Here is a 72089-nt window from a genome sequence, read left to right as displayed (position 1 = left end):
CATTTTTATTATCAAATGAAAATGTAAAACCTTGTTTGTACAAGCCATGAAAAGAAATAATATTTCTCGCCATTTCGGGCGAGTAACAACACTTATTCAAATCTAACATTAACCCATTATTAAGCAATAAAGAATAAACTCCTATCTTGGTAACAGGTGATGCTTTCCTATTGCCCATGACTATGTTTATCTTCCCGTGCTCCACTTGCTCACTTCTTCTTAGTGCCTGCAAATAAGTACAAATGTGAATACCACACCCTGTATCAAGCACACAAGAATTAGCATTAGATGAGTTATTAGACAATATTGTGAAAATACCTGCATGGGTGGGTTTAACCTTCCCATCCTTTACATCTTGCAGATATTTGGCACAGTTTCGCTTGAAGTGTCCCTTATCTTGGCAATAGAAGCATTGTGCTTCCTTTGGGTTCAAAGAAGGAGTAATGGGACCTTTCTTTGTCCCACTTGAAGAGGAACCATCAAGAGTCTTACCCTTGGTACCCTTCAAAGGGCTTTTCCTCTTCTTACCCTTCCCTTGCCCAATTGCAAGAACAGGGGCTGTTAAAGGAGTAGAAGTAGCAACCGCTTTACCCTTAAAGCCATTTTCAGCTGTCCTTAAGAGTCCTTGAAGTTTGCTAAGTGTGACTTCCTCCTTGTTCATATGATAAGTCATACGAAACTGATCATAACTTTGAGGTAAGGAATGGAGAATGATGTCAATTGCCAATTCCTCAGGGAAGTCAACACTAAGCTTTAGCAATCGGTCAACGAACCTCTGCATCTTCTGCAAGTGACCGGTGATGGGTTCACCATCCTTCATCCTTGCGGTTATCATGGAGGAAATGATTTCATACCTCTCTTGACGCGCGCTCTGATGGTACCTTTCCATCAGATCTAGGTGCATCTCATAGGGGTAGAAATCTTCATAAGATTTTTGGAGTTCCGGAGTCATTGTGGCCATCATGATGCAGGACACCTTGGTGGCATCCTTTTCATGTGCAATGAACTCCGCAAGCTCTTCTAGAGTAGCAGTGGCTTCATTAACAACCTTAAGCTCCCTTTCAAGGACATATTCTTTGTCCTCATAGCGGGTAATCATCCTGATGTTTCTGATCCACTCATTAAAGTTGGATCCATCAAAGATGACCTTACCACACAAGTTCATTAGGGAAAAGGAGCCTATCGAGTTTGAGCCAGCAACGTTATTGGACGACATCTGGAATAAAAGGAAGATAAGTTTCATTAGATTAAGAGTCCTTAATATGTCACCCAAATGAAATATTAAGGCTAGGATCCAACAAACTATTTATAGGTGGAAGAGGGATGTCGTAATCCACACTATAAAATATTTGAAGGTAGGTAAATGACGATTTACCAATTTCCACCATAAAAACGAAATATTTTATTATTAGGTTTTATTGGTTTTGAAACTCCTAGATCTTTTGAGATACATTGAACTTTTCAATGGCATGTTTGAATCTCGAATGTGCCCTCTCAAGTTTGTGACTGGGATGCCGAGTATCACAAACAAGGTGTGAATAACCATACAAATTGACTTGGTACCCTTAACAATATTACCTAATCGATGTGCTGGTTAACCACACACGCTCCACCAATCTATAATAAAGTCAAGTTACCCTTTTCCACTCTTACTAGTCCATGTTAGTGTGCCGGTTAACCACACACGCTCCACTAACGACTTGGTAAGGTACAAAGTGTAATTTTATGGGCTAGCACCAATTTCACATTTTCCTAAAGTAACTAAGATTGGGAATTTATGATGTATAGTTACTTTATAATTCATTATACTTTTAATGAGAATTTAAAGTCGTATCCTACCCGTTTGGCTAACGACCCTCCACCGATCAAGGAAGCGGTGGGTGAGAGTGGACACCCATTAAGTCACCATTTTATAGGCGACAACCTTATACCCCCCTTATAGACCGACTTCGTGAATGAGGCCTACTAACGGTAAGAACGACATATTCTTATACATATCTATACAATAAAATTATAATAATAGTATAAGTGTTGATTTTTAAACCTTTTAAAAATCTAAGGTTTAATTTGGAATTAAAGTATTAAAGTGTAAGACTTTTCAAATTCCAAAACTTGAAGGCAAGAATTGAAACTATTCCAAGTCTCTTCAATTTTGTAACTTATGAGTTTTAATGGTTCATAAAAATGAAGACTCTTCATTTTATGAAACCTCTTTAGTTCTTTAAACACAAATTAAAGAAATGACCTTTGGTTATCCATAACTTGAGGACAAGTTATGGACACCATCAATACAATTAAGATCAAGAATTAAACACACATGGTGGTTACACATAATTCCTATGATCTTCTAAAAACTCATAAGAACACAAATTCATGTCAAGCAATTTCAAGAAATCATATGAACATATATAATAATTTGAAATTGTTAAAAGTCATGTAAAATGGATTAACATAATCATTATCATTTTTTAAAACAGATTTTACAAGTCCAAAACAGATTGGGATAATGATTCTAATCCATTTCCAGCAACAAAAACTCGAAAAATCTGCCTAGCTCGATCCTACTCGACGAGTGCATTATCCTACTCGGCGAGTTGGATGAATTTGTTCATGGACTCGGTGAGTACAGTCGTCAGAATGCAGAATTTTCGATTTTCAAGCAGTTTTGCATCAAGTATACAGAAAACAATCCTAGGCTCTGATACCACTGATGGGTTTTGAGCATTCTAACACTTCCTAAGTGTACATGCAACCCTAATAACCTTGAATCTATGTTTTCTCTATATACATGCAAATTTCTTTTTCAAGGTTATTTCCTAACTAGCATGGCATGGGCAATATATGAAACATAGAAACTAGTAGAAATACATACCTTGTTGTTGCTTGGATTCCTTCAAGACTTTGTGAGCCTAGCACCCCAAATGTTGTGCCTCAAATGCTTCACACAACACCACAAAACTTGGAATAACTTGAGAGAATACTTCTAGCACTCAAAATCGGTTATGCCCTATCTAGTAACCTTACTAGGTCCGATTTCACTAGCCAAAGGGTCCCTTTTATAGTGGTGTCACAATTAGGGTTTTCACATGAATACTCTTAATTGTCATGACTCTTCATTTCTCATGACCCATGGGTTTGTAACTCCCATGGACTATCCATGGAGCTCCAAATGGTTACATCCATAACCCATAAACCATGGATCATTAACCTACCATAAAAGATTTTATGATTGTCATAATCAACCCTATATATTTAATTAGTCTCACTTTGATCACCAAATTAATAATAGATTAATACTTGATCAAATACTAATTAAATAATACTATTATTAATATATTAGAACTTATAATATATTAAGAATCATAAGTGCCATATTCTCTCATTTAGTCTATCCAAGTATTGCAATGCCATGCAACCTAAATGGACCATGCCGGGTCGGATCAAGTACATACCAAATAAAGTTATGGACTTAGACACTATATCCAACACTATAGTGATTTCTCACAATCCTATTCATCACTCTAAGACAAAGCATATTGAACTACGATATCACTTCATCAAAGACCACATCCTGAAAGGTAACATTGAACTAATTTTTGTTCAGACTCATGAAGAGATTGTTGATGTATTCACAAAGGCACTTGACTCTACAAAACTCAACAGTTTCTTACAAATGTTGGGAATGATGAATCCGGACCCACAATTCTTTCTGAATAGGTACCGAATACCATCCTTGGTCTCTGTTGCGGTCCCAATTGAACTTATCTATGATAGATAGTTTTGGTATAACATGTGTACCGCGGTATATTCTATGTACCGCAGTATCCCTCTTGTACCGCAACTATATGTCATATCTATCTTTCAAGGGTCCTTATTGTTTGTTGTTACTAACTTCTTGTTCAAGTGTTCCTCTCATTTTCTCTACTACAGTCATCTAATCATCCATCCACAATGTTAAAAGAAGCATCTGCAATGGAGTCTCAATCCGCAATTACATTGATCAGTTTCTCAATCACTTCATAAATTCCTAAAACTTTGTGTGCTATTTAATGATCCTTCATTAAATGAGAAAACATTCAAAAAAATTCTTGATGTAGCATATCATCGTTTCAGTTTTGCTTTTCAAATAAACCTTGTGTCAGATCTATTTTAGGTACGATGACAAAAAAAAAAAAACAGTTTTCCATAAATATTTTTTTTAAGAAATCTTTTTCTTCTAAACTGTTGCTTCCTATTACCCCAAAATGTTAAATCTGTTACGTATTCCTCCTTTATACAACGGATTAACGCCCTCACCACACGTTCTTTAGACGTGATGGTTTAGGGACTAACATTTCATTAAATGCAACTGCTTTTCCAAAATATTATTAAAAAATAAAAAATAAAAAATAAAAAAATAAATCTTTTAATAATCTATGGCTGAGACTGCTTTCAAAAAAATTTTGTTTTGCCCGACTCAACTTAGGGTAAAATCAAATGAGTTTCAATTCGCCACTATAAAACCCTCCTTTTCTTCCCAAAAAAGGTTTACACTTTCTGAAAAATCTCAAGACGAACTTCATCTTCTTCATCCTCTTGCACTCTGTTTTTCTGTGAGTTCTTCAAACCTTCTTTTCAAAATGGTGAAATCGGGTGTCTCAAAGAAACAATCCAAAGCATCTGGCACTGTTCACCTAACTGGTTCAGACTCTGAATTAAGAAACCAAATGCCATCGATTACTTCAAGCAATTTTAGGGCAGTGTTTGATGTGCATTCTTCCTACAATGCTCCAATCAAGTTGATGATCAAGTTCTTGTCGAATCATCCATTGTTTGGTTTTTTTGACGCATTCACAAACGTTGTACCACTTTCGACTCTCTAGAAATGTGCTTTCTCTACATATCGCCCTCACAAAAACCTTCAAGAAGTCCATTTGCATCTACTTAATGATTCCCTGGTGATTCTAACCAATGAGAAGTTTATCAATGCCATTAATCTGCTGGTTCATCCTTCAACCAAGGTTTTCACTCCAAGCAAAACCGATATTCTGTCGACACTCTACCAAATGGGTTAGCAGAAGAAGCTGAAAGGCGTAGGTGAATTCAAAGAGAATCAGTTGCATGCGGTATGGCAGTTTGTTTGCTACTTCGTCATACGCAGTCTGTCTGGCAGGACCGGAGACACTGATAACATGGGCCTCCAACTATTAGAGTTGGTATGGAGTATCTTCACTGGCCACGATGTCAACTACGGTCAGATTCTGTGGGATAACTTCTTGCAGTACATCCCTAAGGAGAGTCCAAAAGAACATCCTACCGAGCTCACCTTAGCAAGATTTTGGTCTCTATGCATCTCTGATCTTCATGCTGATGCGGGACTAAGCATGGGCAACGATATCAACCTCTTCATCACCAAAGATCTTAAAAGGTACAATCCCTCTAAAGATCAATCTCTTTTTGGACCCATTAGACGACTACCAGTCCACATTCTGTCCACACTTGGACTTGAAACTCCTGACGTTTCAGATCATATAGAGGCTACGGAAGGTATTGACCCATACCTTCCTACCCCACCTCTTCCTAGTCAAAATATACTCTCCTCAACCGCACCCATTAATCCTAGTAGTACCGCAGCTCCATCTTCTACTACTCTTTCAAACTTACAAAGAGTCAAGAAGTTAGCATCAACCAACCAAGGCCCCCGCAACATCTCTAAGAAACATGGAACCCCAAAGAAGAAAGTTGGTCCCAAGAAAACAGAACCATCAAAGACAAGAAAACTAAAACACATTGTGCCATCAGATGACGAATCCAATGACAATCAATCACAATCTTCTTCTAGTGATTCTAATGATGATGCACAACCCATCTCTATCCTCAAGAAACGAAAAACCCAATCCACAGACCAAATGTGTGATCGGACTGATACCGCAGTCTCTCAAAAGGCTCCGGTAGTCCTTGGGGTGGCCGCAGACCCATTCAATACCACAATCAAATTCCACTCAGACTCAGAAATTATGTATGTTTCACCTAATCATTGAGACTCACCCCTAGCTCAATCCCAAGGGCATGGAACTGGTTCTCGCCCTAAGGTCTCCAGGGTTTCCCGTCTACATTTCTTTTCTCCTGAGGAGTTGAACTCAATCCTTTTGTCTATCACCCATACAATTCAAACACCTTCCTCACAGCAGGGCACTCCTTCAGCTCTTGCCAGAACTAAGCCAAGGCCAGACTTGACCATGGGTCAAGGAGACCGAGGAAGCTCAGGAAATCCTATTCCGCTTCCATCTTTTCCAAGTGGTTTAGGCACGTTGAGCACAATGGTGCAAGGATCCGTGGACCCGAGGGACACCTCGTTGCGATTTCAAGGAATTAACGATATTGATCTCAATGACTCCTGGAGCACTTATAAGCCATCAAACGAAGCTGAAGCAAAGAAATATGCAGCTTTCCGTAGGGCATTCCAAGAAAGAAAAGATAGACAAACCAAGCAGCTTCAACAAAAACAGCAGGAGATTCAGTCCGTATCCAAGTACTGGGCAAATGCAATTAACAAATCCCACACTGAAATCACTAATCTGAAAGATCAGGCGTGGATGTACAACATGGCTGAGACAGTCTGCAACGCTCAGGCCACTCCCGATGATCAAGGTACTTCAAGAATCCCTCCAACTCCAAGTGCTAGAAACTCTCAATAAGATGGTACCGCAATCGAAGTCAGCTCTGCACCTACATCTGGATTAGATGACTTTGATCTTAATGAGGTAAATCGACATATCCCTTTTGATGATAACTTAATGATATTTGATGAAGAAGAAGCTTCAAGTGGCTCTCAACACTCCACCTCCAAGCCCAAAGAAAAGAAAAAGAAGAAGAAGATTGTTGTCTCAAGGAAAGAGTTTCTGAGTTTACAAGCCAAAGTAGATCAGATTCTTGTTGCGGTCAAACCCACTAAACCGCAACCTGAATACATCCCAGGACCACAGTCCTTAATTGAAAGAATTGAAAGATTTGAAACTCGTGAACAGCTGGCTGCTGAGCGCATCTCCCTTAAAGTTGAAATGGGGATTCGTTCATTGGACACAAGTTGCAAGGCCGACTATCAGTAGTTCATGGTTACTGCGGAGCGCCTCATCTATGAGGTATATGCAATCAAGGCAGACCTTCAAACTGCCATTGCTGATTAATCTACACACTCCAAGAAGCTCATAGATAAAACCCATATTGCTTATGAGTCCACCATCTCTGTCCTTCAATCTATGATCAACAGTCTTCAACGCTCTCTATCTTAAAACTTTCATGGTCTAAAGATCCTTCAACTCACCAAAGAGATTCATCGCTTACTGTTCAACATCACCATTCCCAAAAGTCAGCAACTTGCTGATGCACTTAAAGATCAATTCTACAACATGTGCGCTAAAGTCGATGGTCTTAAGCAATGGCTTAAGGAATCCCCTGCTCTGCATTCCTCAAGAGGGGGAAGTGATGAAGGCCATCATTCAAACAGCATCTCTCAGCAACATAGAATCTCCCCTGATTTGAATCAAATAATTCCCTCACTACAACCATCTCCTCACAAGACTCCAAGCCATCACACTCCACCGCAACAATAGTCACCACTGCAACAGGAAAACATTTAAGAAGATGATCCTAAGAGACCGGAGACTCCTCCGCATTTCAAAAACTTAGCATCTAACATGTCATCCGAACATTCCGATGACTCTCCCGCAACGAAACAGAAGAAAGTAGATTAGAAAGCAGCCAAGCTTGCCGAGCGAATCTGCAGAGAAAATGGATTTGACATTACTATGGATGAATCCTTAGTCAATTCTTGGATCAATCCTCACCGCAGACTGCTAGATGATGACTACAAACCCTACCTTACCTTCGTTGAACCCCCATCTGACGGATACTAGGATATTACAATATCCCCCAATGCAAAATAATTCACTGTATTTGAGCAGTTTGACCAAAGCCTACCTGATCACAAGAGACTGCCCATGGAATTCGAAAAACTTAATCGATTCCATGCCAAACATGCTTCCCCAATTGAGAAAATATGGTCCAAAGATAGACCATCCGCAGTTAAAAACTTCAAACCCCAGAAGTTCATGAAAGTTGACTTTATTCAGTATACTCTCACAAGAAGGGATCAGGACTACATCCGCACCCAAGCTGAATTCCCATGTATAAATCCAGAAGAACTCTTCCTGATAGAGAGGGAGTTCTAAAACAAATCTCAGAAGTATCCAAAGATGGTAATATCACTTGAAAGGGCTATCATTTTTCTAAGGGAAACTCTCTGTGACTTTGCAAAAAATTGATGCGGATATTCACCCTGTTCTCTCCAAGAAGTTCGACCTACCACCACTTGATCCTGCACCGATGCTTACTGAAGGCTATCAAGAAAGATCGCTAGGTGCAACAAACTTACCAGATCTTGGTTTCATCTTTAAAAGGAAAATCAATGAAACCAAACACTTCATTCCTTTGACTTCCATGAATCGCCTCACAAGGAAACAACTTGAAGTTTGTCGAACCGCGGTTCAAAAGTCAAAACATACAACTGCCGAAGTCAAGTTCGAAATTCTAAGAAGGATCACCTGGTTGGAGAATGTCAGAAAATTTTGGTGGATCCTAATCAAGTTCCTAAAGCTTGATAACTGAAGAAAACGTTGAAGAGGTCACTTAGGGGGAAATTGTTGAATCATAGAAGTGACCCTCTTAAACTTGACCTACCGCAGTCCCTTGGTGATCCGCAGTCAAGTCACATCAGCAATCGCATCCGAAGTTATCGTCATCAGCAGCTCTTTATTCAATTTTTCTTAGTTTCATTTGTTATCTATTTTTCTTATATTACTCTCTTTTATCCAGTATGCCTTGCATGGCTACATTTAAATAGAAGAACAAGTGTAACCTTTGAGTCTCTATATATAGAACTCAATATTTCTCAACTAAATATGATCGGATAACACTTCGCATCTAAAAATATCATATCGTGTGTTATTACTCTCCCCTCTTTCTTACTCTCTAAAATCATCATATCATATCTAAATATCATCTCTCTCAGGAGCAAGTCATTCTTGACTTAATCACTAAGTTTGATCTCATTTACTAACTTGGTTTCACTGCATTCCCTGTTAAGAATCAACTTACGTGTATACTTGATATAACATCTGCTGTCATTTATATTTCCTTACATTTCCGCACCTAACTTTCTAATTATCTAACTCTAACTTATTATTATTGTTGAGCTTTTATGATCCTTTGAGATTAACTATTCTGCAACTATACTTGTTCTAAAGTTTGTTCAAGTGTGTCTCAAGTTTTTCTCTCAACATAGTTCACTACAGACAATAGCTCTGATATTAATCTGTCACACCCCCGGCCACTGGCGGAAACGCCGAAGTGCGAGACAAAACCAGTAATCACAGTTATTGAACATACATTGAACAGTACAATTATAATATTTTTATTATTACCGAAATAGAAATTACATTGACAAGAACATTAGTAAATCAAGACACACACCTTACAATTTGGCATTTACAAGGGCATAATAAAGATAACGGAGAGTATTCAGAGCGAACACTTCCGACCTGCTAAATAACCTAAGAATACATGCATTTAAAATACGTCAAGAAAATTGTTGGTGAGTTTGACAGGTTTTGACTCGAAGTATTTTTATAACCAAAAGCTTTTTATAAAATTTATTTGCATTACCAGCTTTCATAAATATGTACATTTTATCAAAAGTATAAGATAAATGAGTTATAACAATAATGTGTTTGGCCCCATTTAGAAAACATCATGCACTCAAATCCAAAATTTCAAATTTGTCAAATTACATATAAGTAAGTCGAACTTATATAAAAAAAATTATACGGTTCTCATGACCAAAATGTTTTTTATATAAGGATTTTTTGAATGTCATTTTATATAAGATAAAGTCATATTGCATCTTGTGAAAACATAAAATGGCCAACTTTACAATAGAAATCTTGTACAAACATCTTTTTAAATTTATATGTAAAACTCTCAAGTTTCGAATCTATAAACATTGTAAAATCATGTCAGGTATTATTTAAGTATTATCTTACTTAATTTGGAAATCGACACTTACCTAGTGGGGCAAACTCCTCCCACACACAAATTGTCTTTTCATACAAGAACAAAGGATTTACATAAATAACTTATTAGCTGTAAGTTATTAAACCTTAATCAATTGTATCATGGTATTAATTAAGTATTATATAACTTAATTTCTTGTATTGACACTTATCGTTTTGGATCACAAACTATTCCACTACTTACAGTCTCTTTCAACTAGTATCAGTGAGCAAAAACCCCGTATAAACCAAATGTCGATTTTATACGATAACAAAACAAAACTGGAATTTTATGATGAATCCATAACCGAACTTATGACGTCACACTTTTTGCACCCACTCCACAGGATGGTATTCTTATGTCTCTTACCCCGCTATACCACGGGGTAATATATAATGGTACTAACGTTAGCGCCAAAATCTATGTTAGACGTAGTTGTAGCTAGCAACTCCCAGGCAGACGGTCTAACCATACAAGATAAATAGAATGACACGTATACATGTCGTTAGTCGTTCCTTGATGATTAACAGTTATGAAAATAAAGAGTTTTCTCACCAAGACACATAGTCTTAGTCTATTCAGCAACATAGGCCAAATGGCTTAGGAAACGAACCTAACTCATATGACTCTAGAAGCAACGTGACTCCAATAGTGAGAGCCAGGAGTGTTGGATCCTAACAATATGTCTAGGTATCCTAGTCCAAAATTTCCCGTTATAAGATTGTTGAATATTTATGATTCTGTTATTTAGGAATAATATTTGATTGAAGTCTTTTAGTATTGAGATACACAAGACTTGATGAATTTCCAAATTTCTATTGTCTGTTATGAAGAAATTTAGGCAACATAACGACCGCTTTCATAAAATTTTCGAGGTTTCAACCAACATGAAACCAACAATTTCCATAATATTTATACCTCATGTGAATAATACTATACAATATTTTGCAAAATAACGACTCTTAAGTCGTGAAGTCGATCATGTTATTTATTGCAATAAAATCCATAACTTAGTAAATTAGTTATATTTTTATAATTAATATAAAAATATATTAATGGATTTTCCATTCATTTTTACATAACCTTCTATATTAAAACTTAAATTTATAATTTTAACTAATAATTATATAATTTCATAAACTTGGTATTTCCATCAAATACGACAATGTATTTTTGTTTTATGCGCGAATAATATTTTTGGTCATTTTTATATCTTCCCATGCTTCCATGCGATACTTTAACTTCTACATACAAGACCATCAGTTTTGTGAATTATAATATCAATTTGTGTTATTATAATAATCTACTTATAATCTTATGATTTTTCTTAATAATTATATGCCTATTTCACATAAGGTAAAAATATATATCACTTTTTAACAATCTACTTTAATATAATAAATTTATTGACGATTTATCACATTTTTAGATTGCTATTTCATAAATGTTTGAGCAAGAATAAAATAAGATGTTGTTTTGTATATAAAACTTTAAAATCATCAAACCTTAATAGATACACATATATCCTACCCCTATATATTATAACTGTAAAAGAGGGGCCGTAGAAACTCACCATTGAAGTGTGATCTCGATCCAGGTTCGTTTTGGTGAAGACTTTCGTGAATAACCTCATCTTGGTGTCTTTTTTAGTTAAAACAAAGTTCGAGATTATTTTTAAGCTATTTTAAGTCAAATGGACCTGTTTTGAAATCCCTATATTAATAAAAGAATAGCTTTAATATTCTTTTCACATGTGTCACTCTAATACAACTTTTAATTAATATTATGCCACGTGTCATGAAGATATATTAGGCAAATCATTATCACAATTAATGACGATAAAGTTTTAAATAATACAATTTAATTTTTCTATAGAAACATTTGTTTTTTTAATTATATGTTAAATTTGAAGTTATAAATAATTTTAAAACTTTGGTATATCTTGTAATTAATATTTTATTTAAAATTATTTATTTAAACTAATTGATTAATAAGTATGAACTTTTACTATGAAAGTTTAATTAATTTAGTAATAGTAGTTACTACGGGTTATAAACTAGTAATTTATATTTAAAAAGTTATTTTGTAATTTTACTAACACAAGGACTGATTTTGTGATAAATTATATCCAAAAGGGCCATTTTTGAAATGTTTAAATCAATTGGGACCTGCTTTGAAAATATTTATGTCAAGTGGCTAATTTTAATTTAAAGCTACATCAAGAGGGACTGGTTATGTCAATTTGATACAAAATTTTGGTAAAAGGGATCGAGGCATTGTCTTCTTCATTCGCTCATCAGATCGAGCAAAAGAAACAGGAACGAGCAGACAAATAAGAGTCGTGGAAAACCGTAATCGGCAAGAAGGGTATTGGGGTCGATCTTCAGCGACCTTCAGTTTCGATTGGGTCACCTTCTTCGTCTTCATGTATGATCGGAGAAGAAAAGGGAACGAAAATAGAAGAGTGGTTCGGTGCTGGCTTTTGTGAACAACAGTGGTGGCGAGGGGGGTTGCTTCGGCGCTCCTCGTGTTTCATCTTTTCTGGTCTGTTCGACAACCACACACGAAGAAGGAAGAAGCGACAGTAGGGGTGTTTTGAGTTGTTTGATCGACAGGGAAAAACGAGGGAGGAAGGGTGTGGGTTTCTCCGGTGATGAACCATAGCAATGATCAGTCTCCGGTGAGCCTTCCTTGGTGCATTTGGTTCGTCGGCAGTCACAGCTCGAGTAAAAAGGGAGCACATCGACATCAGCCGACATTCAGGGGGTTTGGGTGGTTCCGATCGAAGAAACTAGCGGATAGGGAAGGATAGATGGACGAAGGTGATGCAGGTGGTGGTTTGCGAAGATGAAAACGGAAAGTAGAGGGTGGCAGTAAGGATTTTATTTTAGTGCGGGTAAAAAAAAATTACAATGTATGAAGAGATCTAAAATTTTGAATTAGGTAGGCAAAATAATGAGAAAATGACTTAAAAATGTAATAATGTTTCAAAAACATAAAAAAAACACATTATTTTTTTTTAGTGAAAAAATACCATGTTACCGGGTATTATCGATTGACCGGTTAAAAGATTTATGAGAATAAATGTGCCCTTACCCTTGGTTATTTCCCCCAAAATCAAGGGTTCTTTCCTTCTACTTCGTTCGTTCATCCTTTCCACAGAATCACAATGGATTCCAACTTCACAATCGAAGTAAATCATACAGGTTCTTTTGTCCCCAAACCGAATGTGTATTTCAATCCAGTAAAAATGGTTGTTAGCAATGTCGATTTCAGAAGCATGAGTTTCATCTCGTATGTGAAGAACTTGGTCAAGGATGGAACAATCAATGTGTACTATTGTCTTCCACAAAGTTCACTAAGAGATGGGTTAAGAGTCTTGGAAGATGAAAATGATTATTGTAACGTCCAGGTTTCAGGGCTAAACATTTTTGTCAATATAATAGTCTAGGTCAACTATTGTAACACTTTTTGAAGTAATAAAGATGAAATATTTGAGTATTATGTGAATTATGTGTGTTTATGTGTTTATTTTTTAATTATAAATGTATAATTAATAAAGAATAAAAATAAGCGTCAAAATTAAAGTGTGAGATAAGCCCGAAATCTTTACATAAAGTTCTAGTGGTCGAAACAAGGATTCCGGGTATATAAGGAACGCCGAAATCCGAGTTATAACAAAGAAATTATGACCCGTCGAAAGTTTCGCGACAGAAACGGCACGATACCGGGAAGCGTAAATAGTGAATTTACGATAGAGCGGGATTTAGCTTTAGCAATCTAAACGAAAGTCGTAGAATATGTTAAACTAAGAACATCGATAAAAAAGAACGCCCAAATCTGACTTCGTATGAAGAAGTTATGATTTTTCGAAGTTTCGGATAACCAATGTACAGCCTGAAATTCGAATATTAGATCGAGTGATTTTTAGCCGACACGACCTAAACGAGAATCGAAGATCTCGTTAAGACTAGCGTAACGAGAAAAAGATGGGTGAAAACGGACGTCAGATGAAGAAGTTATGAGGATTTAACGGACCAATCCTGTCCCGGCCTGTTAATAATATAAAATATAAAATCGAGTCAAAGTTAGCCGACGGAGTCTAAACGAAAGTTGTAGAGTACGTTCCCACCTTCGCGTGGATATAAAGAATGTCAAAAAAGGAGATCGTATGCGAAAGATATGAATTTTTAAAGTTTAGACTCAAAATTGCGAAACTTGTTGCTCGATTGATGACGTGGCGCGATCTGGACCCTCCATCGCTGACTCAGTACCCACCTCAGATGAGTGACGCGTCGCCCCTCGCTACGCCCAGCTTCCGAAGCTCGGTACGCCTAGCGTACAGCTACACCCCTCGGTCCACAAGCAGCCGAGTAGCTCCGATCTTCATCCAACACGTGGCTCGTATGAAGTTTGCTGGCACCCTTATCCGAACCATTATGCCTAGCGTAGGTCCGAGGTACGCCTAGCGTACCGAGGCCTCGCAGGCTATAAAAGGGGGCCGAGAGTTCTTCATTTCTCACACCATTTTTCACTTCTCTCTCTACAAACTTTCTCTCTCTAAGTGCTATAAACCCTCTAAGCATAGATAAAATCCCTAACTCCCGAGGGAAGCCCCGAGGCTCCCGGAGTCCCGAGAAAAAGAGGCTTTCGGTTTCGAAACGCTGCTCCAATTAAGTTCCGGTTTTCGATAAAATTCGCTATAAGTGTGCTACGCTTACGCAATTTTTTATATAGCTTTCAAATAATTATAGGAATGTTATTAGGTCCATAAAATAATTATTTGGGCTATTATTATGAGTTATATTGAGTGTTATTAACGCTTAATAGTAGTCAGACTAATTAATTTGTCGCGGTTATCGTTAGACTAAACCCTAGTGGTATTGGTACTAGGTTTTATCAAAGGAAAATCATTTTGAGAGTATCGAAGCGCTGTCAGAGTGCTGAGTCACCACCTTTCAGGTGAGTGCATAGTTACTTTCAGCTTACACATAGATATGAAGTATTTTATATAAATTACCTGCTATGTGTGCATATTATCAGAATACTTGCTATCTATGCTGGATGAACATTTTTATACATGTTTTCAATGATTTAAACTGTATATGTATTTTATATCTACGAAAATGTTGGGGTGAAATATGGGTAGATGTATTAGTTGTTGTGTGATAAAATGAAATAATGAGAGGTCTCGTTATAGATGTTATTGACGATCCAGTCATCTAGCGGAGTATAGATGACGACCACGGACTATTCTAGACAGTCCAGTGGAACACTAGCATGCTCGCAACCTGTAGGTGTTTATTCGAACTGTGTGTTTATTTGAACTGTGTGCTCACCAGATGTACTCCATCCCCCACATGGTTGCCTTAAGGACATTTATTGCTGAGGAATCCCCTTAGTAGTAGTGTCCACCCCGATGATAGTCCTTAGACTAGGTCCCTTGTGTTAGATGTCTTAGGAACGTAAAGTGAGGATAACGGGAATGGGTAATCGGGTTTGTTTGGTTGGATAAAGTTAATAAACTTATTTATTGTGGGTTGAAAACCCTATGTGCTCACCAGCCTCCCAAGCCTGACCCACTCAGTTTTATGTATTACAGGTAGTGGCGCTTGAGCATAGATATGATGTGTGGACGAGGGATTACGGATATAGGCCTGTAGATATGAAATAATGTAGTAAGGCTTATATTGTACTATTTATGCTTTTGATCTGTACGAACATGACATCCCAAGTCTTTTAATGAAATACATTTCTATGGAAATGCTTTTGATAAATCTTTATCATATTTTGTTTTGGGACAAATTCCGCAACACTTTTATTTAAAATGTTACTCTAATTTTTAAACAAAGCATAAACAAACCGGTCTTTTCTGGCCGTGATTTTGGGGATGTCACAATTATGTTCGTTTCCTTGATGCTGGATATGAGAATGGGGGTATGATCAATTTGTACATTGATCACAGTCAATATCCAGTTATGGAGTGGATTGAAGAAGAGATAGCTGAAGATGGATCGATAGATGGTAATACGGATGATGATGATGATGATGTAGACTCTGAGCTTTTAGATGATGAGTTCGTGGAGCATGAGCTTTATGATAAAGTGATACAACTACAACCATTTGATGATCCTTTCATTAGAAGAAAATTTTTCAAGCCTTCAAGAGTTGTGGATGATGAGAAAGATGATAAGAAAGATGTCAAGAAAGATCTTCATAAGTATCCAGTTCATGATCCTAACCGAAAATGGGATACAACGTTTCCAGTCTTAGGTATGAAATTATGTGATCATTATGAACTTAAGCATTTGTTAAGCAATTATGCTGTTGCTAATGGGTATAAAGTGTGGTATGAAAAAAAAATGATTCAACTAGATTATTAGTTAGATGTTGCAAAGGTGAAGAGAGTTCTAAATGCCCTTTTAGGTTGTGGGCAACTTGGATGAGTAAAGAAAGATCATTTCAGATTAAGTCCTTAATCTCTGAACATAATTGTAGTAGGGCCTTCAATTTAGGTTCAATGGTCACATATAGTTGGATTGGAAAGTAGTTAATAGAAACCATAATAGATAATCCAAGAATTAGTTACAGGAAAATGGCAGCAGCAGTCCTTAGAGATTTTAATCTAAAAGTTAGTTTTGGTCAGTGTAGAAATGCCAAAAAATTTGCAATGGATGAGATAGAAGGGAGCTTGGTGGCACACTATGAAAAGCTTAGGAGTTATGGTTTGGAGTTATTGAGGATTAATCCAGGTTCCACAGTGAAATTGGATGTGGATATCATGCCTGATTCTACAGTCCATTTTCCTAAGATGTATATTTGCTTGAAGGCTGTGAAGGATGGTTGGATTGAGGGGTGTAGAAGAGTGATTGGTGTAGATGGATGTTTTTTAAAGAGACTTTGTAGAGGTGAGGTACTTTTAGTTGTCGGTAGGGATGCTAATAACCAAATGTATCATTTAGCTTGGGCTGTTGTACCAGTTGAAAATAAGGAAAATTGGAAATGGTTTTTGGATCTATTACTTGAAGACATTGATATGGGACAAGGTAGAGGACTAACCATCATCTCTGACCAACACAAGGTACTCAACTGCTTTCTAATAATAGTATTTCTACTTTATTTTTAGTTTATAATGACATCAAAATGTTACTTAATAGGGACTGATTGAAGCAGTTAAGGAAAGAGTGTCAGAATGTGAGCATAGACAATGTGCTAGGCATGTTTATGCCAACTTCAAGAAAAAATTCTCAGGAGCTGAATACAGGGAACTTTTCTGGTTTGCTGCCAAGGCGACAACAACCAGGGGTGTTCAAATTCGGATATCCGAAATTTCGGATAGTGGATTTTCAATATCCGAAAAATTGGATATCCGAAATTCGGATATCCGAATTTTCGGATACGGATTCGGATATCCATTCAGATATCCTTTTTTTTGTAACCAACTCAAATAACTTAAACAATATCCTTTTTTTTGTAACCAACTCAAATAACTTAAACAATACCATTAATGGATGTTAGAATGAAGTGATTAGTTGCACAAAGTCGCAAATTGAAACCAATGGAAAAAACAATTAATTTAATTGAGTCAATTAATAAGTTATTCGTTGATGCACCAGTTTCATTCCATTAGAAAGAAAAACCAAGCATAAGTCCACATTTTCATGTTCCAGACACTAGTGCAAGTCCTTTTATAGTGCATATTTCTATATTATGGATAAACATTGTAAACCAAAATATCTTGAATTGATTAAAGACATTTTTATATTATTGATAAACTTTCTAATTACGTATAGTATATATGTCTTGGCTAATATAATTAGACTAGGTAATTTAATGTAATTTATGTTAACACACAAAAAATTATACAACGTGTATTAAATAAAGATCAAATAAAACAATGTAGTATCTATTATCACAGTAAACATGTTCCTCAACTCATACTATCTATTCTAATTTGAAATAAAAAAATTTAAAAAAATAAATAAATAATATATATTTCGGATATCGGATATCCGCAATATCCGAAAATTTAGAAAATAACTATCCGTATCCGAATCCGAAAAACCGGATATCCGAAAATCCGGATATCCGAAATTTCGGATAATTTCACTTCGGATTTTCGGATTTTTCAGATCGGATATTCGGATACAGATTTTTTGAACACCCCTAACAATAACCACAAAATTTGAGGATATCATGAAGGAGATCAAACTGATTGAAAGTATTGCCCTATGAACACCTGATGGAAAAAAACCAAACACATGGTCTAGGGCATTTTTTAGGGAAGATAGTGGTAGTGATGCCATTGAAAATGGTGTATCAGAGTCATTTAATGAAGCTATTGTGGAAGCTAGAAAAAAACCAATAATAGCAATGTTGGAAGATATTAGAGTGTATGTCATGGAAAGGATGTTTATGTTGGATTAGTGTCTAAGTTCATAACTATTTTGGTATGTACTTGACCCAATGGTGCATGGTCTTTTTGGGTTGCCTTCACCAAAGCAACTTGATTGGAGAAATAAATAAAGAGAGAGGTTATTATGATTTATTAATATGTTATAAGAATAATATATATTAAAGGAGAAATCCTATTTGTTTAATTAATATTGGTCAATAATTAATTAAGAATTAATTTTGTGATCAAGTGTAATTAATTAAACTAGAGGGACTGAATTGTAATTATGTGATAGTTACAAAATAAGGTAAGGATTATCTTATTAATAGGTTGGGCGAATTTAAGGTGATAAGGCCTTAGAATTCGACTAGGATAAGGGTTTTCAAGGCTTATCTTATGGTTACTTGGTGGGCAAGCAACTAGATAAGGATAATGACTAAAACCCTAATCTCTACACCTATATAAAGACCCCAAGGCTCATGAATTCGGCCATGCCTTCCCAAGAGGTCCTAGAGACGAATTCAATACCTCCCCTCTCTCCTTATACCTTCTCCATTTGCTCTTGGTGTTTGTAAGCCATTAGAGGAGTGACACTTGTGACTCTAAGCCTTCCAAAGTCAATTCAAGGAGGAATTGGGATTGTTATTGCTACATAACAATCAAGGTAATATCTTAAACCTAATTATATGTTAATATCGATTTCCATATGCTAGAATTAGGGTTTATAGTCTTGGATTCAAAGCATGTACAATAGAGAAACCTAGATCCAAGCATTAGGGTTTGTATGAGCACATAGGATGTCTTATGACCAAAACCCATCAGTGGTATCAGAGCCTAGACTGGTTTCTATTGTATTGATGCTTGATATGTTTAAAAATTCGACTTTTTGGTTTCTGGAGGCTGGACTCGCCGAGTCCATAGCTGAACTCGCCGAGTCCATGCAGACTCGACGAGTCCAAGCTTGACTTGACGAGTCAACTCGTCAGATGGAGTATATCTCGGGATTTCTTGTTGTTTTTGCTTTGGGATAGTTACCTTATCACATTATATCAATATAAATCCGATTTTATGATATATTTGACTATATTCTTGATCTAATTGAAGATTTTTATCAATTAATAAGATAATTGTTTCCTTATGTGATAATTGATTAATTATTTTGACTAAATTGATAAATTGTTTTGCAAGAAATCATTAAATAAATCAAATATGGATAATTATGTGATTAAATGTTAATTTAGATTATTTGTTATTTGATCCTTGTTGTTATGAAAAGTTTCATATTTTCCCCTTTAGGTTTTATAGTTTAAATTTGAACCCAAAAGTTTTGTTGTTTTGAAATTTAAATAGTTGAAACCCTAATGTTTTGAAAAAGGTTTCAAAACTTGCCCTCAAGTTTTGGAATTTAAATTTTGATTAATAGTTTAATTTTGATGCATATTTAAATTTTGAACCCTAATGTTTTGAAATGTTTCAAAACTTGCCCTCAAGTTTTGGAATTTAAAAGTTGATTAAAGGTTTAATTAGGAATATTAAATTCTAAAACCCTAGTATTGTTTTGAAAAAGTTCAAATCACACCCTTATGGTTTTATTAATTAATTAAGGTGTATAATTAAAAGAGGATTAATAAATCCATAAAAGTTTTGGTTACAATTTAATTGAATTAAAAGTATAATTGTTAAATTAAACCACCTAGTATTTTTAAAAGTGTAAAATACACCCTATACTATATATATAACATTAAAAGTCTAACATTATATATATGTATGAGTAAAAGTCAGTCTTACCGTTAGTAGGCCTCATTCACGAAGCTGTTCTATAAGGGGTGTTTAAGGAAATTGCATATAAAATGGCGATTGAATGGGTATCCACTCTTACCCACCGCACTCTTGACTAGTGGAGGGTCGTTAGCCAAACGGGTAGGATGGGACAAAACCTTCCATTATAAGTATAATGAAGTATAAAAGTAACTAAATGTTTTCATAAAATTCTCAATCTTAGTTACTTAAGCAAAAGTGAATTGATGCAATTCCATGAAATTACACTTTGTGCGCTTGCGAAGACGTTAGTGGAGCGTGTGTGGTTTACCGGCACACTAAATGGTTCTTAGAAAAGGTAGCAAAGGGTGACTCAATGTTTGTCATAGTTCGGTGGAGCATGAGTAGTTTACCGGCACATCGAATAGGTGACTGTAACATGTGAGGGCACCATGTAAGTTTGCATGGTTATTCACACCCGCTTTGTGATCCTCGGCATCCCAGTCACAAACTAGAGGGGCATATTGAGATTTAAACATGCCATTGAAAGTTCAATGAATCTCAACGGATCTAGGAGTTTTCATAGATTTAAAACTTAAATTTTTTTTTTTCGTTTTTCGTGGTGGAAATTAGTGAATCGTCATTCACTTACCTTCAAATATTTGTCAATTAGGGTTACGGCATCCCTCTCCCGAGTTGTGGAATATTGTGTTGGGTCCTAGCCTTAGTATTTCATTTGGGTGATTTACTAAGGACTCAATCTATCAACTAACTTGAATTTGTTTTTCTCTCGTTTTTGTAGATGTCAAAGTTCGACAACTATGGTCTTCCAAAATCCCGTGGAACAAGCTTTCCACGATTCAATCGAGGAACGAGAAATCATGCTTCACTTCCTCCTCCTCCTCCTATTGTTCTCCCCAACCCACAAGTTTAAAGGCTTGAAAAGTTCAAGATCACTCAAGCCCTTTTGGCAAGTAAACATAAAGAAGGAAAGCCGATGTGTGCACACGTCCTAGGGATGAAGTCACACATTGATAGGTTAAGAATGTTGGGATCCGTTGTCTCTGAGGAAATGGCTGTTGATTGGGTTCTTCAGTCACTTCCTAACTCATATAGTGAGTTCGTAAGAGAGTACTATATGATGAACCATGACGTGACCCTTATAGATCTCACCTATATGCTTATTGCTGCCGAATCAACAATGGTTTGGCGCAATAGAAAAGCAAAGTTGATTGGTGAATCTGCCTTCAAGACCTCTATGGGTATAGACAATGGCAACGAAAGACATGTTATGATCGAAAACTTTGATCATAAAAGAAATGCAATGTCTGAAGTAGTTCCATGTCACGTTCCAAAAGAGTCAATTTGCTTTTATTGCCAAGAGAAAGGGAATTAGAGACGAAGCTGCCCCATTTACCTAAGAGATCTAAGAGATGGGAGAGTCAAAACGTATGGCTTTGCTCTAGGTAAAATCCATTGACTAACTCTTTTAAGCTTCATTCTAGATTCTTAATACATAATGTGATAAGATTACAATTGATGTTTTGTAGGATCGAAGAAAAGAAAGGAAGCTTAAGGGAAGAAGTAAGCAGAATCTAACCGTGAAGGAATGGATTTCGATCGCATTTCTCAAAGATTAAATTCTTGAGCTACTACTTAGAGTTAGAATTAGATTGCTAAGAAAGATGTATTAGCATAGTTTTTCAATGAATTGCATTGTAAGGACAAAATTTTTCCGCAATAAAATAAATTTTGATTTGATATTATTTATTTATCCTTGCAATGGCGTATATGAAAAATTGATATTTGAATGTTTCTATTATTAGCAATAATGGATTTGGTTCTTATTATGTTATTTATGGAAAGTCGAGAATTTACCAAATAGGGAGAGTTTCTCATCGTCCAAGTTTCAATTGGACAGAAACTTGGAATCATGCAACTTGGTTGCACGATGAATGAGAAATTTCATATTTGAAAATTAGACTAATTCATTGACAAAGTGTCAAGTGAAAGACTAGGAGATCGAGTACACAAAGGTGTGTGTTGATCAAGTCCACCATAAGAGTAACAAAGATATTCGTCATGATTTACTAAAGGCTTAGTAAATATGATTATACTTATAAGATTAAGTGTAATTCTGAATTAATCCAAAAGGTTTAAATCAATAGAAGAATGAATAAGAAGAATCAAGTAGGCAGAAAGATAAAAGTTTCTCCATTCTAAGAAGAAGGGAGAGTACCTTTTATGCTTTATGATAAGTCTTAATGATTAAGAACCATATCTCAATTAATCCTCTAAGTGAGTCTTAGTACAATTGTATGTTTAAGAAGAGGAATCAAGAATTGAAGAAATGGTTAAATCAAGAAGTCAATCATACTTCGTTTCAAAAACAAGTCTTAGACTTAAGATTGTGAAATTGAGTGATAAGTATTAAGAAGGTTTATAACATTCATCAAATGTGGAAAGTTGTGATGTCTTGGATAAGACAAAGACCAACTAGGACCAATTTATGAAGTGTTTGATAAAAACTACACTAACTCTTGAATATTTGTTTGTCAAGAAATGTTTATTGACAAGAGAATCTTATATGTCAAGGAGTCAGTGGGAGTCTTAATGGTCTTGAAAGGATTCAAGAACAAATCAAATAAACCTTATCGATCATCACTAGCACACGAGTTGAGGTTTACAACCTATCGTGATGACATTATTTTGGTTCTGTGCCAATCCAATCGAGTTAATTATGCATGAGAGTTCTATGAGTTCTCATTTTGAACGCATAAAAGGCAAAGCACCTTAATCAATGAAAGGTACATTGATAGGAAAGGGTGAGCTGCTTAACTACTTGGAAGACATGGTGGGCAGCTGTGCTACCATAAGGCAAGAAATCAAGATTAAGAAAGTTCGGTCCATATGAGTTTGAATTTGTCGTAAACTTTGGTTTTAACAAATTTACATGGATAGGAACACATACACCGTTTAAATCTAAGTATCATAAGATTTCCTCCTTCATGAAAATGATTGCGAGGAAATGCTTTCACTAAGAAAGATTTCAAGAAGATAGTGATTGTAAAATTGCATTCTCGAATTCGATTATGGTTACGGTATCCCTTTCCATAATTTGAATTGTGAGGTTTGGCAATTAGTCTTAATTGTTTAGACACATATATGAACTATCGAAGACAAAGGTGTATAAGTTCAAGAAGCCTTGATAAAAGATTATCAAAGCACTAAGTATTAGAAACATGAATTTAAGGAATTCAATAAGTATTGTTTTTCTGAAAGTTGAGATATTTATGAATACATGTCGAAGCTAGTGGGAGCATAAGTGTTATGTTTTATAATAATCATCATGATAGTGGGAGCGTAAATGTTATGATTGTATGATTATTAAGGCACATATTGCAAGTTGGCAATATTAATTATAGAAAACAAGAGTTATACCTTGCAAAGTAGTAAGGGTTATAAAGTTGTTTTGCTATAATTAAGGGAGAGAATATTATGCTTCATTTCAAATCTAAAGGCTTAGGTTGAGAAATGTTAATAAATTTAGTCAAAGGTACATAGTGTGTTCTTAAAATTTCAATTATGATTATGGCATTCCTCTTCACAATTCGAATTTTGAGAACATAGCAAATAAAACATTATGTGTCGTGTCCCCTACGCTTCGGGTATAGGATCGATTGCAAATGCTTTAATGTTTGACCATTCTAAAATTTTCCAAATGTCTAGCGCATTTAGAGGGAAAAAGGACTAGAATCGGTTTTGACTAAAATAATTAAACAACTATCAAAGGATAATCCAAAGTTCGACGAGGATTGGTTGCTTGTGAGTAATTGGAAGCATGGTATTGAATGGACCATATCGACATTATTATGAATATAAAAGATTCTATTAAGAATGAGTTGTCATATGGAAAATATGGAAATGTTTCCATATTGGATGGACCATATCGACATTATTATGAATAGATAAGATTCTATTAAGAATAAGTTGTCATATGGAAAATATCGAAATGTGTCCATATTGGGAATTGAATATTGAAAATCTATGAGTAGATTAGAAACTTTTATGCAAAAGGATGTTCAAAGGAATGTTCTTTGAGTGAGAGACATCATATCTAAGGAATTGTCTTGTAACAATCTCCGATAGAAGACTTTGTAATATCATTGGCAATAGTCTTTGTGACTTTGGTGCAGTGATATTACGAAAGGATCATTGCATAAAATGTTAGAATCTAGCATATTCTATAAGTAGCAAGAATTTGATATTCTTTCACTTATGAAAAAGGATTTAGGATTGTGAAATGAGAATGATTGGAAATGTGCTCAATTTTGTCTATTTCACAAAGTAAGAACCATAGGTAAACATTGTGTGCATGCTAAGAACATGGGACAAGTGTAATAATTCAAGTAAGAAGTTGATTACCCGAAATGACAAATAATGAGTAATCGATATGGTGATAAATAAAAGGTGTTTTATTTATACTCAAAGGTTTGAGGCCATATGGGATTAGTATTATTCTTGTGTTTCACTTTGCATGTTTTGACTTCCTGAATAATTTAATTGGTTTAGAACATTCAAATTATTCGAACGGGCCACAGTCGTTCATATGTTGGAAGTAGGTATGAATGAAGACTGTCGTGAATTGGTGTGTGGATTGTCTAAAAGAGTATTAGACATAAGCAAATGTTTGTTGCAACGTTCATGAGTGCTTATGAATATGAATTTGAGCATTGGATTAAACCCACGCTCACTTGGATCACTCCATGAATTGTATCACGAGTGATTGGTGAGACGATAACATCTTATATTCTTGAAACCGAGATGTGTGAGTTGTATCTTGCAAATCGGTTGCACATTGATAATATATAAATGCACTAGTAACTTGGTGTTATAAAACATATTGTTGTGTGTGATTCGGTGAGTGAGTGCAAGCAAGCATTGTATCAAAGTTTATCCGTTCCTTTTATCCAAAGTAGGATAAAAGCGATATCTTTGGGCCCCTCGATGATTTTGTGATGACAAACGTAAATGCTCGGCCGGGCTAGGGCTAATTTGATTTGTTCAATTAGTCAGTCATAAATCGGGAATCGAGATATAGTACAAAGAGAATGATTTGAAATCATATCTCATATGATATCTAGAATGGAGGAATATATGATCCCTTATCTAAGGACACGCGTATCTGATATGATCAGAGTTGACAACGGCTTTGGAAAGCTATGATTGCAGATCAGGATCTGAAGTCATACGCAGAATAGTTATTAGACTTATCCAAGTGGGAGACTGTTGGATTAGTGTCTAAGTCCATAACTATTTTGGTATGTACTTGACCCGATGGTGCATGGTCCTTTTGGGTTGCCTTCACCAAAGCAACTTGATTGGAGAAATAAATAAAGAGAGAGGTTATTATGATTTATTAATATGTTATAAGAATAATATATATTAAAGGAGAAATCATATTTGTTTAATTAATATTGGTCAATAATTAATTAAGAATTAATTTTGTGATCAAGTGTAATTAATTAAACTAGAGGGGCTGAATTATAATTATGTGATAGTTACAAAATAAGGTAAGGGTTATCTTATTAATAGGTTGGACGAATTTAAGATGATAAGGCCTTAAAATTCGAATAGGATAAGGGTTTTCAAGGCTTATCTTATGGTTACTTGGTGGGCAAGCAACTAGATAAGGATAAGGACTAAAACCCTAATCTCTACACCTATATAAAGACCCCAAGGCTCATGAATTCGGCCATGCCTTCCCAAGAGGTCCTAGAGACGAATTCAATACCTCCCCTCTCTCCTTATACCTTCTCCATTTGCTCTTGGTGTTTGTAAGCCATTAGAGGAGTGACACTTGTGACTCTAAGCCTTCCAAAGTCAATTCAAGGAGGAATTGGGATTGTTATTGCTACATAACAATCAAGGTAATATCTTAAACCTAATTATATGTTAATATCGATTTCCATATGCTAGAATTATGGTTTATAGTCTTGGATTCAAAGCATGTACAATAGAGAAACGTAGATCCAAGCATTAGGGTTTGTATGAGCACATAGGATGTCTTATGACCAAAACCCATCAGTTTACTCAGAAAAGGAAGGGACTGAAGTGGAACTTGGAGATTTGTCCCTCAATTAGAAGGAAGATTGAGGACATGAAGAAAATACAGAGGTATTTATACATACTATATAATATATATTTATATATCAATACTAACTTATATGTTACATTACATAACAGGTTTTGGGGAGTAATTCCAAGTGGTTTTCATCAATATGAGAGTAGATGGTTGAATGAGGTGTATGCGGTTGACTTACATAAAAGAACCTGTGGATGTAGATCATGGCAGCCGACAGGTATACCATGTGTCCATGCTATTTCTGCCATCTTGTGCTTGAATGGGAATATAGAGGAGTATGTAGCTAATCTGTACACAACAAAAATGTTTGGAAGATACTACAGGTATAATGTTAAGCCAATAAATGGACATGAAATGTGGCTAGCAAATGATATGAATACCATCTTACCACCAAAGCGTAGAAGAATGCCTGGCAGACCAAAGATAAATAGGAAGAAATGCATTTCAGAAAGAAGTGACAGACACACTATTAGCAAAGTTTGGACCACTTCTAAATGCAGTCTATGTTCCCAACCAGGTCATAACATGAGGAAATGTCCTCTGAAACAGCTTAATGCAGTAGATGATTCGGATCTCTTTGATTACCATGAGCTATTTGAGGGTGAGGGATAGGGTCAAGGGCAAGGACAGGGAGAAGGACATGGACACGGCCATGGGGAAGCTGAATATGTTGGAGTTGATTTAGAGGAGGAGGTTGGAGGTGATTCAGAGAAAGAAGTTGGAGGAGATTCAGAGGATGATTTAGAGGTGGAGGTTGAACAAGTGGTTGATGAAGAAGTGGTGAATCCTGGAAACCAGCATGTGGTTGCTCCAACTTTGAAAAAGAGAAAGTGTGGTCCTTCTCAGAGGAACATAAAACTTGGGTTGAGGAGGAAAGTGGTGACCAAGGATGATACAGGGGGAAGTCTTGAAAATCCTCTCACACTCTAGGAGCAGTAATGGGGACAACTTTTGTGAAGGGCATCTTTTGTTAGCTTTTGTCTTTGTGATCTTTTGTTAGCTTTAGTGCAGGACATCTTTTGGTAGGGAATCTTTTGTTGGGCACATCTTTTGATGTCTTGTTTACATTTAAGTCAAAAACGGATGAAGCTACATGTGGTTAGGTGTAATGTGTCTTTTGATAACTTGTTTATATTTAATGTATGTGGTCCCGCTTTGATAATGTATGTGGTTTGGTAATGTATGTGGTTTATATTTATGGACAAAGACAGGGACAAGGCCATTCCAATATGTGGTCCAACTTTTTCTCAATTTATAAACCAATAATCATTAATTCCATTTCAATATACACAATGAATATTAATCAGGAATCATTAATTCCATTCATGTATGAAGAATCAATATAAAGCAATAATCAATAATTCCATTTTATTCCAGGAATCACTGATTCCATTCCTGTGTGAAGAATTAATATTAACCAAGAATCATTAATTCCATTTCAATATACACAACGACAATTAATCAGGAATCATTAATTCTATTCCTGTGTGAAGAATCAATATTAAGTAGTAATCAATAATTCCATTCCATTTCAGGAATCACTGATTCCATTCCAGTATGAGCACTCAACTATATTTACCAATCGTTGGTCCTATTCCTTTAGCAAAACTAAATTTATTTCCATAAAACATTGAATCAATTCCAATACAAGACTTTTAATTAACCAATCTTTCTAAATACATTACCAAAGTCATTACATTACAATTTTCATTTCATTTCAACATAACATACATAAAAAACATAACAAAGAACAACAACATACAACATTTGAGATTCCAATATTTCCTAGTTAATTTATCCAAGTCTTTTCTGAAACTCATTGATTCTTAATCTGCCTTCACCTTATGTGTCCAAAAATTATTTTCCAATATTGATATCTTGACTTCAGTGTTGTCTTCTTTTATTAGTTCTTCATCTTGATCGACCCATTCTCAGAAATCACATTTCTTCTTCTTCTTATCCTTCAATATACATAATAAAATTCACATAATAAATTAAGTATAAAGGAGAAGTAGATGATAGATGCTAGAACCACTTACTGGTGAGTTACGACATACTCTGAACTTTCTACCCAAAGTATTAGCCGTAGATGAGGTCCAAACTTGGGAAGGCTTCTCACAGTGACAAGGGTGGGCATAATCAATTGTGCTCCTGCTCTTGGAAATGTTCGAATTTGACATAGAATAATTTGATGAACTTGAAAATGCCATAGGAGCCAAAGGAGATGAAGAAGGGGGATGAAGATGGAACCCTAATTTGATGGATGAAGGTTATTAAAGCACGTTCAATAGTTGACCTGAGGTAACCGGTTACCTCAAGTCACTCTAAAATGTTATTTGTATTTTGTTGGTATTTTTGTACAAAATATTCATTTTAATGGTATTTTTCACTAAAAAAGAATAATGGTGTTTTTTTGTATGTTTTTGAAACATTTTTACCTTTTCAAGTTGTTTTCCCCAAAATAATTTACAATGTATGAGCCAGATATAGAAATTTTTGAATTAGGTAGGCAAAATAATTTACAAAGTATGAGCCCGATATAGGATCGGAAGTTTTGAATGAGATGAATTAATTCTTTTTATTTAACAAAAATATTATATATATATATATATATATACACACACACACACACATATATATATATATATATATATATATATATATATATATATATATATATATAACACGTGAACTTTGTAGGGTGGGCCGAGGCCTACCTTTGCCTGGATGTGGATACGCCATTATCTCTGGTGAGTCCTTTGTGGCTCGTTCTTTGTGGGTTGCTGTTATCGAAATGAATAAAATGAGCCACAACAGATTGAGGGGGTGTTTGGGATGGTTGTATGAGGTGGTTGAAGGGTAGAGGGAGGGCTGATGCACTCTTCCGACAGCCGATGGTGGTTAACAGGAAGGAGAAAGAGAACGAGATGTAGAGAGAGGCTAGAGAGGGATTAAGGGAGTCATTGTATAGAAAATGATAGCTTCAATTTGAATCGCATGTATTTTGAAACTTAAATAATATTATATATATTCTTTATAATAAACATTTACTATATATTTTTATCACTTAGATATAATTTCTCGATTCTTTTGCTACCACATCGTCTCATATAATTTTCGTGAAAGTTCCTGCTAATTGTTTCGGTAATGGTGATTCCAAAAGCACAGATGGAATTCAATTCCAGTATACTGAGCTCCGTGAATTAACGTTTAAAGTTCCGCGATTAATAGGATCGGATTCGATAGATTTTATGAATTTGGTTTTGGTTGAGATTAAAAATATTATAAAAATGAAATAAAATAGTAGACCGTAGTCTGAGTTCAAAACCATGCTCAAAAATAATTTATGAGGCTCGTAGCTATCCCAAACGAAGTAGTGTACAGTTCGTTTTACGAAAATGAGATAAATACTAATTTTATAACTTAAAATGGGCGTAACTTCTTCATACAATCTCTGTTTTGGACGTTTTTTTAATCCACGGTGATCAGGAGAATGTAATCTATTCAAATTTGTTATCCATAAATTTCAAATTTACTTAATGAAAAATTTTATTTGTAACACCACAAATAGATGTAATTTTTTGTTGATTTTTGATTCAGTCTTAAATGATAGACGGTTTGAGCAGTTTCAGATGTTCTAAAACTAAATATGAATATAATATCTTTAATATATATTATAAACATAAAATTTCACACAATTGGTTCTTAACACATAGCGGTTTGCGGTGTTTTGACCGCCGAACTCTGACCGATTTTTACCAATTGTTCAAGAAAACCCTATGTACTCACTAGGTTTCCTAACCTGGCTCACTTAGTTTATTGTATCACAGGAATCATATAGGATGATATAGGTATTTACCGAGAGATTTAAAGGAGATATAGACTATTAGTAGAAAGAGATGTTGTAAGTCTTCGTTTATGCTTATGTGTCTTGTATTGACCATGACATCCCGAGTTTTATAAATAAAATACATTTATTGGAAATGTCTTGATAATGTTATTATCATATTTGTGGGACGAATTCCAGAAAGTAAATCATTCTAAAAGGATACTCTGATTTAATAAGCATAAACAAATTGGCCTTTTTTGGACGTAAAAATGCGGATGTGACAGTTGGCATCATAGCATTAGTTAAAGCGAACTAGGAATTTGTAGGATTTCTAGAATTAAACTTAGAATGCTAGGCAATGATTGTGAGCAGTCTGTCTATTATATTTAGGTAGTACACCTGAATTGACACGACCACTAACTTACTTTAGGATAAAATGTCTAATTTACTTTTATTTGCTAAATGATTTAAATAATAGCATGCCTTAGGTTTTCTATCTAATATTGATATTATCTTAATAAGTTTAAAGGTATGTTGCCCACCTTGGATTAGGAAATATTATGTGATCAAGCTTCTAAACGTTTAATTACGGTATTAGAACTCACATCTAACTTTTCGGAGTAATAAGGAGGATCATGCGTCAAAACGTTCCCTATCTATATTCTCATCCCGGTACACCGAACGTCTGCTTTGGTGTATGAAATGTCATGATAAGGACTCGTAACAGACTAAGAAATTGGAGGAAATGAAAAGGCTTACGATAGTGAATGATACATATCAGACGATATCATCGATAATACCTATAGAATGGTATCTTGCATTTAGAATACCTATAATAAATGATACGCCTAATACGAGAAAAGTACAGTTTTGAGTGGCAGAAGGGTAGAACTTTTGGTATGATTCTTGAAGTCGTCACATGGTCTAGCATTTCCACCACCAACCGAGTTGAAGTGGAATTGATGTTAAACATATACATGGAAGAAATCGTAGTGGAGTTTAGGGAAATTCGTTATTCTTGTTTGGACACATTCATATGTGTGAAATCATTGTGTGAATTTAGGAATAAGAAATTGGGGACTGCGAGGCAATTCTTGGGATTAGTGTAAGTGTGTGCATAAGGTAGTAAATGCCTATACTACCGGAAGAAAATGACTCACACTTGGATCGAGAAAGGTCACAAGGTACCAAGGTATTAGTAATTGATTTTGTTTTGAACGTGTCTGTCGTTACCATCATTTTGGTAATGACTAAAGAAAATGATTTTATTCCGACCCTAGTGGTCATATCGAATGGATTTTGGCTAAGATAACTCTACAAAGTAAGTTACAAAGAACCATGTTCAATGTAGGATCCGAATTAATGAAGAAGATTGAAGGAAAATATAATTGAAGCGATCGAAAAAGGTATCACAGTCGTCATTAAGATCAAGCCGCCTCTAGCTAGAATTGCAACATGTTAGAATGTGATTATATCACATTATATAACATGAAGGAAGGTATCTTCCATCCTGGAGTCTAGTTCAAAGAGACCTGAGTCTAGCTATTGCATTGTACGACAAGAGGTCATTAGAACATGACACATCAGTCTGTTAGGATAGTCAAAATAGATGGAGCAGGAGTCTCCAATGAAGATCGGATTTAGAATCAACGAGCAGGTGCAACATTGAGCACCATCAACAGTAAAGAAGTCTAAGAGTTAGAAAATCGATAGAAAAGACTTAGGAATTAAGATTATTACCTAGGATTGAAAGGTAACTTGCAGAGTCATTATACAATCCCTGCCTTTTTGATGATTCTAGGACATAATCATCCTAAGGGGGAGTTAATTATAACACCTGGAAATTAGGGCTAGTCAATTTGACTATTATAAGCATTAAAATTGACTTTTTGACAGAGGATATCTAGGATCACTAATCTTAGCAAAAGTTATAGTATATTTGACGAAGATTGCATACATATAAAGAGCCCCCAAATCCGACTTCGAGTGAAGAAGTTATGACCTTCTGAAGTTTTTCATTCAAATTGTATGTCGCAAATAATGAATCGGAGATAGGTTTCTTTTTATCCTAGCTTATCTAAAAAAAGTTGTAGTAGTCGTTGAACTGAGAACATGCATATAGAGAACGTCCAAATCTAACTTCACGAGAGGAAGTTAGGATTTTCACAAGTTTCAACGCATGAGAATATGGCTAAGAAACTGAAGTATAGATCGATTGATTGTTATGAAAATCAATCTAAATGAGAATTGATTATATCTTCCTCATGATTTCGTCGATATAATGAAATTCATGAACGGATATCATATGAGTGAGTTATGAATTTTTAACGGGTTTTAACAGTCTAAGCTTGTTAAAAATACAACTTTAAAAGTAAATTCAAAATTAGCCGATGGAGTCTAAATGAAATTGGTAGATCTCATTCATAACTACATGTGGATATAAAACCCATCAAAAATAGAGCTCGTATGAAGAAGATATGAACTTTCTAGTGAACATAAATTCTTTGTGTGCACCCATGCATAAGGTCAAAGTATGTCCTATGCACTGTCACTCCATCCAGAATGTGACACGTGGCACCATGCAAAAAGTGTCACATCACCCTCTTCCGACCAAATGTGCAGTGTGCATCTTATCTATGTGCGACGCGTACATGAAATACCCCTATAAATAGTAGTCAAATTTTAGTTCAATCCCACACTAGTCCTACTTTTCTCTCTATATTTTGGTCGAGAGTTTCCTTAAGTTTTTAGTTAGTGAAGCCCTATGATGTCTGAGGTTTATCCGCTTAATTCCCAATTTTCATTAGTGTACTATTTAAGTTAGGTTATGCTTATTTTATTTAAGTATAACTTTTAATTATATTCATAGTCATTATTATGAACCTATAATTAAGATTTATTAGTGGTTCCCAGTCATTATGCTGATTGACCTACATAGTTGGATGATGTCTAGGTTGGATTTAGTAATGTGTTTAAAGTGGGCTTTCCAAACAGTATACTTTGTATACCAACAAACCCTACCTTCGATATGATCCTACCTGGTTCTCTCTTATCAGCTATAGATCAATAGACATTGAGTTTATTGAGGGATCTCAACTATTAATTAGTCTTAAGAAATATTAGACTAAGACTTAGTAATAATGATACTAGGTTACGTTAAAGGAAGAGTCGGTTGCTAGAAGCGAAGCATTGTCTGAGTTTTGAATCATCACATTAACTAGTGAGTGCATAGTTACTTTCACGTTACACATAGATATGAAGTATCTAAATCATTAAATGGTATATGTGCTTATGTGAAAAAAATGTTTGTGTTAGATGAAATATTTTAAGATGATTTTTATATGATTTACCATATATGCATTTTCTTACCCATAATGTATTGGGTAGAAATAGGTAATGGGGGTTGAATATAATAAAAAGGGAGATAGGTTATGAAAGATGAAAACAAGAATAGGTCTTGACTTTAAAGATAATATCATCTATGAAAGTATAGATGACAACCACATACTATTCTAGGCAGTCCAGTGGAACCTTAGCAGGCACGCAATCTGTAGGTGTTGTGAACCATGTGTTCACCAGATGTACTCTAACATATTATCATGTATTGTAGGTGGACTCCTTAAACTAATATTTTCAATAAAGAAGATGATACCTAGGGTAACTCCTTAGGAATAAGTATAGAAGAAAACTTACTAACAAGTATCAAGGAGGAGTCCCTGAACTAGTACTGTCAGCATAGATGATACTTAGGATAGATCCTTAAGAATAAAGAAGATAATGGGGATCTGAAATTGGGTTAATTTTTTGATAATTAAACATATTAGCTATATTATTGAGGGTTGAAAACCCTATGTACTCACTAGGTTTCCTAACCTGACCCACTCAGTTTATTTTATTACAAGAATCATATATGATAATATATGTATCTACCGAGAGATTTAAAGGAGATAGATACTACTAGTATAAAGAGATGTTGTAAGTGTTCGTTAATGCTTATGTTTCTTGTATTGATGATGATATGCAGAGTTATATAAATAAAATAAATTTCTTGGAAATGTCTTGATAATATTATTATCATATTTTGGGACAAATTCCGCAAAGTGAATCTTTTTAAAAGGATACTCTGATTTAATAAGCATAAACAAACCGGTCTTTTTGTCCGTAAAAATGGGGATGGCACAGAACCCATCGGACTGATTGCTAATCCTCGATCGCCAGAATTCTACCTCTATTTCAGGCTCGAACTTTTAGGAAATAAGCAAGTACTAGGCTGATTGTGACATGTAAATTTAGAAGTTGGAGCCAATTGATTGAGTATGTGTCTATAAACATTACAGGAAAATTAATCTCCTCCTAATTTTCTTCTAACCAATCTGAAATTACGATAAGTGTATTAAACTATTTTTAATTTTATCAAAATATGATACTTGTCACTATTTTACATTGGTAGGAAGATAAGTATGAAGAAATGGTAGGAAGATATTTAATTTCTGTAAACGTAAAATCATTGTTAGTTTTTTTATAATTTTTTTGTTTTGGTCAAAAAACGATCAAGGAAATGTTAACCAGATTGTATGAGAGATTATGGTGCTGCAACTAATATGAATGTGAAAATCAAATGAGAGTGATACGCCTGATGTTATAGGGAAAAGCCCTTGATCCTTGCTAAGATCTCCAACCTAAAACCTTGGAAGGTGATAATGATCACCAGCCTTGTTTAATCTTATTAATCGAATTATAAATTACAGAAATGTGTTTGAGAATAAGGGTACAAGTGATTCCTTCACTCTTTGTATTTGTTGTATGATTTATACATGTGTATTTATAGCCTAGTTGACTAACGAGATGACTGATATTCTTGAGATCCTATTGAACAAGCTTTTTCATGTTGCCTTGACTTAGTAACACTAGGTTTTAAGATTGACTTGAATGATTCTTTGATTTTGACGTGTCTTGTGTTTACTATTTATACACATGTGAATAATAAACAAGAAATATATTCATTAACCTCATCAGGAAATAATATTGGTAATATTCAAAATCCTGACTCGTTAAAACATATGTTTCAGGCTCCAAACTTCACTTTAAGATCCGAGATCTTGGACATGTTTCAAGATCTTAACCCCTAACAATTGGCCCCAAATTATCTGCTTGATTAAGATCATGGGAGGTGATATCTTTTGGCATCTTGGTTGGATATTCTGTAGCTATGATCATTATTTGAGCTACTGGAATCTTGGTAGCCGATGGGATCTTATGGGAAGATCCTAGATTTGCTAGTTCTTCTGCTTCGGTATTATTTTCTCTAGGAACTTGGTTTAAACTAAAATTTGTAAATTTTGAGGCTAACATTTTAAATATTTGAAGGTATAATGTTAATCATTCACCTTTGACTACATATGATCAATTGAAATTGTTAGTTATTAATATTGAATCGACATATACCTGGAGATACTTGAACTAAAGATCCTTACTAGTTGTAGCCCCATGATTAGTGCTTTATATTCTGCTTCATTGTTAGTTGTTTTAAATTCAAAACTAATTGTATGGGGTAGGATGTCCCCTATGGTCATTTTAGTATGATCCCAAGGCCTATTCCTCTGAAGTTGGATGATCCATCTGTAAAGAGGATCCACTCCCCCATGCTTTTTATGTCCTTGAATTGCTAATTCCACCTTAGGTTGTAGGTCATCACTAAAATCAACCACAAAACCTGCTAATGTTTGCGACTTTATTGTTGATCATGCTTCATATTTAATGTCATATGTGCTGAGCTTCACTTACCAATTAGCCATTCTACCTGATATTTATGTTTTTGCCATGACATTCTTAATAGGATAGTTATTTTTGAGGTGTATAAAATGAGTTTCAAAATAATGTCGTAGTTTGGTAGAAGTTGTAACTAGTGCAAGTATTAATTTTTAATGGTGACATTTCTGTTTTTTCATGTTCTTTGGTCCATTCAAAATTCTTGTTTTTCTTCAAGATATCAAAGAAAGGTTTACACCTCTCTGAGGATCTTGAGATGAATCTATTCAAAGCTGCCACTCTTCATGTCTATCTTTGGATATCCTTCTTTGAAGTTGTAGATCTCAAATTGACTATGGATTTGATATACTCCGGACTTGCTTCGATTCCCCTTTTAGTGATCATGTAACCAAGGAACTTGTCACACCCCTGCCCAGCCTTTGGTGGAAACACCAAGCAGTGTGGCGATATAAATAGCACCAATCCTATTAACTTGATAATACATGCATTTTGAAATCAAGATAATGTTGGTGAGTGAATGAGTTTTTATATCAAAATTTTGAATTCCTTTTAAGAATACTTTTCTTTAGTGAAAACCTTTCTTATTTATATAGTCTTCTATCTTTTAAGATACCTTTTATTGATCTTAAATGACTATCTTTTCAGGATATCTAACGATCCTAACATAATATAATTAGGATTATCTTTTGTTAATCCTAATTTAGTATCTTTTAAGGATTTCTAATGATCCTAACGTATTTTAATTACCCTATCAAGCGTCCCTAATGGTAATCTAAGCTCTAAGGCAATTTTTAATATATTAACATGAGCCCCTATAATCGACGCTACGACCGTAAATATACCCTTGATCACGACGCTTCATCGGACGTCAAATAGTAACTTATATGGAAGGTATCCGGTCGGGATTGTAGCTAGCAATTGAAGGCAGGGTTGTCATGGCCCCGTATAGATTTATACATAACTTCCTAGCTCTCGCAAGATTAACGATTATAGGTATTAGGGATATGCAGAATTTAATCAATGTTTTTGGATGAATAACCAAATCACTAACGTATTAACCATAAGCTTTTATCTTTTATCTTTATCATAGTTACCCTTATATATATACACACACACACACACACACACACATATATATATATATATATATATATACACACACACATACACACACACATCACACTATCTTTGTATATACCATTTTCGGGTATATATCATCAAATGATCTTTACGTGTGTATGTGTATATATATAGTTCTTATCATATATATATATATATATATATATATATATATATATATATATATATATATATTGCATATATATACCTTAATTATGGTTATTTTAACAGGATATTTTGGCAGCATAACAATTAAGTATAGTGAATATCCCAAATCTTGTCCAGCATAACTCCTAGGTATTTAAAGTTTCCTAGGGATTTGGTCATTATAACATCTATGTATTACTTACTCCTAGATTATTGGGCATCATATGTTTTAGACAAAGATCATAGCTTAAATCTAGGCATAGTATGTAAAGTTATACTATCCTAAGGTATCTTGCTTATAATAAAATGACTTAATATTTATAAGATAAATATTTTTCTAAAATCATTTGTTAGGCATGTATTCCCCTCCCCCTGCACTGAAAACACTTTAAAATAGTAAAATAGGGGTCATGAGAGAGTGTTTGGAGGTTGATTTGAGATGAAAAAACAGGAAGCAAGCACCCTTATTTATAGTGATGTTGTGCACCACACATTCTACTACACGGTGTGCACTCACTTCATGGCATAACCAAATCATGCCACGTGTCGCCCTTCTGGTGGTCCAAGTTTCCAAATCTCCAATGAATCTGGGGGTCAGATGTGTGCTACGGGCATGACGTGCACATTGATGCACACACCTTAGTTCTTTGTAAAAGTTCATATTTTCTTCATATGACCTTTGTTTCTTACCCTCTTTATATAATTGTGTAACTATTTCCTAGAGCTACAACTTTCCTTTAGTTTGCATCTTATAATTATAACTTTCATTTTTAATCTACATTTTTATATTTTATAAAAATCATATCTCTTTGATACGACTTCAATTTTTGCCTTTCTTTCTTTTCAAGTTTTTATCTCATGCTTTACTAAAATTTCATCTTTGTAGTGTTAGACGAAACTCAACCGTTCTCTTTTTGTTAGTTTGACGTCAATAGTGTTATTAATGTGGTTGGTTTCTATTCATAAATCATAACTCTTCCAATCAAAGTTAGACTTATTGACGCTTTTAATTTTTGGGATCATTAGGTCGCCTATTTTTCAAATATGCTAACCATTTTAACTTTTTTGATTAATTTATTTTCGACTCAACTTTCCATATTATCCTTCAATATGGGAAGTTTTTGTTTTTGTGAGTCGAACTTAACTCCTAGTAACAATTAACGATGGAAATTTCTCAATTGTTACATAACATGTTTGCCTTCATTCCAAAGTGGCACTTCGATGGGTTTAGCTTCATGTTGTATTCATCCAGTATGTTGAAAACCTCTTCAAGATCCCTAAGGTGATCTTTAGTTTTTTCATATTTGACCAACATATCATCAATGTATACTTCCAGGGTGTCCCTTAGTTTGTATTTGAACATACGATTTACTAATCTTCGATATGTTTCACCTGCATTTTTTAAACCAAAGGGCACAACAATATAGCAATATGTATTTGTGCGGATTATCAAGGCATAATCTTTTGATAAGATGGTTCCATTTGTATGTATTAGAACCCAGTTGAGGTGTACATGAATGTTATTTATTCATGGCTTACTATGACATCTATCATAAAGTCGATATGTGGCAAAGGGAAATGATCCTTTGGGCAAGCTTTACTAAGATCAATGTAGTCCATACATACCCGCCATTTACCGTTCTTCTTTTGTACTACTACCATGTTGGCTAACCACCTTGGGAAGTTGTCTTCTTTAATCATTCATGTCTTTAGAAGTTTTTCAACTTCCTCTTGGAAGATTTGGTTCCTTTCAGGTGCGAACTTCCTTCTCTTTTGATGTATAGGTCTAAAAGAAGGATCTATATTAAGCTTGTGAGTTATAATTTCTTTGCTTATACATGTCATATTTTCGTTTTTTCCATGTGAAGGTCTTTCTTTTAATATTTAGTAACTCCACTAGGTCTTGCTCAATTTCTTCGGGTATTGAGAGTCCTATAAGTACTTTGGCATCAGGATCCTCAATATTTAAGGGCACTTCTTTTATATCTTATTCTTCTGGTTTTAGTATGTCTTGTGCCCTTTGCTTTAATTGTTATGCTTTTCTCGGTACTGTGGAAGACTTCATTGTGATTTTATAGCATTCTTTGGACTCTTGTTGATCATCGATGATCTTCACTATCCCCTAAGGGGTAGGCATCTTGGCGCATTGGTGGTTTGTTGATGGTACTGCTTTCACGTCATGGATCTAGGGCCTACTTAATATAACATTGTAGATAGACAAATCATTAATAACAAAAAAGTGTTGCATGGGGTTTACCCCTCAATGTAGATAGGTAGTTTGATCTCTCTAAATGTATGCTTCGTTTCACCGCTGAATCCTATTAATGTTGGGATTTGTTTATTATCTCAGATTTTGAGATATGCATACTATTCAAAGCATCTAAGATTCTAATGTTTACTGAGGATCCTACATCTACCAAAAATCCTTCTAACAATGTGATTCGTGATGTAAAGAGTTATCACCAATCTGTCATGGTGAGGATCTTGGATGTTCTCTCTATCCTGTTTATCGAAGGTGATTTCTTTCTCTCTTGTTATTGATGTATTCTTCTGAGGTCTTTCTTCTTTCTCCATCTTGGATACCTTAGCGTGTATTTTTTTTTTGTAGAGTAAGAAGTTCCAGAAATATCAGAACCCCCATAAATAATGTTAATTACCTTGGCGTCTGAAGGAGGGGATCCTGGTTTTTCCATGATTTTCCAAGGATCTTGCTCCTTTTCTTTGGGTCTTTATTTCCTTCTTCCTAAGATTTCTTTAAGATATCCTTTGTTCTAGAGATAGCTCATTTCCTTCCGGATGGCTATATAGTCCTCAATAGTGTAGCCAAAATCTTCGTGGTAGACGCACCACTTACATTTGTCAATCCAACCACTTGATTTTTCTCATTTCCTTAGCCATCTTGCTTTCTAACCAAGATCCCGCATTGCACATATCTGGCCTGATACATCCATAGGTTAAAAAATTGTCAGTGATCATGGGGAATTCATCTTCATCCCCTTCATTATTAAAGGCATTAACCCTATGATGATCATGTATGGAGTATGGTTTTGGTTTATAGGGTATTTGGGCCGAGAAATCGGGCTTCCTATTAGGGTTTTCATTTGAGTTTGGAGTGTTGGTCCTCTTTTGAATATCCTTATCTTCTTCTAGTCTGATGAATATCTATGCTCTACTTCTGAATTCATACCTTCTCTTGCATGTGATCATCACAGGATCTTCATAAAAAGTAGAATCTTTCTTTAGGCCCACCTTGAAATCTTATATGGTTGTAGCCATGTCAATATTAGGTTTGTTCAATGCTTCCCTTCTAAACGTGCTTACAAAATCTATAAGGGGTTCCTTAGGATCCTGGACTATTCTATAAAGATTACTAGTGATCCTTTTGAGTATCCTGCTAGAAGAGAACTGGTTATTAAAAAGGTTAACTAAATATGAAAAATAAGTAATGGAATAAGGGGTAACATTGAGAAGCCATTTCAAGGTTGGTCATGCAAGGGTTGAACCAAAACCTTTGCATATACAAGCCTCTTTTAGGTGCGATGGAATTAGAATGATTACCATCTGATCTCTATATTGTGATATGTGCTTTTCAGGATTTGAATTCCATCATAAGGTTTCATGCTGGGAGTTTGGAAGCATTTTGGAACTTCAATGTCAGCCATTTAGGGAGCAAATCTTGAGATTATGTGCCTAGCTGAGGATATTTCAGATATATAGGTTAAACTACTCATGGTACAGTCGTGATCATCTGTCTTAGTCGCTAAAGTTCCCTAGCCATGACTGGACTTATCCCTTCTTCAAGATCCACATAACTAGTATTAAAGGTAATATTTTCTAAGAGGTTACATACATCTTTGGTTTTAGGAGTAGTGAAAGTTTCTTCAAGATCCTAGATCACAGGAGTTTGATCATTCAGTATTACACCCCAAGTTGTAACAGCGACATATGTTGGAGTTGTAGTCTCCTGACAATTCCCTAAGGATCCCGCACTATCAAAATTTAGAATCTTATGTTGCAAGATCGAGGGTGCTTCTTCATGAGGCTTGTAGATCTCTAATCTCATTCTTTCTATCTCCTTTAGCAATGTCATGTTGTCCTCATGTTCTTGACTCACTTGTTGCTTCAACATCATCATCATGGAGAAAATTTTGTTGTCGGAAATCAAAACGGGAGGATCCTAGGATCCTTTGGATCCAATACTTCCATGGCTAGTGATCAGAGAGGTTCTCTTCTTAGAGCTATTAAAAATTTTCTTTTGATTAGGAGGTTCGCTTGGACGTGGTGGGAAACTTTTAAATGAAGTGGGAGGAATAGAGGAAGAAGATAAAGTTGGTTGTGTAGACATGATTTTTTGAGAATTATGAACATCACAACCTCACGGTGGGCGTACAATTGTCTTGGTAAAAAAACGATCAAGGAAATATCAACCAAATTGTATGAGAGGCTGTGGTTGCAATCAATATGAATGTGAAAATGAAATGAAAGTGACGTGAGTGATCTTACAAGGAAAAGTATTTGATCCTTGGTAGGATCTCCGACATAAAACCTTTGGAGGTGATAATGATCACTTGCCTTGGTTAATCTTATTAATCAAAATGTAAATTACATAAATGTGTTTGAGAATACAGGTTTAAGTGATATCCTCACTCTAGATATCTGTTGTGTGATTTATACATGTATATTTATAGCCTAGGTTGACTAACTAGATGTTTGATATTCCCGGGATCCTGTTGAACAAGCTTTTACGCATTGCCTTGACTTAGTAACTCTGGGTTTTAAGCTTGATTGGAGTGATTCTTCAGTGTAGATGTATCTTGTGTTTACTATTTCTACACATATGAATAATTAAATATAATCTCGCTAGAAAATAATATTGGTAATATTCACGATACTGACTCGTTAAAACATATGTTTCAGGATCCTAACTTCACTTTAAGATCGATCTTGGACATGTTTCAGGATCTTGACCCCTAACACTTTCCATTTCTTAAAAGTTTAGTGAATTTTAAAAATCTTAAGGAGATTGTTTTTGAGTGTTATCTTTTACTAATCCTTATAAAGAGATCCTTCGGGAGCATCATGTGTTCAGTTTATCTTTCCTTATGTCAAAGTAAGTATATCTCTGAAGAAATATTACGCTAAAGCTTTGGGGAACTCTCATCTTCCATATAAATAGATCTATTGTATATATGTACAAAGGGAAATCGTAGATATCACAAAGGAGTTTTATTGCCACGGTTAAAGGAGTTTTTTAGATTTGGTGTAGGGGAGTAGAGCTTAAATCCATTCCGGATAGATTGGGATGGATAATAGATATTTCTGACACTTTTTCAGTTTCTTCTACTCGTCTGTTTATTGATAATAGTTTTGTTACCTTTGGAAATGTGGTTACTAAATGGAATAATTGACTCCCAATTAAACTTAATATTCTTACTTGGAGGATGCAGCATCATAGTATTACTACGAGAGAGAGAGAGAGAGAGAGAGAGAGAGAGAGATTATCTTCTAGAGGTATAATGGTCTCTTCGATCATGTGCCCAATTTGTTCTTCTTCTGAGGAGACCATCCATCATCTTTTTACAGGTTGCAAGGAGTTGATTGATATTTGGAGTTGTATTGCTAATTGGTGAGGTTTTTCTCTTCTGGATCAGATTTTGATGCAGTCAATTAATTTTTGGCTTGAGTTTTGTTGGGGGGGGGGGGGGGGGTCAACAAAAGGTGTTTGATGCTGTTATTTTCTCTACGTTTTGGAGCATTTGGAATTTTCGAAAGTCTTTCATCTTTGGAACGGCTATCCCAAAAAAAACTTTTTTATTTGATGAAGTTGTAGAAAAAGATTTCTTTTGGATTTCAAATAGATGTAATAAAGGTAAATTACATTGGACGGAGTGGCTTCCAAACCCCAGTTTAGCTTGTACTTTGATGTAATTTTTCTCTAGAGTCTTGCTAGTTTTTTAAAATATTTTTGGTGTTCCAAAAAAAAATTTATTTGACATCTATTAAGATGAAAGCTTGTACCAATATTATAAATCCTAAGTATGGCTTATATATTACAGAACATAAGTAAATAATGAAAAATATTCTGTAAAGAAAAAAACGTAATTGTATAAATGTTTGGAATTGATTTGCCACGGTTAATATCATTTGACATCTATTAAGATGAAATCTTCTAACAATATTATAAATCCTACGGCATATATATTACAGATCATACATAAATAATGAAAAATATTCTATAAAGAAAAAGACATAATTGTATAAATGTTTGGAATTGATTTTTAGAGTGTGCGGTGGAATGGTGGATGACCAATTCCACATAATGATGGGGAATGACTTGAATTTAGTAAATTAATGCTTACCATGATTTCAAAGTCCGCAAATCGTATTATACTTGACTTATGACTCATTCAAATTTTAAAGTGTCAATTTATCATAATCCTTCCCCACCTTTCTAATGGATGTCACGTCAAAATCTTATGCATTCTTTTAACAGTATCCAACTAGGAATTCTTAATAAAGGTTACTAAATAGTGGTTACTATATAGTATTCTATAAAACCCTAGTACCAAATATTTTGTAGAATAAAATATCATAAGAAATCCCGATTCTGTAAAGGTGATAAACCGTAATCTTATAAATGATTCTTTTCCATGTACTAATTCTTTAAGCTCCGTTAACGATTAATTTGTTAATTTATATAGTTATCGAAAAAAAAAAAAATACATTCATTTAATAATTGGAAAACTATAATATGTTGCTAAGAAATTATTAAAAAACCAAAAAAAGTCAAATTATCTTTATATATAGTTATATTATGGGTTAATGACCTAAGAATGTAAAGAACGTTAGTTTTTTTGTCCATATTTAAGTAACTATGTTTTTATGTATACGTTTGACCAAGAAACTTATTTGGCATGTTCATAATAATGTAATATCAACGGTAATTATCAGTGATATGACTTTATTATGAACATGTTAAATATGTTTATTTATCAAACTAGTCATTTACCCGCGCCAAGCGCCGGGTGCGGATATATTTTATTCAAAAATTAAATTGTAGAAACGATTAATTATTTTGCACAAATAGTTTACTACATATAAACAATTATCAGTATAATCAAAATAATAATATATAAATGTACACTCTAGATTACAAACCCGATTATGTCAAACTGTTCAAATGTTAAAATAATAATATATAAATGTACACTGTTGATTACAAACCCAATTAAATATTTGTTATGATTTATGTTGTTTTTTTGTCATAACAGACAGGTAACAGATAAATCGACACTTACGTAGCCAATATATAACTCAAAGGAGCTTGATCCACTCCAAATTTCCCATCTTTTTCCACCTTTTCACTTTCTCTCACCTTTGACTTTGACTCCGACTCATTAACAACCCCTAAAATCCCCCTTTGTCTCAAACTCTCCCAAGAAACAACAACTTTTCGTTTCATCTTATGCCCCTACACAACGCTATCCTTATCCCACATTTTTACCTCATTAAGCAACAACCTTTCATTCTCTTTCACATCATCTTTCATTCTTGGAACAAAAAATTACGGTTTTTCCTCTGCCACCGCCATTCTTGGAACACCCAACACATTCACAAACGAATAAGGAGCATCATGTCTTTTTCCCATTTGAATATGAAAAAGCAGACAAGAAAACATCCTTAACATTTCTCATCTGGGTCCTCGTTTGACTTTGACTTTGACTACTCAAGGTCCTACTACCTTTTGAAAGTCCAACCACTACATCATCTGTTTTAGACCTTAAAGATTCCACCTTTTTTGTCTTCTAACATTCCGGGAATTGAAGAGAATGAAAACTGACCTTTGATGGAAATGGAGGGTAGGATCTTCGGGTTGGGGTGAAGTTTTTTTGGAGGGAGTTGACTTTTTTCGGGCGGTCAATGGTTGCCGCTTCGACCCATCTGACCACTGCGATCCGTGAAGTGCGATTTAGATCGTATTCGATTCGTTCAACTACACCTACTGATGAAGTGTTGCGTTTTAGGTCAGTTGTTCTTTGTGACCCTTTTACCCTTCCCCTTCCGTGGAAAATTGTGATACGACCCTTTGAATTTCTACCTGCTGACTTGTCTTTACCTGTAACGAATTGCCTAAGTGGCCTTTCAGAGCTCATATTTTGATCACTTGTAGGAATATGATAAAGTCAGTAAAACTATTTTTGTTTGGATAAATCATAAATGAATTTCAGATTACAATATAATCAGTAATGTTCAAATCCTAAGCACCACATCTCTACAATCAAATTAAGAAAGTTAGAAATGACATCTCTCTGGTACTGATTATCCATCTTGAATTGAAAATACGCAGCTTTAAATACCAATTTCTTTTTACTTTATCAGCATATGATTCATTCTTTCAATATATTTGCATTTTTACATGTACAAATAAGTGTTTACTGAAATGTACATGAACAAAATCAACTCTTTTTATTTAAAAGAGTATACCAGGGTATAGGAATGCCAAAGAAAGTTTCGCTTATGATGTCAAAAGGTTGTTTCTTATTGTAAAATTGAAGTTAGGGTTCAACAAGAAGAGCAACAAGCAAACAAATTCAAAAAGTCGCCTGTTTCATCAGCAATTCATAAAACACGTGTTTACGGCATTACTATTACAAACTTAACACTCTGAGAGAACCAATATCCCAACAAAGCTGAAACCTCAAAAACAGAACTTTGCCTTGGGTGACTACTGATACCCTTAAGCATTTTGACCATATACAGACATGGGTTTTGAGGCTAGAGACACACAAACGACACTCGAACATGTAATAATTTGAAAGAGCTAGGTTTGACATCAAAACTGGAATAAAGAATCTGTATTTGCACATTAATTCTGACATCAAATTCAATCTTCGTTGAGCCCCTTTTTCAGATTCATTTCTCTTGAGCATGACAATTTCAACTTCGAATTTGCATTTTAAAAAAAACTTACAGCTGATAGAGTGCTTGGATCTCATCTGAACGCTGCTAATCCTCGAAGTAATCTCAAGCGAGTGGTGCGAGTGTAGAGGACAGAGAAGATAAAGAGAGAGCGTGGTGGCTTCCTGTCACCTAAAAAGTGTTGCGACAGCACAGTAGATGACGGCAACGGTGATCAGATACAGATACAATGAGAGGTGCAAGGTTGGAGAGTGGGTGGTGATTCACTACCGATGGTGATGATGACGATGAGTTAAGCGGATGCGGTGCGATGTCGGCTTTTCAAAATAGGGTTTTTGCTATTTGTTTGAGGGAAAATGTGAGCGTAGAGGACAGAGGAGAAAAATAGTATGTTTACTTTTTTTATTCAATTTATGAAACGTCAATGTTAATGCCATTAATTTGTCAAACGAAAATGTGAATATTTAATGCAATTAATTTGTAAAACGGAAATGTGATAAGAGTATTAAAAGGTATAAATAAACTGATTGTACATTATGCAGTAGTTGTAGTACCTCTTAAATTTCAAGAAATGGGCAATATCCTTAATAATATAGTAAAGATATATATGGAAAAAAATAATTATCTAAATATGGACACAAACCAAAGTTTATTTTCATTTTGGTAAATATTGAGTTATTCATACAAAGTGCAAGTAGTCATAAGACTCACTAATGCAACATGTAAGCTGACATCTGGTCTTCGTGTAGGGGTGTGGATCATAGATCTGAAGTACGGCCTGACAACACTCTATGACAACAATGCCTAGGAGCACAACTTAGCCCATGGCTAGTTGCGGTTGAACTGGTTAGGCCCAAGACTCGACCTAATTATCTCTTGACCTAGTTCTATAAATCGAACACCTCCTCCTCCGCAAAAGATCTATTATTCTTAAACATGACCCTCTACTGTAAACATACACTCTTCTCACCAGGATAATTCTCACTACCGAGAAGAATACTCGGGGGGGGGGGGGGGGGGGGGGGAATCTTATGTTCTAATGACTTTGTTCTATTATGGCCGTTTGGAATCAAATCCTGAATTACCTAACGACACTATTCAAGATCTATGATTCAGGGTCGTCATCAAGACCCGATAGCCTGATTCCATATCATATCACTGAGTCTATAAAACCCCTATAAAAGATCTTATGACCGCTTGCATTTAACGTAAAGAACCCCATATTACCAAAATAGATAGCGAAGTTTTATATTTATATATATATAGGTAATAATGTTTTTTTTTATTGTTTGACAAGTTTATAATAGGCTAATACCATAGGTAAGTACTAGTAATATTACATTATTTTGAACACTAGTTGAGACATCCATGTATTATATGAATTAATTTAAAAAAAAGTTAAATATAAAGACCAAAATATTTGAGAACTTTAAATTTATAAGAAAATAAAAAAATAAATTATTAGAATGAAAATGTTTTTTATCTTTTAAATTTAAATATATAAAAGAAATTAATAAGCTTTAATTTTGAAAATTTTGAAATTAAAAAAAAAAACTAAATTCATTAATGAAATTGATATCAATTTATTAGTATATTTATTGCATATTATTACATTAAAATATAATATAGAATTTAATAAAATAGAAAAAGTCATAAAATGATAAAATGATATGTGGAAAAAGATTTAATTTAAAATAACTACAAAATGATATTTATCAAATTGAATGAGAGCGTGACAAATGACAAAAAAAAAACATTCATTTATTAGAGATGATTTATTCATATTATTATATTAAAATATTATACAAAGTTTAATAAAATAAAAAAACTCATAAAATGACATGTTGAAAATTAATTAATTTAAAATAACTACAAAATACATTTAACAAATTGAATTACATTGTAACAAATGACAATTTTTTTTTTCATTTGTTAAAGAGAATATCAAACAAATTTACTAATCAAACGGAAAAGAAAAATATTATTATCCAAATATAAATAAAAAATTCGATTCGTTACCATTTCAAATAATTTGGATAGATAGTAAATTCTAATTGTATTTTCAAGAGTTAAAAAGGGGCTATTCATGGGCCATGAGTACTTTTTTCTCTGGAAAGTTCTATTTCCAAAAGAAAATGTTGAACATGACCGATAAACATCGAACTCCGTCCTTAAGTTTCGGAAATGACCAACTTATTTATAAGTTAAATAGAAAATTGTTATTATTATTAATAATTAAATATCCTAAATACAAAAGACAATTGTTAAATTGTATAAATAAATTTAATGTCATATAAATTTATAACATATAACATAAATGTTAACTCTAAAAAGTATATTCTAGACATTAGAAATTGACTGAGATTATATTCTTTTGTTTGCAATATAATTATGACATATAGCTGTATACATATCCTCCATAATAAATGAAAATCATTTTGCCAAATGTCATTTTCTCATTAACTTGGACACATATTATTTTTTGGTATTTTTGATTAAATGTTTATTCCATTTGTCACTTTCTTATTTTTTTTTTTATCTTTTTTTAATTAACACATCATATTTATAGCTCAATTAATAATTGTCTTAATTGAAAATCTATTATAATAAATGAAAATGACTTTGCCACATGTCCTTCTTTCATAAGATTAGCCACATGTCATTTTTTTTTCATAAGATATATATTTATTTTCCACTTGTCATTACTTTAATTTTCATTTTCAATATATCATTAATTTACTTTCCATAAATTAAACCTACCATAATATAATGACTATCAAATTTTAAATTTTAAATTTTAAATTTCAAATTCAATTCCAAATAAATTTACAGTTTAAACCTTTATGTTTAATATTTTGTTATAATTAATCCGTTTAGTACACACTAGACACATAATTTTAATTAATTTATTCTTTGCATGTTTTTTTCTCATAGTTTTCACTTATTTCAATTTCAAATTCAAATAAAATTTCTATTTAATCGTTCGTACTTAACATTTTGTTTTAATCAACCCGTATATTATACGGGTCTCACAACTAGTAACTAATAAATTACAATATTAGTACTCATATAGTATTTAATATGTTTCTTTTAAAATTCAAATTTTAAATTTTAAATTTAAATAAATTTTTGTTTAAACTTTTATATTTAATTTTTATTATATCAAACCCGTATAACATACGAGTATCACACCTAGTTATCATATAAAATAAGCATTTAACCAATCTTATAATACAAAATAATATCGTATGCAAGCTCTTGAGACCTGAGATGATCAGCTTGAAAATATCTGCTAAAACCTTTCAGTGCAAAATAACTTTAAAATGAAAATAAAATGAATTCAAAATCTTTATCTTTATAAATTAATATAAAAACTGTTAATGTCAATATTGCCTATCGAACTTTCAGGAATTAATCTACATAAGACGCATTTGGTACGGAGCGTTTACGAACATTATAAAACCTCTAGTTTCCATCATTTGATAAAACGCTCCGTTTTAAACAAAAAATATGGCGGTATAAGTTTTTAACGTTTACTTTAAACAAAACCATCTAAATCCAAAAGTTATCTCACATAGTGTTCAACAAAACGCTAACAGCTACCAACTATCTGCTACTCGCTACATGCTACCAGCTAGATTTGTCGAACACAACCATGGTTCTTAAAGTTATTTTTCTGGCTTCCTATAAGTATAAATTGAAATTTGTTGGGTTTAGAATGTCAGTTTCGATATTCTGAAAGGTAACCCGATTACCCCTTGCCATGTCATTTAATGATATGACAATTGTGTGTCTTCCCTTGGCTATGTTAATAGGGCTCCACATTGTGCATATTTTTAGGAGTTCAAAGGGTTCATTCCCCCATTATTCATCTCGACCGCCATCTTCAAAGAAATCCATCATCTATAGTTTTCCGGTGAAGAGCTCAAGTAGCAGTGTTCCACATATACGGTCTTTTGCAATTTTTTGGATTCTGAATCTGGAAACAATTCTCTAGTGCAAGGTCAACAATCTTCTAACAAGATTTAAGAGCATTGTCAACAATTTTCTTCGTGAATCCGAGATCTAAAAACAAATGAGGTCGAAGTTTGGCGACAAGTTGCAAGAGCAAGGTCAACAATTTAAGGTTTGACCCACCATATTTGTAGGTTATTTGGATTTTATGAATCTCAGTTTTGAACCATATTTGGATGTTATTGGGTGTTCAGATTTGCACATCTTGAATACAACGAAGAGGAGTATTATAAGTTCATATGTGCATATGTGCATATGTGCAGGTATGCAGTTTTTTTTGAATGAAAATATAACATAATCCTAAACTACTCATAATACCACTTATGTCCTTGAAGGGACTTGAACGATTGACCTCAAAGAAGGAGGGCAACACTGGACCCTTGGGCTACAAGTCCATTGGTGGTATGCAATTTTTATTATTTTAAGATATTAGGTTTTCGTGCCTGCACATTCATCGAAGATAAATGTTTGAAGAAGAAGGTTTAAGCCTCGCATATGGGGTTTTATTAACAATTGGATGATTTTGGTGGTCGATATATAGTGGTTGGTGGTGGTGGTTGGTGGTGTTTAAGGATTATGATTTTTGAAACTAGCAAGTCAAAAACTACATTAACTGAATATGCGGCATAGTTGAAATGTTATTGCAGGTTAGGACCAAATAAGCATGTCGATATCCATTTTATGCCACCGTAAAGCCAGAAAAAAACATGGATAACCATTTAAGCAAATTCCAAAAAGTTCGATGGAGAACAGTTACATTAACTATAATAAATATTATCTATGGACACATTTATTTTTAGTAATGTATTATTATTTTGTATTTATTAAAACATATCTTTTATTTTATTTTATTAAGATTCTAATTATCTATTTTGAAGATAGACCGATGAGTTCTTCTATTTCAATATGTTTGTATATGTTTGTTATTTGTTTTGTATTTATTGACATATATCGTTTTCCCTTTTATTGGGATTATGATGCTTTTATATTGATGATATATCAATAAGAAGATCAAACAATTATTTCAAACTTTTTATATCAATTCATTTATTTTATCCCCCCCTCCCCCCCCCCCCCCCCCGCGCGCTCTTTTTTCCTTATCATCTTGTCGCCCACAACCCTACTATCGGCCATTTTTTCCCTTCTTTCTCCACCTTCTTGATTATGGTGAACACTAATGAGAGTGTCAATAAAAAAAATAAACCTTTTCCACCACGAATTCACCATCAATAAAGTAAAAAAGCCCATGTGATTAACCCTAAATCAAGCTCATGATCGCTATGTGATGGGTCTTCACAATCAAAGCTTATGATTAAAATGTTCTTAACCACATTGATTCTTTTTAAATGAAAAACTCCATGTTGCTAAATCTAGACGAGGGAGATGTTCGCTACACATCATGGGTCGAACTCTTCATAATCCAAGCTTATGCTTAAAACATTCTTGATCATATTGATATTGATATCCCTTTTCCCACCCTTGAAGAACCGATATGAAAACGTATATATTCCATAGTGAAACATTAGATTTACAATACTTTTTCAAGAGAACTACTTTAGACCATAACGAAACATGGGGCCATGACTTAAAATTTTGAGTGCGAATTCAGGAGGTCTCCTAAAATAACAAATCCACTCGTGTAGTCTACATTGTGGAACGATTCCAGTCACCTCGTCTAGAATCCTTCTTTAATGTTTCAAATTCCTACGACGCAAATGTCAGAAATCCAATATCAAAACTGAAAATGTTTTTATATCTCATTGTCAGCCTCACAACAGTCGAATTTGATACTATCTATAGATTTATTTAGTAATTTAATCCACTCCACAACTTCAAAACAACACAATCATAACTTCTTCTCTAAGAGAAAATCCTTTCCAATCAATAAAATTACACACAACATGCTCTTTCTGTGTAATAAGTCAACATTTCCAACAACTTTGATGATGATTCAGTTGTCTGACCTTCTTCGATAATGGTCATCATTTTTTATAGGCATCAACTATAGCGAATGCCACTCCACCAAGGGCAGCCGTCGTGGTTTAGGATGAGGCAATGGCAAATCATCATAACAACATCATTATTAGATCTGTCCTCAACAACTTGGTACTAGTCTAACCTTTCACATTGTCTAAATCTCTTAATAGTAGCAATAACCCATCATTCATGGGTCTCGACCTGATCAATAATACCATCCCACAATGCATCAGTAGGCCCGATACAAGCCTCCATGGTCCTATTTTACTATTGGTTCTTCATTATCCCACAGACGACCCATGACTATAATAGAACGTTATGCTTCTTTCGAAACGATACATCTCCAATGTCTAAAGATCTTATGTATATAGACACCAGGTCCACCTCTCATAACATGAATGATACCAAAAAAATCTATGATTTGTTTTGTACAAGTAAACCTCATTTCATTCTTCTTGATAATAGTACTTACATTACTATTTTTTGTTATGGAAATAATATCAACTCCTACCTAAAGTGTCCATTTTAACTAAATCGTGTTTTTTTTTTAGATGGGAATGTTAAGATTGATAAACTTTCATTCTATTCCATACCAAAAAACTAATATTAGAGCTATAAATGGAGATGGGAAGTTTAAGGTTAAATTTCTTGAAGGTTATTGCTTTGGGTTTTGGAGTATGCATATTGATGATTCCCTCTACCAAAAAAGGTTACACGGGTCCTTAATCGAAAAGAAACCTAAAGTAATGAAGTAGGAAGATTGGTATCTACTAAATCAATAGACATTTGATGTGGTAAGATTATCATTGGAAAAGAGTGTAGCTTATAAAATTCTCAAGGAGAAGACTATCTATGGCATTATAAAGGCGTTATCCGACATATACGAAAAACACTTGACATCGAATAAGGTTTTCTTGATTATGTCGTTGGTTAAGACAAAGATGAAAGACGCCAGTTCTATGAAAGATCATGTGAACAAATTTAATTCAATTATATTAAGGCTAGTTTCGATTGATATTAAGTTCAATAATTAAGTGCAAGCCTTGTTACTATTATCATCTGTACCTGAAACTTGTTATATTTACATTACAACAATTAATAGTTTATATGGAACTAATAAGTTGGAATTTGAAGGAATTAATGATCTGATCCTTGGTGAAGATATTCATAGAAAGAATACATGAGATTACCCATCAATCCTTTAGTACATAAAGCAGGGGAAGAAAAACCAACAGAGGATGTAGTGGTAAAGAAAAATCAAAAGTAAGGAAGAGAGGTCATTCGAAGCCAACAAACATATTACCTCTTTGAATTGTAAGGAGATTGGTTGATTTAGAAATTAGTGCCCAAAACCCTTAGCAGATAAAGACAATAGTGGGTTCTACATGGAAACTTATTTCAATGATTATGCACTTATTTCTTGTGTTGAAAATACAAGGGAATCCATGATAATGGATTATGGTGCATCATCTTATGCTAGTCATTTCATAAGTATAACGAAAAATTTCTTGAACTATAGTAGGAGGGTTTGTCTAGCAGACTAGAAAATAATAGAAATCATGCATGTTTGGGATGTTATCATGAATCCAAATTTAGGATGACTTAGACGTTCAAAAACGTAAACTACATTTCATACTCAAAGATAATATTAATATCAGTTGGGCAACTTGATGACGAGGGTCAACAAGTTACTTGTGGTAATCATCATTAGAAGGTGAAAAAAGGAAAATTGATTGTTATTGAGGGACATAAACAACATGCACATTATATGGTGGAAGTTTCTAAAGATGAAGAAAATGACGCAATAGAAGAAGAATACGAATTCACTGTATGGAACTAATGACTTGGGAAAATGAGTGAGAAAGGACCGAATATTTTAGCCTCTAAAATTAAGATTTTAGATTTGAAGAGCGTTGTATTTGAATTTTGTAAGGCATGTGTCCTTCGAAAATGGAAAAAGTTACTTTTGTAAAGATAGGTAAACCGTCTAAGCTCAGTATATTAGAGTTCATTCATTCATAAGTATACGGATGCACTAGGATAGTATGGTCTTATTTTTTGAAGAAAAAATATAAAGTATTTATCACCTTAAAGAAATAGAAGCTAATGTGGAAAATAAAACAAGTCGGAAGATTAACTATTTAAAGTTATACAATGAGGGAGAGTATAGAAACAAAGAAGTTATTGATCTTTATGCTGAACAACGAAACAGGATGTTGAAATTAGTTTTGTAACACCTTAACGGAATGGTGTGGTGAGGAGATAAATCGTAGACTAAATGAGAGGGAAAAGAGCAAAACAATATATAAAATGATTCCCAAGATAATATTGTTGGATTAGTGTCTAAGTCCATAACTATATTTGGTATGTACTTGACCTTGTTGTAGCATGGTCCTTTTGGGTTGCCTTCACCGGAGCAACTTGACTGGATGATTAGTAAAGAAAGAGGATATTATTGTTTATTAATATATTATATGAATAATATATTAAAAGAGAAATCATATTGATTAGTTAACATTGGTCAAGAATTAATTAAGAAATTAATTTTGTGATCAAAAGATATTAATTAAACTTATGGGACTGGAATTGCAATTATAAGATAATTGGACTTTGGGATGTGGATCATATGTTTAAAGGGGTTGATGAAATTAGGGTGGAAGCCCACCTTGAAATCGTTCAAGGACTTATTTCAGAAGGTTCCATTGGATTGCTCAAGGCCTAAGCTATCCAATTAGGGTTTTGACTGAAACCCTAGCAGCTCCACAATATAAGGACCCCTAGGGCTTCAGAAACCGTACACCAGAAACCCTAAGAAGTCTTAGAACCGATTTTGAGCCTCTCGTCCCCTCTCTCCAAGATCATCCAATTTGCTTTGGTGTTTGTGTTCCATTAGAGGCATCACATTTGAGGTGCTAGGTTCTCATAAGCTAAAGAATTCAAGCAACAATCAAGGTAACATTCTTATTGGTTATTTATGTTATTTTCAAGTTTTGTTGTATGCTAGATTAGGGTTTGTAAGCTTTGGATGATTTGCATGTACAATAGAGAAACCTAGATCCAAAGCTTTAGGGTTTGTATGTGCACCATAGGATTGATGTATTGCTCAAAACCCATAAGTGTTATCAGAGCCTTGATTGGTTTCTATTGTATTTGATGCATTGTATGATTATTCATTGCTTAAAATCGAAATTTTTTGCTTTCTGCCTGACAAAATCGTTGAGTCACCTGATGAACTCGATGAGTAAGATGAACTCGACAAGTCTAGATGGTGACTCGGCGAGTCGGAGAGTTAGACAGAGGAAATTTCGGGATTTCGGCCTATTTTTACTTGGGATAATTACCAAAAACGTTTTTGATTGATAAAATCCGAATTTTATTAATATGATGTGATTATACTTAGCAAAATAATAGATAATTGTCAATTAATTAGATAATTATTGTCTTATATGATAAACTTTAATTATTTGAATTATTTGAAAGAATTATCTTGCCATGGAATTGGATTAGGTCAAAATTAGATAATCACCAATTAATTGTTTAATTAAATTATTTGAATTTTGATCTAGAAAATTTTGAAAAGTTTCAATACATACCCTTAAGTTTTAGAATTTAATTTTGTATTAAAAAGTTTAATTTTGAAATATTTAAATTCTAAACCCTAGAATTTTACAAGTTTAAAATTCAACCCTTATATGATTATAATATTATAAGAATAATGATTATATATATATATATATATATATGTATGTATGTATGTATGTATGTATGTATGTATAAGATTAATGCTAGTCTTACCGTTAGTAGAGCCTCATTCACGAAGCCGGTCTATAAAGGGGTATAAGGTTGCTGCCTATAAAATGACAGTTTATTGGGTGTCCACTCTCACCCACCGCTTCGTTGATTGTTGGAGGGTCGTTAGCCGAACAGGTAGGATAGGGCAACTAATTCCTCATTAAAAGTATAATGGTTAATAAAGTAACCAAAATTTTTTTTATAAAATTCCCAATCTTTGTTACTTTAGAAAAATGTGAAAATGATGCTATTCCATGAAATTACACTTTGTACCCTTTCCATGACGTTAGTGGAGCGTGTGTGGTTAACCGACACACTAATTTGGGTCTAGAAAAGGTGGCAAAGGGTGACCCGATGTTTGTCACAGATCAATGGGGCATGTGTGGCTAACCGGCACATTGAATAGATGATCGTAACATTGAGGGCATCAAGTACATATGCATGGTTATTCACACCTTGTTTGTGATCTTCGGTATCCCACTCACAAACTTGAAGGGCATATCGAGATTTAAACATGCCATTGAAAAGTTCAATGAATCTCAAAAGATCTAGGAGTTTCAATACATTTAAAACTTAATCTTTTTTTTTCATGGTGGAAATTAGTGAATCGTCATTCACTTACCTTCAAATTATTTGCGATTTGGATTACGACATCCCTCTTCTAAATTGTGAATAATGTTGTTGGATCCTAGCCCTAATTTCTCATTTGGGTGTTTAGTTGGGGATTCTTATCTAATCAAACTTTGTCTCTCGTCTTTTTCAGATATCTACTTAATCAAGCACAAGTCATAACCCTTTGAAAAGTTCAAAGAGTTTAAGCAGGAAGTAGAGAATCAGCTGGGCAGAAAAATTAAGATGCTCCGATCCGATCGAGGTGGTGAGTACCTTAGTCTTGAATTCCACGAGTACCTCAAGGAATGCATAATCGTTTCGCAATTGACGCCACCTAGGACACCGCATTTGAATGGTGTGGCAGAGAGGCGTAATTGAACCTTGTTGGACATGGTTCGTTCCATGATGAGTCGTGCTTTGTTACCTATATCATTCTGGGGGTATGCCTTAGAGACTGCCGCCCATATCCTTAACATGCTCCCTACGAAGAAGGTAGCCAAAACACCTCATGAGATATGGACAGGGAAAGCTCCCTCGTTGGCACATATCAAAGTTTGGGGTTGCGAGGCTTTTGTAAGATGAGAGACTCACGACAAGCTCGAACCTCGTAGTGAGCGGTGTATTTTCATCGGCTATCCACAGAAGTCCTTTGGATATCTCTTCTATAGACCGAGTGACAGTGCTGTCTTCATTGTGAGGAGAGGGGTTTTCCGAGAGCGAGAAGTGATAAGCCAAGGGGACAATAGGAGGCAAATCGATCTTGAAGAGCTTCAAGAATCGAACGATGAAGGAACCTCTAACACTGGCGTTCAACCTGAGGAGGAAACTCCTGTTGAACCTGTTGACAAGTCCCTACCTCTTAGACATTCCAGTAGAGTTAGTGTTCCACTGGAGTTTTATGGTTTTCATATTACTACTGAAGGTGATACATTTGTTAGTGATAGTACACTAGTAAATTTAGATGAACCTAACAGCTACAAGGAAGCCATGGCAGGCCCGGAGTCTGCGAAATGGAAAGACGCTATGGATAGCGAGATTCAGTCCATGTATGACAACCAAGTTTGGAATTTGGTTGACAATGTGCCAGGTCGTAAGACAGTCGGGTGCAAATGGATCTTCAAGAAGAAGACCGACATGGATGGGAAGGTACACACCTATAAGACGTGATTGGTTCCGAAGGGCCATGGATAGCGAGATTCAGTCCATGTATGACAACCAAGTTTTGAATTTGGTTGACAATGTGCCAGGTCGTAAGACGGTCAGGTGCAAATGGATCTTCAAGAAGAAGACCGACATGGATGGGAAGGTACACACTTATAAGGCGCGATTGGTTGCGAAGGGATTTACTCAAACTCCTGGAGTTGACTATGATGAGACATTATCACCAGTTGCAAAGATAAAATCTATTAGGGCTATGCTAGCCATAGCTTCATTTCACGATTATGAAATATGGCAGATGGATGTCAAAACCACTTTCCTTAATGGGAAATTGGTTGAGGATGTTTACATGAGTCAGCCAGAGGTTTTTATCAACGCGAAACATCCTAATAGAGTGTGTAAGCTTGAGAAATCCATTTATGGATTGAAACAAGCATATCGAAGATGGAATCTATGTTTCGATGAGAAAGTCAAAGAGTTTGGCTTCCTGCAAAGTGAGGATGAGTCCTGTGTATCTGTCAAAGCCAATGGGAGTATAGTTAGCTTCCTCGTATTGTATGTCGATGACATACTCTCATAGGAAACTACATCCCAACCCTGTAGGAGGTTAAGTCCTGGCTTGGGAAGTGCTTCGCTATGAAGGACCTCAGAGAGGCTGCCTATATATTTTGGGAATAAGGATAGTGAGAAACAGGAGTAAAAGGCTAATAGGATTTAGTCAAAGTACTTACTTGGATAAGGTACTAAGAAGTTTTAGTATGGAGAATTCCAAGAAGGGGGAGTGGCCAATCCAAAGCAATACCAAGTTGAGTAAGACTCAAAGCCCGAGTACTGAAGCCGAGATAGAAGAGATGAGTCGAGTACCTTAAGCTTCCGCAGTTGGCTCGATCATGTATGCTATGACTTGTACTTGCCCTGATGTGGCCTTCGCTTTGAGCATGGTCAACAGATATCAAGGGAACCCTGGTAGAGCGCATTAGACCGTAGTCAAGAATATTCTTAAATACCTTCGGAGGACCAAGGAATGGTTTCTTATCCTCGGTGGGAGTGATGAATTAAGGGTATGAGGGTATAGTGATGCTAGTTTTCAGACCGACCGAGAAAACTTCCGCTCTCAGTCGGGCTGGTTCTTTACCCTGAATGGAGGAGTAGTGACTTGGAAAAGTTCAAAGCAAGAGACCGTGGTTGATTCAACGTGCGAATCAGAGTACATAGCAGCGAGTGAAGCATCGAAGGAGGCAATATGGTTGAAGAACTTCACCGGAGATCTTGGAGTTGTACCAGCCATAAAGGAGCTTATGGAAATTTTCTATGATAACGAAGGTGCGGTTTCCTTAACCAAGGAACCGAGGGATCATGACAGATCCAGACATATCGACACGAAATGTCACTTTATTAGACATCAGGTAGAAGAGGGACTCCTCGTAGTAAAGAGGGTATCGTTAGAAGAGAACCTATCAGATATCCTTATGAAGGGCCTGAGTAGGGTTAAGCACTTGCAGCACGCTACGAGCATTGGGCTGAAGGATGATATAAGTTTGAGTGATTAGATAGTTTTGAAACGTGTAATAGATAGATGGTAATTATCATTTGATGATTTAATAAAGGAGTATTATTTATAAGTAAAGTTACCATCTTGTGTTATTTATTTACCTATTTTTTCACTGTGCGTGTTTTGACTTCCTGAATAATAAGATTATTCGAACAATCCACATTCGTTCATATGTTGGACGTAGATATGAAAGAAGACTGTCGTGAACTGGTTTGTAGACTTTCTAAAGTGTATTAGACATAACAAAAGTTTGCTGCAACGTTCATGAATGCTTATGAAATAAGATTTGAGCATTGGATTTAACCTACACTTACTTGTATCACTTCATGGAATTTGTCACGTGTGATTGTAAGACGATAATATCATATAGTCTTTAAACCTAGATATATGGTTTCTTGTTTGCGAGTTGGTTATGCATTGGTAATGAATAAACGCATCAGTAACTTGATGTTATAAAACACATTGCTGTGTATGATTTGATAAGTGTATAGTGAATGCATATAAGTCAAAGTTTATTTGTTCCTTTTATCCTAAGAGGGTAAAAACGATATATGGGTCCCTCGATGATTTGGTTTAACTTATGTGCCAGGCCCGGTCAGGACTGAGTTGATGTGTTCAGTTAAGTTCTATGTCAGACAAATCAGAGATCGAGAAACAAACTGCTGGACAATAAGTATGACTATGATCCATGTAATTGTCCACACGATATCTTGAGAACGGAGGACTATACGATCCCTTATCTAAAGGACGAGTCACAATTCGACAGCGGCTTTTGAGAGCTACGATTGCTTATCGGATTTTGAAGTCATACTTTCATCTATAGTTATTAGACTTATCCAAGTGGGAGACTGTTGGATTAGTGTCTAAGTCCATAACTATATTTGGTATGTACTTGACCCAGTTGTAGCATGGTCCTTTTGGGTTGCCTTCACCGGAGCAACTTGACTGGATGATTAGTAGAGAAAGTGGATATTATTGTTTATTAATATATTATATGAATAATATATTAAAAGAGAAATCATATTGATTAGTTAACATTGGTAAACAATTAATTATGAAATGAACTTTGTGATTAAAAGATATTAATTAAACTTAGGGGACTGGAATTCCAATTATAAGATAATTAGATTTTGGGCTATGGATTATATGGATAAAGGGGTGGACGAAATTAGGGTGGAAGCCCACCTTGAAATCGTTCAAGGCCTTATTCCAGAAGGTTCCATTGGACTGCTTAAGGATTAAGCTATCAAATTAGGATTTTGACTGAAAACCTAGCAGCTCTACTATACAAGGACCCCTAGGGCTTTAGAATTCGGACACCAAAAACCCTAAGAAGTCTTAGAGCCGATTTTGAGCTACTCATCCCATCTCTCCAATATCATCCAATTTTCTTTGGTGTTTGTGATCCATTAGAGGCATCACATTTGAGGTTCTAGGTTCTCATAAGCTAAAGATATTTAAGCAACAATCAATGTAACATTCTTATTGGTTATTTATGTTATTTTCAAGTTTTTTCGTACGCTAGATTAGGGTTTGTAAGCTTTGGATGATTTGCATGTACAATAGAGAAACCTAGATCCAAAGCTTTAGGGTTTGCATGTACACAATGGGATTGATGTATTGGTCAAAACCCATCATATATAAGAAGATTCAGCTAGCATAATATCTTACTTAAGCATAAGCGAACCCTCAGTCCCTATAGGGTTTAGAATTCCTTAAGAAGAATGGCAAGTTGGGGATATTCCTCTCAGATACTTGAAATTTTCGATTGTGTCTCTTATGACAAGATATGGGTATATAAAAAGACAAGATCGTAGAAAAAAGGAAAGGATACTTACCTTTACAGGAAACGAGTTAGATGAACTGGGTTACCACTTTTGGGATAACCAAAATAAAAGGGTTATTATAAGCATGAATGTGGTATTCAACAAGAGTGTCTTATACAAGAATGATATTATAGCAAGCTCCAATAGCTAAAAGAAACCAAAACCTATAAAAAAGTTAATTTCTATGAAATCTCAGATTAATACATAGTGAAATCTATCAGTACTCCATGTTAGGTGAAAGTTTAGGTAGCAATGAGAGCTCATATAAACCTAGGGATAGTAGGATTCTAGAGGATGAAGTTACAAATGATGAAGATATTAATCATTTGTTGTTAATATCTCAACACAAGAGAAAGAACTCTACTGGAATATTCTGCTTCATTAAAGTACTTGCTTCACTAAAGTACTAGTTACTAACATAGAATGGTGAGCCTGAATGTTATCTACAAGACTTTAGAATGAATACCCATGCAATGGAAGACATATATAAAATGAGAGTTGATATTCTTGGCAAGAACCAAAATTGGTTATTGTTGAAGTTTCCATCATTAGAAAAAACACTATAAAATAAGTGGGGATTTCGGGTCAAGGATGAGATAGATGGAAACAAGAGGTACAAGGCTTGATTGGTAGTAAAGGGGGTTTAATGGAAACAGGAGGTACAAGGTTTACTTGTGAAGATGACTACTACTAAATTGGTATTAGGTATAGTGGTTGCAGATAGTGTAACGTCTGAAATTTCCATAATATTATCAAGAATAGTTTTCCTTTAAGATCAATTATTAAACTAACAATATTCGTGGTTTGAAGTTGAAATTTGAGGGCCAAAGTTTAATAAAATGATTCTTGAACATGTACATTGGTTTAGAAGCCATTTTGTGATACTTTGAGGGCCAATCATGGAAGTTATGGGGGTATTTAGGAGATGCCTAACCCTAGAATTCGGGTTTATCACCCTATTTGTAGCCACCATCTTCTTGTTATGCTGTGTAGAAGTAAGGGTTTGCATTTGTGAAGTTAGTCGGTGATCCAAGTAAATGGGAAATGCACTTTTGAAGCAAGGGTGAAGATTGGTATTAGATTCGTCTCATTCAATCTCTCATTGTATTCCTCAAGGGTTCCAGGAGGTAAAGAGGAATTATTAAACTCTTATTTATATTTTGAATCATTATAAACATGAATCATTGAGTTTAAGCATAAATGTAGTGATTTTGATGAATGTTGAAATTTTGAACAACAATATTTCCCTAACTTGCAAGGGATGTAGCGATCAACAGAGTAGAATCACACTGTGTACTAGAGAGGAAATATTAGAGGAAATCGAGTCTAGTTACCAATGACTCCAATATCAGCTTAATTAGAGTTGTAAATATTGAGATATCATTAAAATACTAGATAATTGTCGAGTTGGGAAATGTAAGTTATTGTGTACTAAAGTGGAATATATGGAATATTGTCTTGTTTTTGGTTGTTCAGGACTTCCAAGAGGTTAGTACTCAATTTATAGCACCTTTTTCTTTATTGAGGTCATGAGAATTAAGTAGGAATGATTATAATTCACCCCAAATTGGGTTGGAAGTGGTGTGGAACGAAGGTCATATATCTCAAAGATTTGTAACTATTAGGTTTCCTGCGCCATGCCACACATGTGTCCGTGATGTGGTGAAATGGTTCACATTTTTCTTGATCGCAACTAGATGACGAAACTATGACTAGGCCCTTTATTGCCATCAACACGCTTCTAGGGCAGTGTGGTTTGTTTTTTATTTATTTATTTATTTTTTTATGGTATTCTTTTGAAAAAAAAGAAAAATTATTTTAATTTTAACAAAAAATAACATTATACTTGTAACTTGAACTAAAAACATCAACATTCTTTCATGTTTAACCTAAAACGACAGTGTATTTTTGTTTCAAACCCAAAACACAAAACATCAGTCTATTTTTAATTGTAACGCAAATGCACATGCAATTAACTTTAAAATAAAACTACAACATATATTTATATTTTGTATTTTAAGTCAACAACATACTTTTATTTCTAATCTGAAACAACACCTCGAAAGAAAAACTAATCGCCACAGAAAAATATGCATCAAAAGAACTATTTGTCGTCGTTGTATCGTAAGGGTACCATATATATATATATATATATATATATATATATATATATATATATATATATATATATATATATATATATATAGATGTGTACCCGTACAAAACAACAACAATAAATAATATTTTTGGTGAATTGTTTTCTTACTGAGAAATAATTATTATATTTTATTAGTTATTTTGTAATAAAAATTATCACTTTTAAACAAAATATTTATGTTTAGAGCTTATATTTATATTTCATGTTTATTCATTTTATATAATTTAAATATTATCGGTGTTTAGTATAAGAAATGTAAAATTATTTTATATAGTTGAATTTAATATTTTAAAATTGTCTTTTTTGCTCATAACTAAATTTCTAAGTAACATTAATATTAATTAATTCAAGTCTTCAAACTTTTGACAAATATTAATAAATTTTTTTTGTGCATAATTGATTTGTACAAAAAGCTTTGTATCTTATACCTCTTAAAATTCAAGATATTATTAATAAATTTTATAGTATAGTATAAGATATATATATATATATATATATATATATATATATATATATAGAGAGAGAGAGAGAGAGAGAGAGCTAGGTTCAAATGTTTTTAGCAAATATTGTGTGCCTAAATGCACCAAAGAGAATTCAAGAAATAATAATCAATTAAATAAATCATTTAAGGGTATTCTGGACATTTTGTACTTTTCAATTAAGGAATCATTTAATTAAAATCCAGCAATTAAGGAAATAAAATCAATAATTTTGACCTAGTCTCTCTCTTGCATCGTGTCTTATATTCAAGGAATTACCAAGATGAATGACCGACACCCCACAACACAACCGATCAAGACCTTGATTTCTTCTTTCTTCTTCCAGTCGATACACATCACAGATAGAAGGAGTCGATCGCTTCTTCGTTTTTTCTGATGCGCACACACGAGATGGAGAAGAGAAAGCACGACCCCTTTTCTTCCTTCCTGACGATCGATTCTTGATTTCGCATAATATGGAGAAGGAGAACACGAGGTACATGTTGTTTCTTTTCCTTGGATTTCCCCAAATATTGACCTTATTTGTAAAGGAACAATTTCCAGTTACTCGTTTTGTCATCTGTGATCAACATAGATCACAAGTTAAATTAAGTTCTGTAAATACTTTGGCAATTTGCAGGAAATACTCCCAATTCCCATGGACAACCGAAATGTCTAGTACAAATCTGTTAGAATTCATCAATGCCCACTATGTGTTTGATGTAATTACTGAATCAGGAGTACAACAAATTATCTCTATTAATGTTATTATTTGTGTGCTATAATGTTATTGGAATTTGATTTTATGTTTGTTCACAGGTTTTCGTTACAATAATGATTCAGTGGCTGTGGTTAAAAAAATGGGGGTTCTACCATTTTCAATCAAAACCGAAGCCACATAAACATTTATGCTTTTTTTTTCTTCGATCGTATGGAAACCGAACACAGGAGATATACCCTCCTGTGTAACTCATTTGATGTTGATGGTTCTGAATTGGTTTTTTTCATTCATGATTCATAGAAAATGTGGTGATTTAGGGAGCGCCCTTAAAGTGTTTGATGAAATGCCAAAGAGAAATATGACAATCTCACATTGTATACATGGTTAGTGATGGAATCACCGATTAATGAGGAGATGCTGGTAAGTTTACATGAAGTTTATTGATCTTTGATTAAGTTTTTTGAGTTGGGTTTTTGTAATTTTTTATTTTTTTCAGAAATTCAGAGACACCATTCTTTGATGGCAGAGAACTTGTAGTTGGAAGTATTGATGATTCAATCTATGTTTATGATGTTGAAGCAAACATCTATCCTGATCATAGATTTGATGTTGAAGCAAACTGACTTTTCTTTATGTTTATGATGTTGAAGCAAACATACACATGGGCTGATCAAAACTTTGACCTTGTTTACCTTTTTATAATATTTCCATTCTGAAAGAATAGTTTATTATATAAGAGTATTATTGCTTTATTCTCATAGGATTTGTAGTTAATTAATTATATGTTTAATGTGCAGTTGTTACAAGTGTATCACTACAAAGTATTTGACAATAAATTTGTGATAGAAATGGCTTGAAGACCTGATGGGAAAGGCTCATTGTATAAAATCAATCTCATGCAATACAATTCTGACAGAATGTCAATGTCACAAAATGTCAATCTCATAGAATGCTAGCATATTTTGAATTGGCTTAGAGGTCAATCATACACAAGACATCTAGAATGTTGTTATTTTTTAAGAATTATACTTGGTATTCTATCAGAATGTTTGTTATAATTCAATGAATCACAATCGTACAATATAATTATTTGGTATATTATTAGTTCAAGAATCGATTTTGTGTATTCTTTCAGAATATATTTACTAGTTTATGGTTGACATTCTGTCATTCTGACAGAATAAAGTCAAAAAAATATGTTTACTACTTTATGGTTAAAATTCTATCATTCTGACAGAATAAAAATGGATTTTTAATTTTAAATTAATTGAAAATATTTAGATTTTTAAAAATAAAGGAATTAATTATCCCTAAAAATTCAAAAATTTCCTTTTTTAATATAGGTTAATTGACTAGAATGCCCTTATGCTCAAATTTATGTGATTATATGGTACATGTTATCCTATTCTACTATCATAGACCCTCAGATCATGGCATTTGATTATATTCCATCCAATGGTCCAGATCTGTGCATTCTGGCACAAAATAGTTACTAAAAACAAAATAACCTAACCATATATATATATATATATATATATATATATATATATATATATATATATATATATATATATGAAAAGTAAATATACTCTTAAAAATATATAAGTTTAGACACCCAAGGTATAAAAATATGTAGTTTCAATTAATGAATTAATTTTTTGAAAACAAAAAAATACAATTTCCATAAAACATTTGCTATGTTTCCTAAAGTCCCCTAATATTGATAACATCGAAGTGACATCCTCCTTCATCGCTTGCTTCGATGATCGGCTGCCCATCATATGAAATTGACTCACCAAAAAAATACTTCAGAGAAATCGAATTCAAAGAAAAAACATAACGTTTTCAAAAATCGCAATTCAAAGAAAAAACGATTTCAAAGAAATTTAATTTTTAAAAAATCCTTCAAGAAACTACATAGTTTCCTTATGTTGATCACATGGTTCTAAAGAAATTGGAGTTAACAAAAAACGATTTAATAGAAATTGAAATTCACCAACAATTATTTCATTCAAATCGGAATTCAATTAAGAGAGTTCTTAGAAATCGCAACCCACAAGTATTTGTCTTAACTTATACATGTTTTAAGGAGTATTGAACTTCTACAACCTGAAAAGTTATAAGGGAAAAGTCTCATCCGCATGACATATAAACTCTTTTTTGTGATAACTTAGCAATAAGTATTCTTAATTTACATAGAATATAGATTACAATATACCACATTGTTACAAATACGACTATGGTTTTAAAAATTCAAACAATAAACGTTATACAATCTTTCTTTCTCTCTTGGATTTTCATAATGATTACCAATATCAACAATGGTTTCATAATTGTCTAAAAACCTATTTATGCAACTGGAATGTACGTAAATCATCTTTATTTTAGTTTTGTTTTGGATACACACCAACACACATTAAGATTTTTTAACTAAATACTTGATATGTAGATGTATTTCATATCAAATTTTGATTTAGTTTCATCATGAAAAACCGACGATACATTTCATAACCATATATTTTTACATTTAATGGGTTTTGATATTTTATTAAATAGAAATATAATTGAAAATTGTATTTATTTATTATCTTATATTAAATATCAAACAAATTGTAACGGTTGTTTCAACAAAAACACATTATAATTTAATATTAAAATAGATAAGACTTGAAGTTAAAAATTATTATGTATTAAAAAAAATTACTTATATTTTTTGTCCTCTTGACAAAAAAACCACCATTGATATTTTGTTTACAATTTAACCATTGAAGCATATTATTGTTTGCGGTAATCTTTAAATTGAATCAAATTGCAAATAATAACCGATTTAAGTTGTTAAATTGAAAAAGAAAATCATAGGTGACTTTTTTTTGTCAATGAAGCCAAAATATAAGAATTTTTTTAGAGATTTCGGTTTATCATATTATAAACTTGTAATATATAACCCAACACATCAAGAAAATAATACATGCAATAAAATAATATAATTTAAAATACGTTAGTTCTACATACAATTTATACCCGATAAGCAGAGGCTTCAAAACTGTGGAAAAATCTTTGCCTGGAAAATATGTATAACAGCCGCGTGACCCCACCGTAAATTCTACAACTGACCCCATCTTGGCAGAAGTCCTTGGCCTTGTTATAAAGACTTCACTCATCAAGTCTACCCCACAAACCAACTCTTTATAAATACAAACGAATTGCACAAACAACTCAATTCAAAAAGCTTACAAAACATAAAGACTTCGAAACGACTATGGATGCAACTTATAATCTGGAGCTCCAATTGCCTGGTTTCCGGTTTCATCCGACAGAAGAAGAGTTGCTTGATTTCTATCTAAAAAAGATGGTATCTGGGAAGAACGCTCGCTTTGATATCATCGGCTATCTAAACATATACCTTTATGATCCTTGGGCTTTACCAGGTATTTGAGTTAGTTTGGTAGCAAAGAACCACACTGAGAGTTTTCTTTAATTATAAATCGTTTTTTTAAACTAAACGGGGTATAACTATATCGGCATTTGCCTTGTTTCATTTTATCTCTTTGAATTCGTAAGGCTATTTTTTGTCATATTAAGAAAGTTTTGCCACAAAATCAAAAGTAAAGACAAATTTTACATGATTTGTAAAACTATTACAATAATAGTAAACAAAGAGAAATGTACATACATATGAATGGAGTTTTGAAATGATTTGCAAAACGGAACTATATAATAATGAAATGAAAAGAAAATGAAATTTACGATTTTAACCTTGTGGAGCTTTTGAAACCACAGGATTGTCCAAGATTGGTGAAAGGGAGTGGTACTTTTTTGTGCCAAGAGATAGAAAGCATGGGAGTGGAGGGAGACCTAACCGAACCACTCAAAACGGATTCTGGAAGGCAACTGGTTCGGATCGTAAGATATTCAGTTTGTCCGACCCAAAGAAGCATCTCGGACTCAAAAAGACATTGGTTTTCTACAAAGGCAGAGCACCAAGGGGGAACAAAACCGATTGGGTCATGAATGAGTACCGTTTACCTGATAATTACCCATTAGCCAAGGTATACTACATAAAAATAAAAAACATATGTTATCATTTTAAAATAGAATATAATATGATTTTATTTGTGTATCAAATTAGACATTTGATATGTCTAAGAGGTTAATTAACTTTATTTTGTTCATGGTTGAATTTTCTTTTTTCCAAATTACGGAATAAGGTTGAATATTCTTTTTTCCAAATTACAAATCCCAATAAGGTTGAAGTTTCATTTTTTCCAACGTGTATATTGACTGTTGTTTCCCATATATTTTTAATAGTAATTATATCCATACACGAATTCAAATAAATTTTGGAATTGTAATGTTTGTTTTTGTAGGAAATAGTATTGTGCAAAATATATAGAAAGGCAACTTCTATGAAGGTGTTGGAGCAAAGGGCAGCAATGGAAGAAGAAACGAAGACTCTCCAAGTCCCCACTCCTTTATCTCCCGAAGAAACTATCTCATTCTACACACAAACAAACGAAATAGCACCACCGAATCCAATACCAGCAACACCAATGGAGTCTTGCCACGTGGTATCTGACAGCAACGATGAATTCTATCAAGACTTGCTACTTTTCATGGACGAAAAACTCAAAGATGAGTGTTCACCAGAATCATGCCATGTGGCATCTGATAATAAAGACGGATTACGACATGACAAAATGTTTACGTTTGATGAAAAGTTGAAAGAAGAACCTGATGTTATCAGCGATGCAACTAGCAGTAACATTGAAGATAGCACTAATAATAAGGTTTCCGGTTTAAGGGTACCGTTAGGAAAGGAGATGATACGAGAGCTGCAACTGCCCAAAATGAACATGGATTGGACCCAAGACTCCTTCTGGACTCAATTATGCAGTCCATGGTTAGAGAATATAACATTGACATCTCCTTATGCTAATATCCTTAATTTCTAAGTTTGTAGCATATATTGATTTAATTGTAGATTATATCTAAACGTTAAATAAAAATGGAACATGGCCCATTTTGTGAACTAACGTTGTCTTCCTATTTGAAGAAAATTGTAGTAGTTATTATTTTAATGATTAGGTGAAATGTGTAAAAGTTGTTAATAGGTTTGAAGTGAAAATATATATGTTATGCAAGCAATCAAAGAAATGCAATAAAACGACACATAAAAATGATGTAACCTACATCCATGGACAGAAACCAAGGATTATTTTATTTTATTTTATTTTATTTTTTAGAATAGCGAGTTAATATATGTATGAGATTGAATTCAGTACCTCTTTCTCAGAAAAAACGTTGTTAAACATCATGTTAGACAAGTGAGCTAGTCCAAACTTGTTTCTTGTATTACAAAATTGTTTCAAAATTGATACAATGAAAACCTATATATGCATAATTATAACCATAAAATTTATAACAACTATTGGGTTGAACACATACACAATAAATCTGAAATAACTTATGTGTGGTTTTATGTATATATTTTAATTGCTCAAGTTTTAAATTTATAAAATTGATTTTATCACAACTTGACTAATAAACACACTAAGTAGTTAGTAGTGTACTTAATCGTGCAATAGTATAGTTTGGGTAAGGCAATGTGTCGAATAATGGAATGGTAGTGATTGAAGACAAATCACAACATAACATCAAACATCGATAAACTGATTGAAGACAAATCTCTTTAGGTATTTTGGTTTTGAGTGGATTTCATCTCAAAATACTGGCTAACTACTAAGTGCAATGAATACTTATTTATTATTCATCGATTCCTAATATAACTAGCATTATGATTAGGTTACTAATCCTTTGATTTTAACACAACTATTAATTAGTGATCAAGTGAACAAACAATCATATAAATCAGTATTCAGTTCGTATTAAGCAAGATTTTATCTTTATTAACCCTAATGATCATAGGAGTTAAATCATGTATAGAATGATCATCTACTCATGCACACACATTAAAGTTAATCATTTTATTTCCTAAACCTAGGTTTTGATCCAACTCTAGTCATAATTATCAATGATCATGGACAACTATGATTCAAATTAACACACTTAGAATGATCATCTAAACTCTGTTAATTCAGCAATAGAGAATCAAGTAACACTCTTTAACACATATGGATCTTGTAATCAAACTTGACAAAATAAATTAAATAAGAATAAAAAATCCAAATAATAATTAATCCATAATCTCAAAGATTCATCAAATCATAAACACAAAGCAAAGGGTATCAACACCCAAATTAGAAAGTAAACACATATAGAATCACATTGGAATGCTAATCATGATTAGAACAGCAAACTAAATGATATCAGACATGAGTCCACTCTCTAATCCTTCAGATCTTTGCTCTGTATCAACTCAACAGTCCTCCAACTATCTTCTAGACCCTCAAAACGACTTCTTTCAGGTTTATTTTCTTATGGAAGAATTAGGGTTGAAGATATGTCATTAGGGGTAAGTTTCGACTCTATTTATAGCCTTTAACGTTGCCATGACGTGGAGAAATAGTTGCCACACCGTAGGAGCAGTTCTCTTCGCGTCAACAAAAATTTTCTAAATCTCCATGCCGTGGAAAGCTTTCCCTCACAGTGGTAACTGAGAATCAACCTTTTTGCAAAATAGGGACGTTGTCTTAAATTTGTCTAGTTTTCAGAACAATTTGATTCTCGTCAATCAGAGTTACGAGTCATGAGATATGGCCAAAACACGGATGAGGGGCTAGGCTGTCATGCAACATCCTTTTTACGTCTTTGTAGCTCATTTCTACTCCTTTTGCATTTTAGCTCCCATTTTAACTGTAAGTGAACATTTTAAAGCATATTAAGTGTCATATATCTTAAAATATAACATTTTTACTCAAATACATTAGGATAATGGCATAAAATATATAGTTAAATATAACCATATGAAAATACCCAACAATATTCTTTTGTTTGTCCCTAAACAAAACTGATGTTATTAGTATCATAGCATCACATCAAAACCCTAGTCACCAATATCGCACAATAGAATCCATTTTAAACTTCTCCATTACATCAAGACCACAATGCATATATTTGTGTCCAATTCCTTTAAACTTCCTCGATCCTAAATACTTACGATCGTCATAAACACCCCCCCCCCCCCATATTTTGAACAACATTTCTTCTATGCATCCCTCCGAATATATCCTCATAAATCTTTTTTAACCTCAAGATAATTTTTGATTAAGCTCGCAAGCATATATATAGAAAAATAACCTAGAAAATAATACAATAAATAATTACTTGGCAGATTGCCTTATTTCTTCACTTTCTTCAAGATCTTCATCCTTTGATAGCTACTATTCACTCAACAACAACTTTTTTTTCACAACTTCTATCACTTTTTTTATTTTTATTTTTTTGTTTTTTTTATAATTCAATTTTTTCACTCAAAACTAAAAAACTAAAAAATATATGTTTAAGCAATGAAACTTAATCTTCAACCCTTTGGTTAAATGCATTAGTGTAGAGTGCAATGGCAACATAAGCTTTCCTAGATACATTTCTGCTACACGATGCGAAACGTATTATGTCCCTCAAACTAAGCAAGTTCATGTTTTTGTCCAATGATTTCACCAAGTCAGGGAAG

At 33.9% G+C, this 72089-nt stretch overlaps 2 protein-coding genes and 1 pseudogene across 2 annotated transcripts; 2 read left to right on the top strand and 1 right to left on the bottom strand.

Moving 5' to 3' along the window:
• The first annotated feature begins 16684 nt into the window (after nucleotides 1–16684).
• On the top strand, nucleotides 16685–27317 carry LOC145098760 (uncharacterized). Its single transcript, XM_079036366.1, has 4 exons — nucleotides 16685–17170; nucleotides 17247–17365; nucleotides 26489–26945; nucleotides 27000–27317. The coding sequence occupies exons 1-4, from the start codon at nucleotides 16685–16687 to the stop codon at nucleotides 27315–27317; spliced, it is 1380 nt and encodes a 459-aa protein (XP_078892492.1).
• Nucleotides 27318–44545: 17228 nt separating this feature from the next.
• On the bottom strand, nucleotides 44546–64095 carry LOC145098759 (large ribosomal subunit protein uL2mz, N-terminal part-like; annotated as a pseudogene).
• Nucleotides 64096–67666: 3571 nt separating this feature from the next.
• On the top strand, nucleotides 67667–69537 carry NAC036 (NAC domain containing protein 36). The gene is made up of 3 exons (XM_079039783.1): nucleotides 67667–67887; nucleotides 68240–68508; nucleotides 68827–69537. The coding sequence occupies exons 1-3, from the start codon at nucleotides 67719–67721 to the stop codon at nucleotides 69409–69411; spliced, it is 1023 nt and encodes a 340-aa protein (XP_078895909.1). The 5' UTR covers nucleotides 67667–67718; the 3' UTR covers nucleotides 69412–69537.
• The last annotated feature ends 2552 nt before the right edge of the window (nucleotides 69538–72089 follow it).

The sequence above is a fragment of the Lactuca serriola genome, chromosome 4 (genome assembly GCF_051521515.1).
Source record: "Lactuca serriola cultivar US96UC23 chromosome 4, Lser_US96UC23_V15, whole genome shotgun sequence".
Taxonomy (NCBI): domain Eukaryota; kingdom Viridiplantae; phylum Streptophyta; class Magnoliopsida; order Asterales; family Asteraceae; genus Lactuca; species Lactuca serriola.
The sequence above is the reverse complement of the archived record's forward strand: the minus strand, read 5'-3'. Positions and strand labels throughout refer to the sequence as shown.

What these genes read in the sequence shown, in the direction of transcription:
- LOC145098760 (XM_079036366.1), top strand. Translation starts at nt 16,685, where the DNA reads ATGGCAGCAGCAGTCCTTAGAGATTTTAATCTAAAAGTTAGTTTTGGT. An exon ending in TCATCTCTGACCAACACAAG is followed by an intron (nt 17,171 to 17,246) that starts GTACTCAACTGC and finishes GTTACTTAATAG; the next exon opens with GGACTGATTGAAGCAGTTAA. An exon ending in CTCTGAAACAGCTTAATGCA is followed by an intron (nt 26,946 to 26,999) that starts GTAGATGATTCG and finishes GGTGAGGGATAG; the next exon opens with GGTCAAGGGCAAGGACAGGG.
- NAC036 (XM_079039783.1), top strand. Translation starts at nt 67,719, where the DNA reads ATGGATGCAACTTATAATCTGGAGCTCCAATTGCCTGGTTTCCGGTTT. An exon ending in TGATCCTTGGGCTTTACCAG is followed by an intron (nt 67,888 to 68,239) that starts GTATTTGAGTTA and finishes TTGAAACCACAG; the next exon opens with GATTGTCCAAGATTGGTGAA. An exon ending in ATAATTACCCATTAGCCAAG is followed by an intron (nt 68,509 to 68,826) that starts GTATACTACATA and finishes TTGTTTTTGTAG; the next exon opens with GAAATAGTATTGTGCAAAAT.